The sequence below is a fragment of the Bombyx mandarina genome, chromosome 22, assembly GCF_030267445.1.
Source record: "Bombyx mandarina strain Sakado chromosome 22, ASM3026744v2".
In the NCBI taxonomy this organism is placed as follows: domain Eukaryota; kingdom Metazoa; phylum Arthropoda; class Insecta; order Lepidoptera; family Bombycidae; genus Bombyx; species Bombyx mandarina.
Genome location: NC_143228.1, coordinates 16,294,181 through 16,355,128, shown reverse-complemented (window position 1 = coordinate 16,355,128; position 60,948 = coordinate 16,294,181). Strand labels below are relative to the sequence as shown.

Genomic DNA, 60,948 nt, shown 5'->3' with positions numbered 1-60,948 from the left:
ACCGGAATTGGGGTCGCGAATTGATTCGTTGATGGGTGCGAGTCTAGTATGTGATTACCATCGCTCGATGTGGCTAAGGCACAACCGCTGCATATAGCTGAGGAGTGTGAGTGAGCTGGCGTTAAGTGGTCTCCAGAACCCATAGAGATCAACAGCGTAAATGCTGCCACCCACCTTGAGCCATGAATTCTTCGTCCCCGTTTTTACAGTACAACGGCTGCCCCCATCCTTCAAACCGAAACGCATTACTGTTTCACGACAGAAATAGGCAGGGTGGTGGTACCGACCCGTGTCAGCTTACAAGGTTCCCTGGCATCAGTAATAAATGTGGCAAAAATGATCTGCTGGCTGATTCCAGAAAGTAGGAAAGACCTTTTCTCCTATGGCGAGTGATGATAAGTATGGTAAATAAAGGTTGATAAAAAAGGTTATAGGTAGTCATATAAACGAACAGTATGATTTTATAATAGAAAGGATATTGTGATAATGGAGAACTACGTGTTGTTGTACCTAATTAAAAAGTAATCACATGCTTCATTAAAACATTATTACCGCGCCGTCAACTCAATGCTCAAATAGAATTTTTTATTAAATCTTGATACACGTACAAACCGTTCTATTTAAATCTTATGAAACTTAAACATGAAGATATTATATGTTTGTGAGTGGTAAAATTTGATTTTGAACAATAGCAATTACCTACTTTTTTTTTTCAAGCAGACACGAATATGTACAGGTTTTCGATGAGATATTGTACCTAATTTTTTTTGTTCCCTACCTATGCTGATAGCCTTGAGAGGCTATTTCAGCGTACCCTAGCTTGTGTAGGTGAGCTCGCGGGGCTCAAACCGGAGAATTGCTAACACCGCCCTAGCAAGAGCAGTGCTTCGCAGAATCTACCACCGGATCGGAAGCGCGACCCACTGAGAAGATCCGGCGAGAAACTCAGTGGGCTGTGTCTGTGGGTTAATTCGCTCGTCGAGCCCTTCGTCGCAAGCGACGGGTTCGACGAGGACGGTGACCGGTGCTTGTATTGCCTAAAAGCACCGTTAATGGATCAGGAGGATCCGTGATGACGTGCTTTGGGCGACGTCGACGGTTTACCAATCGGTCTACAGGATCGGGTATGTAATTTCCAGCGGCTACGATGAGAGGGTTCTCATGTCGTGCCGCCTTCTCAAAGTGGCGCAGCGATGCCGACTGTAGATACTTACTGACGGGGTCGAGCTCCAGGTCATCGTGGAGGTCCACGTTCCTCTGGAACCATGGTGCTCCGACGGCTATCCTGCAGAATCGGGATTGTATAACCTGAAGGGGTTTCAAGTTGGTGGGGGCCGCGTGAGCGAACACTACGCTTGCATACGTCATGACGGGGCGTATGCAAGTTTTGTAGAGGGTTACCTTATTACGGAGGGACAGTTTGCTTCGTCTACAAAGCATTGGGTAGAGTCGTCCTAGTATAAACGCGGCGCGATCGCGTACCGTTTTTACGTGGGGACGGAATGTCATCCCTCTGTCGAGGGTGACGCCTAGGTATTTGACCTTCGAGGCCCACGGTATGGACTGGTCAAAGAGAGTGATGGGGCTAACGGCGGAGGTGTTTACGCGCCTATTGGGGAGTGGGGTGCTCGAAGTGGTATTCGGAGGGCGACCCCTTTTGAATAGCACCGCTGTGCTTTTCGTGGGGTTGATGTCTATTCGCCACTTCCGGAACCACTGTCCCATGGTGGTTACTGCGATCTGGAGTCGCCGATGAAGCAACGACATCTTCCTACACGAGTAGTAGATAGCCGTGTCGTCGGCGAAGAGCGCTAGATGGGTCTCCGGAGACCGGGGTATATCGTTGATATACAAACTAAATAGTAACGGGGAGAGTGCGGAGCCTTGCGGGACTCCGGCAGTCAGATGACGGGGACGAGAACGAGTTCCCTCTACTCGATATCGAAACGAACGGTGTACCTAATAGTGTTATTTGTATTAATGGATTGGGAAATCATTTTGCGCGTATGAGGTGGTTTATGCCAACAAGTTCTATTGTGATCTGGATTTAAATCTGCCAATAAATCTGTCCTGATTTTTAGATAAACAAATAGGTATTTCACTTGATTGTTACGAGCTGGTTGTATAATTTAAATTCTCGATAAGACGTTTCGATTTAGAATTTTAACTAAATTAAGAGTTGCATTAAAATTTACACTTCGAAATGATTTTTAAACAGAAGGAGAATTTAACAGAGTAATCGATGTATTGCGATCGCCTTCACAAACCGGACCGGTTTTCAAATTTTAGAAACAAATTATTTGGAACTGACTAATTTTTGGGACAGCTCAATTCGGCTTCAATCTTATTCAGGTTTATTTGTTCATTTTGGTTGGTATCGAAATTTTAGATGAATGATTTGTTCGTGTATCCCCAGTGTGTATTCCCGTTATGGCATCAGCAATAATGTATCCGCAGCGGATACTGAAAACAGCACAATATGAAAGCCACAACAAAGTTACCAGTTTAGAAATGAAGGGAAATCTGAAAAAGTATTTTGCCCTGGTAAGGTATTAAAGTATATTACCAAGAGAAGAGAAGAGAAGAAGAAGAAGAAGAGTCGAGAGGAAATAAGAAACTTACTATTTTAAAACCAATATACAGTATTTTCGTCCGTTAAGAATTGTTGGCTCTTCGATTTTACTTTTTTGGAATAAAACACAAAGAACATCCGATACAAGATAATTTTTACATCGAAACATGGCCGTGTTTTACTAATAATAATAAATTAATCAGATTTAAAAAAAGATTAATATTTTAATTGTAGTCTTTAGCTTCATTGGGCATATCACAGCACAACTCTTTCTTTGTGGACTTTTCAGGAGGCAGCACTTATGGATCCAAATGCAAACATGGTTTGTTCGCCAATATCAGCTTTGTTTCCACTGGGAAAGTTAGCATTAGGAGCTGAAAAGGAAACTGCCAAAGAACTATTGAATGCTATAGGCGTGACAAGTAAAATTAAAGTATGTTTAAATGCCATAATTAATTAATTATTTAACTGGGGCCGAAAAGATTTCGAGCGGTGATCGCGCAGCCTGCGTTCCAGGAAGTGTAACGATTACCTACTCAAGGTCATGAAAATCTGCTGGAAGTCGTCGTGGCGTAAAGGATAAGACGTCCGGTGCATTCGTGTTGCGCGTAGCACCGGTGTTCGAATCTCAGGCGGGTACCAATTTTTATAATGAAATATGTACTGAACAAATGTTCACGTTTGACTTCCACGGTGAATGAATAACATCGTGTAATAAAAATCAAACCCGCAAAGTTATAATTTGCGTAATTACTGGTGGTAGAACCTCTTGTGAGTCCACACGGGTAGGTACCACCATCCTGTCTATTTTTGCCGTGAAGCAGTAATGCGTTTCGGTTTGAAGGGTGGGGTAGCCATTGTAACTATACTGAGACCTTAAAACTTATATCTCAAGGTGGGTGGCGCATTTACGTTGTAGATGTCTATGGGCTCCAGTAACCACTTAAGACCAGGTGGGCTGTGAGCTCGTCCATGCATATAAGCAATAAATAAATAAAAAAACAGGTTTCGCAGTACCGCTTCGTGTAGGAAACCTTGGAGGAGGCCTATGTGTAGCATTGGACGTATTTGGGCCGAAAAAGCTGCCATCCTCTAGTATGTAATATGAAAACAATTAATAACTAAAAAAATTTACTTCCTTACTGCCGCAAATAAGGTCGATATTAATACATTTGTTCTATAAAAACGTATGTCCTATGTTTAAAATGCATCGTCAATTTCTCAAATGCTTCGTTATAGAGATCTACCTAAGCTCTCCTAGGTGCCGCTGCTCTGCCTCCAGCAATGATATTATTTGTAATAGGATTCAATTTTATATTTTATGAAGATATTTTGAACTATGCCTACAATATAGCAAATTTCGACGCGTTCTCTGAGACGAATCTAAAACTGTTAAAATTAGATCAATTAAAAGTGACTAATAAGAATACTCTGATCGTGAAATATGTTCTTTGTTATTGCTTAGATGGGTGAACGAGTTCACAGCCCACTTGGTGTTAAGTGGTTACTGTAGCCCATAGACATCTACAACGTAAATTCCGCCACCCACCTTGAGATATGATTTCTAAGGTCTCAGTATAGTTACAACGGCTGCCTCACCCTTTAAACCGAAACTCATTACTGCTTCACGGCAGAAATAGTCGGGGTGCTGGTACCTACCCGTGCGGACTTAAATGAGGTCCTACCACCAGTAATTACGCGAATTATAATTTTGCGAGTTTGATTATTACGACACGATGTTATTCCTTCGTGGTACGTATTTCATTAGAAGATTTTTATTGAAGTAGTCACACAGAAAATATCGCGACCTAGGTATTAAGGAATTATGAACAGCCAGATTACTGTCGGGCCGTCATATATCAAGAAGTCTCAATTAAATTATATTATCCTACTTCTGAACTTTGGGGCGATTGCTGACCTGACCTGGAGTGATACCAAGGAGCAAGCGCAAGACAGGGTCAAGCGGAGACAGCTTGTGAGAGCCCTATGTACCAGCGGGATACCTTACGACTACTACAACAACAAAAAACTTTGAACCGATTTAAACTAGTTAAATCTGCGCAGATCTCACTAGTCAGTCTTTAAGGGAAAACAATTTTTAGCTTCAAAGAAACCTACGAAAACTCATCAAATCCCTCCGTAATGTGTCCGGTGTAAGATTGGATATAGCAAGCGGTCTGTACGTCTCCAAAAACACTCGAATCTCTTCAAATTTCGTATCAGATTCCGAGTATATCTTCAAGTCGGGTGTCCAAAAGGTTTCTTTTGACTACCCGGAACAGACTGCTGATGAAATCAATAAATGGGTAAGATAAAGGACGTAATACTTTTAATAAGATTTTTTTTTTTTTTTTTTTTATTGCTTAGACGAGCTCACCGCCCACCTGGTGTTAAGTGGTTACTGGAGCCCATAGACATCCACAACGTAAATGCGCCACCCACCTTTGAGATATAAGTTCTAAGGTCTCAAGTATAGTTACAACGGCTGCCCCACCCTTCAAACCGAAACGCATTACTGCTTCACGGCAGAAATAGGCAGGGTGGTGGTACCCACCCGCGCGGACTCACAAGAGGTCCTACCACCAGTAATTACGCAAATTATAATTTTGCGGGTTTCATCTTTATGGCACGATGTTATTCCTTCACCGTGGAAATCAATCGTGAACATTTTTGTTGAGTACGTATTTCATTAGAAAAATTTAGTACCCGCCTGCGGGATTCGAACACCGGTGCATCGCTCAACACGAATGCACCGGACGTCTTATCCGTTAGTCCACGACGACTTTCAAATTTCCGACTTTATTTTCAAGAGTTCAGCCATTACCATATTAAGATTTCATTGGGAATCATTGATGTTCACACTATAAATACATTTTACAGTTTCCTCCTCTAGATACGCTTGCAAATTTAATAAAGATTGAACAGCAAGCGATGTATTTAATATCGTTTTATTTTTAAACTTTTGAAAGATCTGTTTGTAATTATTTAGATTTCAAATACGACACATGGAATCATAGGATCATTAATATCACCTGCCGACATAGCTCCGACAGCTTCTATGATCCTAGTCAACGCAATTTATTTTTCTGTAAGTAGTAAATTTTAATAATTTTTGAACTCTCGTATTTTATCTTAAAACTTGAGGCTTAGAAATAAGACTAATTATTAGAATACCATAATCTATTATATGACTTCCACTTAAAAAGTAGTCATTACGTAATTTTAAACAGAAATATTCGCAAATATGCGAAAATCCATCCAAAGCTTACTGCGCGACAGAAATAGGCAGTGCGTTGGTACTGTAACACATATATTTTTTATTATAATTTAACAATAATAACAGTTACTACTAAGGAATAGCATGAGATATTTAGAAAGCTGCAGTAATCAGATCTGAATTCTGACGGTGGATGTATTTTATTTTCTTTTCGCAGTACTCTGTTCAATATGCTGCATATTCTATTCTCAATATTTTTTTAATAATTTGGGCTAATGATTATGATTCTCTATTTCTATCTGTCCCTCCATGTTCTGTATCTTGCTGTAAGGGATGAAGCATGAAAGGAAACCAAAAAAATCGCGCAGCCGATTCAGGTTTTCATCAACCACTACTTGTGACAAAAACTTGGCATTTTCTCGCCTGAGAAGATTTCCAACGAACGCTGGTGGAAGGCAAGTCGGGAAATGCCGATTGGCAAGCAGATTATGTATCACAAATTGACATAGTTAGGCCATATTCTCAGGAGAGAGGTCACATACAGCCCGAGGTAAGCCTTGGAGTGAACTCCTCAGAAAGCGCGGAAGTTGGGTTTTCCCAAGCCGAACTGGCGGAGCACTGTAGCAGTGAAGAAGAAGACATTCTGACTATCCTGGTCCGAAGTAAAGCCGTACTCCAACATCGATAAGGATGGCGAAACCCCTTGCTACATCTAGGGGCATTAGAACCTTATACGAACAAACAATTCCAATCTTACGCTTCTATTTTTTATGTATATAATTTCTATGTAGGTTTATTTTCGTATAGTTGTTTAAGTGATAACATAATAATATGATATTATGCTGAACAAAGTTTATTTTATACTAGTGGACCCGGCAGACTTCGTAGTGCCTCAATCGAGAAATAAAAGACCTAAACTTTTGTATAATATAAACTTAAAACAAACAAAAGGAATCCATCCGACGGAGGGGACATCTAATGGAAAACAAAATTGTTATTTTTATTTAATTCCCAGCACTTTCATATTTATCTACCTTTTAAACCTTCTCTGGACTTCCACAAATAATTCAAGACCAAAATTATTCAAATCGGTCCAGCCGTTCTCGAGCCGTTTTAGCGAGACTAACGAACAGCAATTCATTTTTATATGTACTTATATATAAGATTTATCTAGCAGTAATCAGTTGAACGAATTTATTCCGTTATTAAAACCTTTCAATTTCTGTTTGTTCTAAAATCACCCATGAGACGGATGTCTCACAACTGATCATTATTAATTAATTACAGGGTAAATGGGAAAATCCTTTTGAAACGACCATGGATGGCGTGTTCTTTTCCCCGAGTGGGCATCGCAAGGTTAAGATGATCAAGCAATACAATATGTACAATTATGTTAAGAGTAACGTATTAAAATCCCAGGTAAGGATGTTGGGATGTCATAAGATGTTGCTGGATGTAGGCCTGTTAAATGTATCGCCAAAATAATTGACTGACTCTGTGGATACATAGCGCCCGTGAGTGCTGAGCTAAAGGTCGTAATTTTGATTTCGACAAAAACCTCCGTGTGACGAACAAGTTTGTTTGCTGTTTGGGTGCTCATTATCTATATTCATATAATAGGCTGGGGAAAAAGTTTCTTCGCATTTTTTAAGAAAATTCACAACATTTTTTAATATAGTTTATTTACATTTAACTAAAGTATGTAGGTACCATTTTGTTCGATAACTTTTTGCCATCTTGTAGGTAGGGACATGATCCCATTGCTATAGAAATTTTGGGGCTTCTGATCAAAATACCGCGACAATTGGTTTTGGCAGTCGTTTCGTGATGTTAAACTGACACTGCCTATAAAGAATTCTGAAGAGACCGAAGCAGGTGGAAATCTGAAGGTGCAAGGTCAGGACTATACGGCGGATGCATTAGCACCTCCCAGCCAAGTTCTCTTAATTTTTTCTGAGTGGCTAAAGATGTGTGAGGTCGAGCGTTATCGTGACAAAAACCACACCCCTTCTGTTGATTAATTCCGGCCGCTTCTCCGCTCTCTCAACTTCTTGCTCTAATCTGATCAGTTGTTCGCAGTAGAGTTCAGAATCGATGGTCGGTGGTAGCAGCAATGAATAATGCCCTTCCAATCCTACCACACACACAGCATCACCTTGTTGCGATTTAACCCGGGTTTCGCCACAGTCTGTGAAGCCCGACCGGCCTTTGACTACGACCTTTTTCGCACGTTCTTGTCGTACGTGATCCACTTTTCATCACCAGCTATCTTCTAAAATGCTAGCTTCTTCAAAAATGAGTCGGCTTCATTACGTCGTAATAAAAAATCACAAATGAGTACACGGTTACGGTACAATTAGGTTTCTTTCAGTGAGCTCGTGAGGTACCCAAATATCGAGCTTTTTTGTGTACCCAGTTTTTTTCAAATGCGCCGAAACTGTTTTGTGGTCAATTCCCAGTTCTTCAGCTACGTCGTAACCACCGATATGCCGATCTAGCTCTACTTTTTCAAAAATGGCATCCATTTTATCCGTAATACGATAATCCGTAATACGGGCGACCAGAGCGACATGCATCTTTGACATCAAATTTTCCGGATTGAAAACGCTTAAACCAAAATTGTGCTACTCTGACAGACACTGCACTAGGTCCATAAACATCGCAAATATTTTCCGCGTCTTACGTTGCTTTTTTGCCGTTTTTGTAGTAAAATTTTAAAATGTATCGAATTTCTTCATTAGATTCACTCATCTTGACAGTACGAAAAATAAATAAAAATCACACATTTTCCTAATTTGAATTTGGAATTATCATCTTGAAATTTTAAGCTTTTAATGTTACCAAAACCAGCCAGATACAAATAGTATAGCCAAAGAGATTTTATTACAAGTTTATACATACTATAATGCGAAAAGACTTTTTCCCTAACCTATTAATTAAATATATAAAGTTTGAGGCCAGATTATCGTTTGCGATTTTTAAATAACACAAGGATTGATTTTATTGAATTATCGGTATGTTCGTTACTGTATGCCCATGGAGAGTACTCTGAGGAACGATTTGAGTTGAAGGCATCCCTCTTCTACTACTGCGGCACCATACACTGTCGGAACTGCACTCACAATACATTCCCAAAGACCATCATAAGGAATCCCATCAAGCATGTTATTTTATCAAGCGAAGTTTCGCTATTTCTACCGTGAAGCAGCAATGCGTTTCGGTTTGAAGGGTGGGGTAGCCGTTGTAACTGAGCCCTTAGAACTATATCTTAAGATGGGTGGCGCATTTACATTGTAGATGTCTATGGGCTCCAGTGACCACTTAACTCCAAGCGGGCTTTGAGCTCGTCAACCCTTCCAAGCAAAAAAAAAAAATCGCACATTTTTCCCTGTTAAAACTAAATTTCAAAGACACCGAAAAATCGGTTAACCCATTTTTTATCTTTCAATACGCTGATTTTCTTTAAATAATCTTAGAATTATTAACTGCTTAATGGAATGTATTAGCAATATTAATAAACGTGGCTAAAACTAGAATTGTACTAATTAATTCGAGGAATGATGAAAGAAAATGAACAACCCGGCCGCTTGAAGAAACACTTTTCTGGTGTAATCGTTTATAAGCTGTATACAGAAAATTTACTGTCCAAATAATTTTAAATGCAGATAATTGAACTACCTTACGAAGGAAGGAACGCTTCGTTCGTCATAATCCTACCAGACGATAAACAGGGTCTGCCATTGCTACTAAAAGAACTGAAACTAGCTCCAGAACTGCTCGATACCGAGATGAGTAAAATGAAAGCTACGAACGCTATATTAGTTATGCCAAAGTTCAAAATGCAAAGTGAAATCGATTTAAAAACTTTGTATACCAAGGTGAGTACGGGAGGGAATAAACTTTATTAGTTGAGATTTAGTTATCTCATGGAATCAGAAAGAATTGATTTGGAAACAGACTAAGATATCCTTGATCACATTATTAGAAAGCACAATTTCTTTGGTATCGAACAGGCAGAGCTTTGATGCAAGTCGATAATCCATACGAACCAGTCTTATTTGTTTTTAGGTGATTCGCAAAGAGCTCATATACTTTTAATGGCATGTGGTATATAATATGCATAATCATAGGTTTATAACAATTTGGCATAGGACTTTTCTATTATGAAACAAATTTGTCAATGAAAATCTTAACTAACTTTGCTATATATATTTCTTGTGATGCCATGGTAAATTTAAAGCACAAGAAGTCGAAGCATCATATTTGCTAAATCCTATACAATAAGTTAATTTAGGTACAATACATCCTGCCAATCACTGCCGAGAAGCAGTCACGGGATTCGTTTTGATAGATTCCTACAACAGTTGTCAAATATTTTTGAGATTTCAACTTTATTTGGGTGGAATTTATGTTATAACGCTTAATGTTTAGTGATTAGAGGATCGTGATTCCAGATAGGTGTAACTTCGATTTTCAACAGTGAAAATTCGGGTCTAACAAAAATAGCTAAAGGTGAAAAATTAATTGTCAGTAAAGCAATACAAAAGGCCGTCATTGACCTAAACGAGATGGGAACGGAGGCTAGTGCAGCTTCAGGTAAAGATACATTTGGATTCTTTGCGTTTGCTTCCGAGTGGTATTCGACATGCCAATGATACTTGAGCATGGATCATTGCGTAAATAGCATTTACGTCCTTCTTCAAATAACCGTTAAAGTGTTAATATATGCTGTACCGTATGAGGCACTGCATGAGAAATCGCGGAGCGAATGGAAATGAAACCCGGAAAGTTTTTGTCCATCTAGTTTTTAAAATAAAAATACGACTGTCTTTTTTATGATTTCAAAACTCGAATATATTTTTAATGAAATGCAAACGGTGCAAAATACTAAAGGTATGTTGTATTTTAGTGAATTTTCTATGGAATAAGTAAAGTCAAAAATATTTTCCACAATCAATGATGGAGAAAATAATATAGACACCATATAAAACCCAAAATTAGGGTGAACGGTACACAAAGTAATCAATACTGAATGCTATTAGGATATGAGTCTTTTTTTTTTATAAATTTCTACAACATTATTTCTCTTTTTTTGTTAACAAAATGTTTAAGTCGTGTAAGTCTTAAGTTAAAAATGAACATTTATTTTATAAATGAAGATAGTAAAAATATATTTAAAAGAGACTCGACTTTTTTTTTTTTATTGCTTAGATGACTAAAAAATATTCAGTGTCTCTGAGATAAATTCAAAGTTCAGTGACTGCATTCGCTTAGGGCTTGGGATACACTATATCAAAAGTTTAGTTTTCGATATAGACGTTATAATAACAATATTATTATAATTATAGGCCATGGGTGTAATATATTAAATGTCGCACCTTTACAATTGGAGTAAGTAGTAAGTAGAGCCAATATTCAAATTTTTTGGTGAACGCGAAAAAGGTTTTAAAACGAATTATAATTTTTAAATTTTGATTTTAATACTTTAAGCCTTAAATTGATTTAAAAGTGACGGAAAGTGTACTTTGTCCTTTTGAGACAAAAATTTAAAGTTTATTTTTATTTTTATTGTTTTTATAAACTGATAGAATACATTGTCATGTTTATAAGTCGCTTAAAGTAAAAAAAATATCTTAATTTTTTTAGTTAATCCACTTCAATTCTAAAGGTGCGATATAATAATACATTCATTGATTTCGTTGTGACATTGCAGCGGTAGACCTCACACAAACAGCGTTGTATCTGGATGACATATCATTTTACGTCGAGCACCCATTCGTGTTTTTAATTAAACTTAGCAAAGAACAGTTGTTCGTTGGTACCGTTAATGAACTGTAGATTCGGTAAGATTCTTCCAGCGATAAACGCTTACTAGATTTCTAAACATAAATAAAATTTGCCAATAAGTATTGTTATTGTTTGTATTGAATGGATTTAAGCAGACGTTAAAACCGTACAATCAGGTATAAAATAGAAAACGTTAATATTTTTTGTATTAAAACAAAATTAATAACCCTAAGGAATTAACCCTGAGAAAATCTATATACATAAAAATGAATTGCTGTTCATTAGTCTCACTAAAAATTGAGTAAGGCTGGACGGATTTGGCTAATTTTGGTCTTGAATTATTTGTGGAAGTCTAGAGAAGGTTTAAAAGGTAGATAAATATGAAAATGCTCGGAATTAAATAAAAATAACAATTTCGTTTTCCCTTTAATATGTCCCCCGTTGGACGGATTCCTTTTGTTTCTTTTATTATCGATTGAGGCACTACGAAGTCTGCCGGGTCAACTTTATAGTTTTACCTTTATAAGTTTAACCTTTATAGTTGACCTTTAATAAAAAACGTTGGCTTTAGATCACTACGTAGGTATGTGCTTAATTATATTTTTTTTTGTTTTCTTACAGCACTGGTAATAACAAAGCTGTCGCTCGTAGAACGATTACACGTGGAAGTGAACTGCCCGTTTTTGTTCCTTGTTAAAGTTCATAAGAATGCACTTTTTGCTGGCGTTTTAAATGACCCCGAACAATGATACGTCAATAAGGCAAACATCTAATTGTATCTGATTTTCAATAAATTTCTATTGACGTATGCACTGTTTTTTGTTGTATTATTGAATGAATGTGTAATCAAATACCGTGCATTTTTATTTAACCTTGTTTATATTACGAAGTATAATCGGTAAGTACCTATACTATAATTTCATTATGACCAATGAGCAAATGGCATCAACGCATCAATCATGCATGATATTGGTCAATTTATACACCTTTTTAACTAAATATCTATGAGGTGTGATGCCTATATGCGTGGGATATAATACCATGAACCTCCGCACTAATCCTGTCCGTTAAACACTACAATTGTGGCTTCGACCCGACGTTTCAAGGTGGGTGGCGTTGCAGTATCTAGGTATAGACTCTGGAGACCATTCAAATTTAACATTAGGTCAGCCTGTTTATCTCTAGTACGAACTAAAGAAGAAGTCGTCGTGGTCTAAAGGATAAGACGCAAAATTATAATTTGCAAAATTACTGGTTGTAGGACCTCTTGTGAGTCCGCACGGGTAGGTACCACCGCCCCGCCTATTTCTGCCGTGAAGCAATAATGTGTTTCGGTTTGGAGGGTGGGGCAGCCGTTGTAACTATATTGAGACCTTTGAACTTATATTTCAAGGTGGGTGGCGCCTTTACGTTGTAGATAAATTTTTAGAATATTTATTAAATTCTAAAATTTGATATTGGGCACACATCTAAAGAAAATTTTGAAACGTATTGAAAAAATACAACAATGCTATTACGATATAAGTATATTAAGTCATAAACAATTAATATACATTTTTTCTTATTCTTTATTAGAGCCATACACCTATTAGGTTAAGTCGGCTAATATACAATTTAAGAAATAAATTGTCAGTCTTTAAAAGTTGAGCAATACTTTCCGCGCATGCGTCTTAGGTCCCACCGAACAATATCTGGTCTGAGGTTCGAAACGTCCATTCATCCCTTATCCCTAAAGTTTTCCTATTTAGTACGTTGCGAACCTCCATGGGGTGTGTACGTTTTGCCGCGAAAAAGAAATATTGCAACTTTTACGTTATACATTACGTTTCGGTGATTGAATGACAAAATTGGACAAAACCACTTATTTGTTTTCAATAAATTAACCGACACAAGTAAAGATTGCGGAGTGTATTAGCATTTTTTTAATTGATATATTTTTTTCAATACTGCACCAATAAATTGAGGTTGTTTTTGTATAGTTTAGAAGTTTTTTTAAAGAAAGACTTTTATTCAATGATTTTCAAAAAAGCTCAAATGATAAACATTTCTTTTTTCTATTTTTGAATTAATAATGTGATTTAATAACCCTACAAATTATAATAAAATGTGGGATTCAATCGGTATAATAATATACAATCGTATAATGTGAAAAAACCTGAAACAGTTATGGAAAATCATTTCAAATATGACAGTATTATTGTTATTTTGAAACATAAATATAAAATTCATAAATGGAAGTGAACTTTTGGGTTTGCCTTTTAGTAGTTCATACTCAATTTTCGTTTTATGGGAAAGGACAGAAATTGAAAAGTAAGTACAAAATATATTTCTACAAAACAAGTCAGTTTGTAAAATATAGGGTTTAAAATTTAAAATAGAGAACATAATCCATGTGAATATTCTTTTATGCAAATCAGATATCACTAAAATCAATCAATATTGAGCATACTTAATTGAATGTTAATGCAATATTGATGCATCTAATAGACGCTTTAGTTGTAGGAAGTATGGGCAGGGACGTCTTAAACTAGGCAGGTGCCCTTTGGGCACAGAAGAATTTGATGCCCCTTTGGAAAGTAAAAAAAGCGACTTATAATTATTATTTTTTTATTGCTTAGTTGGGTGGACGAGCTCACAGCCCACCTGGTGTTAAGTGGTTACCGGAGCCCATGGACATCTAGAACGTAAATGCGCCACCCACCTTAAACATTTTTTTACTGAGTATGACCATTTATTATAGGTAATCAAATACAGTATGATATAATAATATTAATTATATTAGAATGCTGCTAATTTTTTGGTTACGATTACGATAATGGTTTCTTTCGGGATTTCTGTTGAGCAAAATATTCCATTATATCTTTAAAGTCAATTTTTTGAAGGATATCACTTTCTATGCCCATAATTGACAAATTACTCAGCCGTTCTTGTAACATTGTTGTTCGCAATTCATTTTTTATTCTCTTAAGCTGCGAAAATGACCACTCTCGACTACAGTTGGTAACCAAATTGTCGGTCCTTCGGTGCCCCCTGAGAATGGGGGCCCTGGGCACGGGCCCCGTGTGCCCTTATGGTAAAGACGGTATTGAGTATGGGTTAAAATGCGGCAAAAACTAGGTATCATTTCACCTATTTCTATCGCGAAACAGTTAGGCGTTCTGGTGTAAATAGTGATTGGTAGTGGTACATCCGTTATATAATACAAAACGAGAATCCGACCTCATGTCAGGATCAATTTGTATTTTCTATGGACTCCAAGAACCACTTCAATAGATGTGAGCTCATCATCTTCGTCTACCCAACTGCAGGAATAAAAAACGACTTACTAAATATTAGTTCAATCTACAACGTGTAGCCTCAGAGCCAGAAGTGAATTCAAGTAACAACAACTACCACTTAAAGTTACAGGCAGAGTACAGGTTCTTGTTATGTCAAAGACAATAGTTTGAAGACTGTAAGGCGAGTGCCTATCGAAAACATTTTTGCGAATGTTAGGATCGATGATTGTAAATCACGTACGATTAATTTTCCGCACAAGTTATGTATTATTATTAAATTAATAAAAGTATTTCTTCATTTTAGTGTTCTCTGGATTAATGCCCGATTTTTAATTGCTTTCTGATAGATAATGAGTGTCTTTAATTTAAATGATGAGAGAGAGAGAGAGAGAGATTATTCTTTATTGTATACCAAAAAACAAATAAACAGTGCGATACATTAAACACAAAAAAGTACAATTGGCGGTCTTATCGCTAAAAGCGATCTCTTCCAGACAACCATCAGGTGGACAAGAATCAAGGTGGAAACGAACTACGCGCGGTGTACCATTCCAGTGAAATACATATACATATATGTACACATAAATATACATATACATACACACATACATATCTCCGTAAATATACATACAATTAATACACAATGTATTATAATATAATAATAATTATTAAAAGAAAAAAAATGATGTGTAGGTACTGTAATAGCATAAATAGTTAAACACATGCTTTTATATGTTTATAAATCATATAAAATCATCATATCAGTGGATCATAAATGCTTAACAAAAGTCCTTCAAAGTTTTCGTTTAAAATCTCAATAAACAGTTAAGTACTCTCCTAAATTCATATCTTGATTCAGTATCTTAAAATCGTTTTGTAAGAAACAACTTCTCTACCAACGAAGCCAGATTAATAGTTTTTGCTTTCTTTTACGACCAGTCTACTAGGCGCCAACCGAAAGGCACTATATATCATTATGGCAGTATTTATTGTAGCATGTGCTCATCTAGACTATAAAGTCTTTTGTGCGAAGTTTCACCCAAACTCATTCAGCCATTTTTGCATGATTAAGAGTCAAACACGCAGAATTACAAATTTAAAATGGAGAAAGAAATATGTATTTTTTACACGAGCGGTAGGGCGTTTTGTGAGTCCGCTCGGGTAGGTACCACCGCTGATTATTTCAGTGGCGAAGCAGTAATTCATTCTGGTTTATAGAGTGGTACCTGCGGTAGTACTAGGTTGTCGTTTCGTCTAACCTTATTAGTGGTTAAATTCTAGATATTATAAAATATATTAATAAAAATGGAATTCCATTATTATAATGGACCTTTGGAAATGGATGAAAAATTAATTCAAAACTATAAGCTTTACGCAACCGATCGGATGAAGTCAATGTTATAAATTTTAGATCAAAATCATCACGACGCAAAAACAGATGATCAAGATGAATTATCGCCGGTTCATCATCAGCCCCATATTAAGGATTACTTCCTGCCTCCGGTATTCAATCACGATGACGAGGAGGAAGACGAAGATGAAGGTTACGCTGATTACGATTACGATAAAGGAACGAACTACAAGGATCCCCCTGATTTAGTTACAGCTCGCAGTGACACACAAGAAACCGAAGATAAAATACCATTACACACGACGAAAGACAATCTACCTGTATTTCTTTTAGAGCCGGAGAATACGTATGTGGTTAAAAATAAACCCGCTATTCTGAAATGTCGCGCTGCTAATGCTTTGGAGGTAAGTCTGGTTGACAAAGAATTATTATCCGTGATGAATAAATGACTGGAATTCAATACCAATAAATAGTACTCTATTCAAAAAGCTTTTCTGGATTAACATTATATTACTCTCAGGAGGACCACAATATTATTATTCTTAAATATTGGCATTGAAAAAATTTTTAGATCTAATTTGTCATTCAGCAACTTTTTTTTAATAAATGTCAACCCAAGATTTTTCCTACCACTTTATTTTCTGGCTCTTCTTCTTCTGGTAGGCACGAGATCTAAAAGATAATACTTCACCCAATAATAATAATAAAAATTAAGTGATCTTCATATTTTGGTCAAACACAACCTATTTCAATACATATTTCTTTACCCCTTAGGTATATTTTAAATGCAATGGAATCAAAACACAAGGTGCGAACTTTGAATTCGTTGACCCACAAACCGGGGTGCGGATAATTGAAGGTGAACAATCGGTAACTAGAGAGAACATTGAAGAATACTTTGGTAGTGATAAGTATCAATGTTCCTGCTTCGCTTGGACCAGTCGAGGGCAGATTAGAAGTCAGCCTGCTACTATTGAAATCGCATGTAAGTTTAGATTTCTTTAGTTTTTAGCGTAGGCAAACGTAGTGGAGGGTGCCCTCAAGCTCGGTGAAGTGATGATCTATGCAGGGTAGCTGGCAAGATCTGGATGAGAAAAGCCGAGGATCGTGCTCAGTGGCGTGCAATTGGAGAGCCCTATGTTCAGCAGTGGACTGCTATAGGCTGCTGATGCTCCACCTAATGTACTTTGTTTCCAAAGTACAGCTTTCATAATAACTTGTACTAATATTTGTAAAAGTGACCAAAAGTGAACGTCTCAAATATCAAATGATGTCCAATTAACATGCATTCTTTTTCTAAAGACATAAAGAAGCAATTCGCTGTAGCGCCGCAATCGCAACTGGTCAAACAGTACACATCAGTCAATTTTCGATGCGAGCCTCCACCAGCGGCGCCCTTCGCCCAGCTGTACTGGTTAAAGAATGGTGCTCCCGTTGTTATTGATGATAACGTTCAGGTTTCAACCGACGGAAATCTTATCATTAAGCAAGCTAATCTGCTGGTAAGATGCACTATATAAATATTAGTTAAAAGCCTTTCTTTTGTACTTGCATTTTGTACCTACGATGTACCTACATTAGTAACTCTTTCGTAACTATAGCCTGCCCAGACATCTTTAGCTCATTTCAATTAACTTGAAAGATGTTTAAAATCAAATCTGAATCAAATCTGAATCTGAAATTATTTGGTTAAAATATTCTATAGCAGAAATTTTAAATTATTTTTATCTGAATAGATAACAATTAATTTAACAATTTATTTAACACTATGGTAGTTAATTTAATTTGATAAAATGACATTCATTGTTTCCATTAATTGAATAAAATCGAGTATTTAATGATAGGCAGAGACTTCTATTACCTATTTCTGATGTTTACGTGTTAAGGTAATCCACTTCCAATTTGCCTCATGTCTTTCTTCCCTATGATGAAATTTATTTGTGAAGCAATTTGTAGGACATGGCTAACTACACATGTGTTGCGGAAAACTTAGCCGGGAAGCGCATGTCAGAACCGGCTCTGCTGTCAGTATTCGGTAAGTGCCATCGGAATGCTTTCAGTATTCATTTGGAATATAACAGAAAAATATTCAGTTTCGAACGTAGCTTTGCATATTATTATTTAGCATCTCGACTTGTCTCGTCACCATTTTTTTGGGCCGGGTACCGAACCTCCTAAAAGCTTCCCGACCGAAGATGGTAAAGGCCAGGGTGGAAGATTATAGGGCACGCGGCTACCTGTCGCGGAGGTCAAACCGCCACGCATAATCAAAGGCGAGTGCCTCCAGATCTCAGAGAGACATATCAGCGTGTGCCGCCTCGTAGGAGACGATACCATATTCTCGGAACACCCCGAGTCGTGATGACGAACTGTGGACATCGCAGAACCGCGACGCTATTGTGGCGTTGCCTATCCAGATACTTGACTCATATAAGATTTTTTAAAATTTTTTTTTACTGCTTATATGGGTGGACGAGCTCACAGCCCATCTGGTGTTAAGTGGTTACTGGTGCCCACAGACATCTATAACGTAAATGCGTCACCCACCTTGAGATATAAGTTCTAAGGTCTCAAGTTTCAACGACTGCCCCACCCTTCAAACCGAAACGCATTACTGCTTCATGGCAGAAGTAGGCAGGGTGGTGGTACCTACCCGCGCGGACTCACAAGAGGTCCTACCACCAGTAATTACGCAAATTATAATTTTGCGGGTTTTGATTTTTATTACACGATGTTATTCCTTCACCGTAGAAGTCGATTGTGAACATTTGTTGAGTTCGTATTTCATTAGAAAAATTGGTATTCGCCTGGGATTCGAACATCGGTGCATTCGTGTTGAGCGATGACACAACCTTTAAGCCACGACGACTTTTAAAATTGATTATCAATTTCTAATTCATTGATCTGATATGCGACAGAAGTCCGATACGCGAATGAATCGGCACAGGCATTCTATATGTTCCAAATGGAGCTATTAGACACTTCTCATACAGTTCACTACTCGTGTGACCACCATTTGGACTAGTCATTTGATCAGTTTAAGCAAAACAGACTATTGGGTAGTTTGAATCAATCACGCTAAATTATTTAGTTAACGGTGGTTGGAGTACGTGGTCAGCGTGGGTGGACTGTTGTCCAACAAGAGAAGGTCGAACGGGCAGAAAGAGAGAGAGAACTTGTACAGCACCGCGACCTCTAAATGGTGGACAGCCTTGCGTTGGCAACAATCTACAGAAGACTCAGGATTGTGTGGAGTGTGATATAGGTAAGTGCATGAATTTATAATAATGTCATCATTCCTGCCCTTCTCCCAGTCAGCTGGGGTCAGCGCAACATGTTTTCTCCTTCCATACTCTTCTATCATATACCATTTCTTCTATCACTCCCCTCTTATCCATATCGTCTTTCACGCAATCCATGCATTTCTTCTTAGGTCTACCTCTTCCTCTATATTCTTCCACATTCATAGTTAGCATTCTCTTACCAACCTTATTTTCATTTCGTCTCATCACATGTCCATACCATCCCAAACGCGCACTTCTCAGCTTCTCTGTTGCAGGTGCCACTTTCAGACTTCCTCTAACATATTCATTTCGTTTTCTATCCATTCATGTTACTCCACACATCCATCGCAACATTCGCATCTCTGCTGCATGTAATCACCTTTCATCCGCCACTTTAGTTGTTCATAATAGTGTATTTACTTTTGATTCTCGTGCTAAGCGTTAACCAAAGGTCCAAAGGAGCTGATACGTCGTTGCCGGTTCAATAATGAGTTTTTGCTCAACCTTGGATTTTACAAAATTGAAATGGGTATTTTTCTATTACGATGCTAGGTTTTTTGAGAAATAATCTCATAATTATATAAATGCGGAGACATTTAAATGGTGTTTAGTTGTAAGGTTAGTTTTTATATAGTATAACTTCACTGTTTGTCTTCCAAATAAAAAAATAAAAAAAGTATTTTTTATTGCTTCAATGGCTGGACGAGCTCACAGCCCACCTGGTGTTAAGTGGTTACTGGAGCCCATAGACATCTACAACGTAAATGCACCACCCATATGAGATATTATAAGTTCTGAGGTCTAAGTATAGTTACAACGGCTGCCCCACCCTTAAAACCGAAACGCATTACTTACTGCTTCACGGTAGAAATACACAAGGTGGTGGTACCTGCCCGTGCGGACTCACAAGAGGTCCTTCCACCAGTGAAGGTCCTTCCGGTAAATTTATATATATATAATAAATTTGAGTTTTCGCTCAACCATGCATTTTACAAACTTGAAATGGGTGTTTTTTGTATGACGATGCTAGGTTTTTTGAGAAATGATCTCATAGTTACAGTACGTATAGTGTAATATAGTAAACAAGCTGTTTCTTGTACGAGACTAATAATTAAAATCTCCCCACAGATTTGTATCTTGATAATATCGACGAGCTGGCTGATGAATCACCGAACATAGTTTTGGGTAACGCTTTCATCGTTTTTTTGTTCCTTTTAGGATTAGTTTTTTAATTCAAATTAACTTTATTAGTACTTTCTTACTTGTACTTCTACTTGTACAAATTTTGTCTTATCTGATCGCGACGGGGCAACGACCCGCCGTCGTCCGAAACATGTCTTTTCGTATCCCCCGGATTCACTCTCAGTGCTTTTAAGACCCTCAAGTAACAGCCCGTTGAAGTTCTGGCTGGATCTTCTCAGTGGGTCGCGATTCTGATCCGGTGGTAGATTCTGTGAAGCACTGCTCTTGCTAGGGCTAGTGTTGACAAATTCTCTCAGGTTGAGCCCGTGAGCTCACTTATCCATCCGGGCGTAGCTGGAATAGCCTCTTAGGCTACCAGTGAATAGGAAGAAGAAAAAAAAACACATTTTGTTCCAATAATGTTATCGTTCAGCGAAGTTGGCACTGGGCGATGAAGTTCCATGAACCGAATAAAAGAAAATACAATTTCTCTCCTGTCTAAATTTCTCTCCTTCTACTCAGTTAATGAAACCTCAGTTCAATGGCCGTCTGGCGTAGGGGTAAGTGACATGGTCACTACACAAAGGGGTCGCGGGTTCGAATCCCGCCAAGGGAAAATATTTGTATGATAAATATAAAATGTATTTTCCAGGGTTATGGATGTATATTAAATATATTATATAATATTTGTTAGGACGTTGGTCGCAATGGTCAGATTGGTCGCGATGTGATTCCGACTGCCTTCAAACTAGGAGACGAAAGTGCCTCACCAGCTCGTGTCTGGGGAAAGACTACCAAGTCGCCCAGTGTTCTCTCTGTGTGCGCACATCCAAATCTGAAAGAATTAATGACGGTAAGTGAAAAAAAATCGTCAATATTTAGGTAAGTGAAATACCTAAATGAAAATGGTTTTACGATTTGAAAGCTGATGAAACGATAAAGTGACACTAAACAGAAACAAATATCATATATGCATCCTTAAAATATATCCCACGAGAGAATGAGACAGAATATTTGTGAAGTGCTCATTTATGCCTTATGTTAATTGCAGGCATTATTTTCTGTAGTCATAGTTGCGTATAAAATTAATGTGACTATCGTGCAGTATTGTTGAATGTTGAATCTGAGATTCACATGAATTCTGCTATACAATTTGAAAGGTCACAGCATAGCTTCGGAATCAGCTCGTATGATTCCAACTGAATCGCCCGGGAAAAATACGCTGTAAGCCAATTTCGGATCAGCAAATTATATCACCGATGGCTCGAATAGATAATATGGTCAATGAATTTTTTTTTTTATTTTTACCATCACTATTCCAACTTTATTACTTACATTACCTGAAGCAAGTCATAATATTTGAACCAAATATCCAATCCGATACTTACTGTATCCCATGTTATACTACTTGCAGCAAATATACATTAAATGGATATTCATTAAATAATAAATTTCAAAAAATGTAAATTCTGTTGAAGATTTAAGGCTATGGCTCGTAAACTATAAAATGTTCGAAATGTTGAGAAATATTATTATAAACGCGGCATCAAACTGTATGAATAGTTCTATGTTGTCGCTCAGAATTTTTTTTTGCTCTTGTAGGCAGACGAGCATACGGCCCACCTGATGGTGCGTGGTTACCGTCGCCCATGGACTTCACTTCAGCAATGCCAAGGGCTGAGCCAAGTCGCTGCCTACCGTTAAAAGATGGAGTGACCAAGTGTCCGAGTATCTGGACATGAGACTGAGCCACGCACTTCACTGTGCCACTGACCGACATAAATGGCTACAAATTACAAAAAAAGCTCACAGGCGGGCGCATCACGATGTTCTATTTATATTGTTGATTAGTTTTTGTTTTTGAAAGCAATCGAGCATACGTCTCAGCTGATGGAAAATTGTCAGCTTGGCTAACGGATAATGTCTCTAGCGCAAAAAGCTTCCACAAAATTCAATAGTACATAGATCATATATCTAATAATCATTTGTGTACTCGATAAAATCTCATTTTATTCGCAGGTACTCCGTATTGGCCCCTTTTCGTAGCGTTATCAATAGCCTCCCTCGTGTTTATAGTCGTAGTAATTCTCGGAATAAAATACATGAAATTCAAGACGACTGAGACATCGCCTTACGCCAAACCGCCCACAGGTAGGATGTTTCTTTTAATGTCTCTCTACACTGTTGACATATATTTTACTGGTGCTAGGACCGCTTGTGAGTCCGCATGGGTAGGTACAACCACCCGCCTGTTTCTGCCGTGAAGCAGTAATGCGTTATTTCGTTTGAAGGGTGGGGCAGCAGTTGTAACTGTACTTGAGACCTTAGAACTTATATCTCAAGGTGGGTAGCGCATTTACGTTGTATGTCTATGGACTCCAGTGACCACTTAGTACCAGGTGAGCTGTCCACCCATCTAAGCCATAATAAAAAATAAAAAAAGAACTAAACATTAAGTAACAACCTTCAGCAGAAGATCACAACGAAGCAGAAGTCTTTTATGACGCCTTTTTATTAATTCCAATGCTTAGGTATTGTTAAAATCGCAATAATTTCAAGAACTTATGATAGATGTTTCTCAATAATTATTTCGAATATCAACAAACATCACATTACGCTGTTCATAAACAAAAGAGGTTTCCTTATAAATTATAGTACATTTTGTATAAAACTAGAAGATCAATAAAAACGATCAATGTCTGAATTCAACAAAAGTTTAAATATATTTTTGGCACGAATTTGTAGATTCGGACAAAAAATTAATAAATTAATTTCTACAGGTGGCAATTATTTTGGAAACGTTATAAAAAGGACTTTGACTAATCAGCCAGACCTCACCATTCACGAGGAGTTCCACACGATAGATTCTTCAAGGCTCAGGCACGCTAACATTATTACTAATGCACGGCATGAGCATTTGTACGAAGTGCCACAGCTAGCTAATAGGTAAGAACATATTTTAAGTACAGACTAAGAATACAAAAAAAAAATGTGTACACTTGGAGTACACTTGTGTTACTATGGAGGAGGAGGATGGAGATACATGTACTTACATGTATCTCCATCCTCCTCCTCCTTCAGTGGATCACTCATTGCTGAGCATCTTGATGCGCCCGCCTGTGAGCTTTTTTTTGTAATTTGTAGCCACTTATGTTGGTCAGTGGCGCAGTATAGTACGTGACTCAGTCTCATGTCCAGATGCTCGGACACTTGGTCACTCCATCTTTTTCGGCTCCATAAATGACCATATAATGATAACTAAAAAAAGAGAAATTGAGTTCAACTGAATGCCTATTGTTATGTTCGAAGAACCGTAGAAGAAACCGTTTTGAAACAAAGTCTGATTAATTGGCGATATTCCAAATGTGATAAATGCTGAAATCATGACCTCAAATCCATAATATCTGATAAATTACAAGACAAACTAATAAGATGAAAGCTATTTTTTAGTTATAGTGATGTCAATTTGTTGGGCAGCGGCTTGGCTTTGATCCTGGCATTGTTGACGTCCATGAGCAACGGTGACCACTTACCATCAAAGACAATAAAAAAAACATAAAAAATGTTTATTAGTTATTAGCTTATAATGTTCATACCAATAATGTTTTTAACATGAACAAACCCTAAAATCCTATCTTCTTTTTCTTCTTAACAATGGTAAAATTTCATTCGACATAATTTCAAGGTGCGTGGCGCATTTACGTTGTAGATGTCTATGGGCTCCGGTAACCGCTTAACACCAGGTGGGCCGTGAGCTCGTCCACCCATCCCAGTAAAAAATAAAAAAAGTGTGTGTGTCCGCTCCGACGCACGACTGGAGTTTACTGGATATAAAAAATTAAACGAAACAATACGAGAAATAGTTCTATATTACGACAACACGATACACTACAGATTATTAACAAATTAACGAGACACAAAACAAACGACTAACAAATATATGAAAATACAATAATGAGAGAAACGCGCGATCAGTACGAGGCTTTGTGGCGGACTGCCGGCGCATGTACTAGCATGTCACACGAAATGCGCATAACGCATTTCGTGTGACATGCTAGTACGATTTTGGTCCCCATAATTTTCATACCCCGGGCCTATATATGTAAATCGATTCTAAAGGAGTAAACTCCAAAAAAAGAGATTTCGCTCCAAAATATAGAAATTTTAGTTGTTGTCATTGGCAAGTCAGATAGTTAGCTGTAAAGGTATCATTATGAACACAGAATTAACCAGCACGTTTACTTCCAGTTACATAGCACCCATAGACCACGAGGTAAGGAACGACCGGATCGCTTGCAACAAGGACGCCTCTGAGTCAGACCGCTCTGACTCAAGCTGCTTTTTGAGCTGTGAGTCTTGCACAAGTCACTGCGCGGCCTATTTCAGCTTGTTAGCTTTTTGTAACGTTTTGTTTGAGTCGATGCTTATTGTATTTTTCTGTCTCTTAATACGTAAATGTTCACAGTAAGCGATACTACTAAACATTAAAATTTCAGTTGTGCGACCAAAGTTTATTTAAGTGCGTCGCTTCTTTAACTGGACCGAAAAATGTATCAAAAGAATTGTCTTCATTTTGCACGTCTATTAGAATTTTTATGTTGTTGTGTTTGTAATATTGCAATATTTTCAGTACAATTTATTTGTTTTGCGATTATTAACTAATAGAAAATTTATATTAGTAAGGTAATTAATAAGTACCTTTGCACAGTACTAGCATTATTAAAAATCTTCCAGCCGGTTCATCGTATAGCCACAGCGTAGAAATATCGCCTTCATTAAAAAACAATGCATCGTTAAAATCGAACTACGCAACGAATCTAGATACTTCCAAATCCAAGATGGTGCCGAGCGACGGCGACTGGTTAAATCTGGATAAAACCGGCGTTAGTCTGTTTATTCCGGACGGCGTTGTTGATAAAGGAGAGGAATTGTTTTCTGTTGAAGTATCTGACGAGGAATGGAATAGGCCCATGCTTCAAGACGGTAAGTTCTTATTTATTTTTAGCGTGACGAGTCGGTAGTCGAGTATTCGAGCGATTAGACAATACAAAGTCATATTTTAATTGGTTTAACTTGAAAACAATTTTATAATTGAGTTTAATAGTTCCATATTGGTCATAGAGCATTCAGTATGCCCAAACGGATAGGTACCGCTGACCTTCCGTTTCTGTTCTGTCGAGCAATCATGTTTACCCTGTTGACGAATAGGATGACAATCATTGCGATACAATTGGGACTTTGGATATTTCAGAAGGTACGCGGTGTAGCAGTTACGTTGCGATATCTATGAACTTCAGTAATTATATCAAGGAATAATAATGTACCGATGAAAGCGATTGATTATAAGGTCCAATCTAAAAGGTCCTCAGTTACGCCAATAAAAATACTTTTAAAAATATTGTGTCTATTGCGTTACTTATGATCCAAGTTATGTAGCTGTTATGAAATGATAGTGGACACCGAATGCTTATGTATATGACCTAAAAACCAATACACGCGATACCAGCATCTGTTACGAGAGCAATAGGGCTAAACATCGCATACAGGATTCGGTCAGTCTAGGAAGATCAATTTTATATTAAGCTTACTATTCTCATCTTAGATCTTTAAAAGTATTGGAATTGGAACAGTCACTTTTTAGAATAATATTGCTTTTGATACCGGTTTTTGATGTTTATATTTTAATATTATCTGAATAATTTTAAGGCGACATTTTAAGTCATTCAGTGTTTTGCATAACAGTTATAATATATAACTTATTTTTCTCCGCCATTATTTGCACTATTCTTCCTAATCCGTACCTTCGTATTGGTGATTTGGTGAATTTGAGGCTTGCATCGTCCATTGTCTTATCTGTTTCTGTCGTAAAGTAAACACGGATTTTAAAAGGACAGAGGAACCCATTAGTCGGAGGTGCAACTAACTTCATCATCACTAGCTAACATAAAATTACAGTACATTTCCATTTTAACAGGCGAAACCCAATTGAGTCCGGTCATCAAATGCAGTCCTAAGAACTTTCACTTCCGTAAGGGCGTGGTCCTAACGTTTCCTCACTACGCATCGTTGAGGAACACCAGCTGGCTGCTATTCATCCTGCAGCGGACTGACGATCTCCATACGAGGGAGTGGCGTAAAGTTTTGACTCTAGGCCAAGAGACTCCCGGCACGCCAATCTTCAGTCAAGTCGATCCTAACAAAGTGTACATCGTGGGCGAGTTCCTGAGCGATTTCGTCCTGGTGGGAAGAAGTTTTGCCGGTTCGGACGCCAAGAACCTAAAACTTGCCTTATTCATCTACGAAATGGACGAGAACTATCATCGTCTGAAGCTGCACGTCTTCAACGATACGCCTCACTGTTTGAACGAGTGCTTCAATCTAGAACGGAGATTGGGCAGTAAGCTTCTGTGCGAACCGAAACCCTTCTATTTCCAGGAAAGCGGCTCCGATCTGTGCGTTAGTATAAGAACTGTCGGCACCGGCTGGAGGGTTCAAACCTCGGGGAATCACCAGGAACTGTCCCATCACGATCTCTGGAATATGACGCTAAAATCGCATAGCTGCGTTTTTATACTCCAGCAAACGGATTCAATAAACTGCTTGGAATTAAGCATGTCAATATACCAGAAGCAGAAACAATTGAATTCGGTCAATTTCAATTTGAAAACGAACGATATCAATTCGAATTGTAAGAGATATCGTTATTCCAGCGCCGATACGATGAACGTTATCGAGAATCCGTTTAATTACGCTTCGCTCACTAGAAACGACTGCAGATACGATTTCATATTCAAAAACACATTTAGATCGAATTACAGCGTTGACAATAATTACAGGATCAATGTTTTAACTAAATCGGATAGGATTATATTGTGTAAGCTATTAGATCCTCAGACGTCTAAAGGAAACGATTGGAGGTTGTTGGCTGAAAAATTAAAAATGTCATATTTTTATTATTATTTTTCGAATACGTGCTCCCCGACTGAGAATGTTTTGAATTTGTGGTTGTGCCGGAATAACGACGGTGGTATGTTGGTCGATCTTTCTCGTATATTCAGGGAGATGGGACGAATCGACTGTGCTACGGTTGTCGAGCGTAGATGCTTCTCGAATTAATGTCTTTGTATTGTAAGCCCTCATTTTGTTTACTGTCGGAGGTAAAACAGTTCGTTGCATTAAGAGTTTATTAGGCTTCAGAGACTTCAACGTAAGATATAAAGTCGAAGTCACAATTGCGTATGAAAACGGCTTTAGTACTATTCAAATTGGAACGCATGAAATATGTAGCATACCTTTTTGTACAAGGCTCACAATGTGCCTATTCGTTAGTAGATTAGTTAGAATATCAATAGCAGATTTTAATAAGCAAAGTCTTCTTGGACACTGTCAATTGCGATGTAATTGTTAACAATTAATAATTAATAAAAACGTTAAGTGACACAGGCAGCTTAATAAATAAAAAAATAGCTAAATACAGAAAGAAGTAAAGTAGTTTTTTGAATGTCTTGCATTTTACTGTGATAAATATGGGAGAAAGTTAGCCATTATAATGTTTTTTGGTGCAATGACATTTCGAAAATGATTTTATATTTCATGTACCTATCTTTCTATTTGCGATTGGAGCGGTTCATGAAACAGAAGTGTTTCGTTTCCCTCCTCCGTGCGTCGTATTCCTCAGTGCGGAGGGTCGTGACCTTTACGGAGCACTTTTGTTAGGACTATGTTCCTCCATTCACTCCTGTCCTCCGCGCATTGGATAGCGACATTGATGCTGGATTCCAAAGTCGTCTTAATCAGATCGGACCAGCGCATGGGACTACGCCCCTTAGGCTTCTTTCCTTCCACTTTGCCGGTGATGAGAAGTTTTTCGAGATTGTCACCTTTTGCTCGCAACGTAGCCGAAAAACTCTAAAATACTACTTAAGCAAGTGGTGGAGAGTCTTGAGGAGACGCCTAGTTCTTCCAGGATTGATGCGTTTGCGTTTCGTTTAGAAAATAAATAATGTTAACGTAAAAGTATTCTTGTGTCTTAATATCGAGAGTTTCATTTTCAACTGTTTGAAACACGAAAGATTTACGTTTTCCAATACTAAGAACACAATGGGTTGATTAAAAAAAAAATGTGGCATAATATTATTTACTAGTTTTCTACCGACGGCATTGCCCGTGTGGACTTCACTTACAATTAAGATTCACTTACAATTGTTTATTTGTTTTTTGGTGTACAATAAATAATACTCTCTCTCTCTCTCTCTAAGATTCGCTCAACGCTAGATATGTAAGCGTACAAAACGATTATTTAATATTACACTATTTCACCTACTAGGTCCAATGTATTAACAAATTATAAACTTCCTCACTTATAGCTATTTCGATTAGTGAAAACGGTATCAAAATCACTTGCGTTGTTGCAAAAGTAAGGAGCGAAAAACAAAGGCAGATAGCGACTTTTTTAAACTATGTAGAAAAGAAACGTAATTGTGCGGTTTTTGATCGAGAAAACATGTTAGTTCCGTTACCACTACGTACCATTATTAATAATTATAATTAATTGAGTATAATATATAACAAAATGTACAATGTAACGTGGTGTTGAATATTTTATATTATTATTATAATAGTGTTTGTGAACATTTAACTAAAGAGTATGTTTGTAAAACATTATGAAATGTAAATAGCGAACCAAATAGATTATGTAATGTTTAATGTACTATTAAATTGATTGTAGCGATTTAAAAAAAAAACATTTAAAAATTAAATGAGAATTTTGATTAATGCGTTTTATTCGTTACATGTTAGTGATATTTATTAAAAAACACAAGCATACTCTGTTATGCGGGATTTGTACATGGCGTGATCGTCATGTTTTTACTATATGTTTAAAACAAATACTACAGAACTAAGTATAAGGATTCATGACTCGGTGACATTTATGTTTTTTTTTTTTATTGCTTATATGGGTGGACGAGCTCACAGCCCACCTGGTGTTAAGTGGTTACTGGAGCCCATAGACATCTACAACGTAAATGCGCCACCCACCTTGAGATATAAGTTCTAAGGGTTTCAGTATAGTTACAACGGCTGCCCCACCCTTCAAACCGAAACGCATTACTGCTTCACGGCAGAAATAGGCAGGGTGGTGGTACCTACCCGCGCGGACTCACAAGAGGTCCTACCACCAGTAGCGCTTAACGTTTATGAGTTCCTTTTTTTTCCTACCTATGCTGATAGCCTTGAGAGGCTATATCAGCTTCGCCCTAACATGTAGGTGAGCTCACGGGGCTCAAACCGGAGCGGTGCTAACTCTAGCCCTAGCCAGAGCAGTGCTTCGCAGAATCTACCACCGAATCGGAAACGCGACCCACTGAGAAGATTCGGCGAGAAACTCAGTGGGCTGTGTCTGTGGGATGAGCTCCGGTAACCACTTAACACCAAGGTAGACCGTGATCGTGATAGATCGTGATCCCTCACCCGTGTGAGAACTCATGCCTCTGGTTGAGTGGTATTTACATTGTTGACGTCAACAGGTTCCAGTAACCACTTAATACCAGTTGGACCGCGAGCTACCTTACCCGTGTAAGCAATAAACAAGAAAATTATTTCGTCAGATAAAAAAAAAATTGTCTACACACACACACTATGTACTATGATGAAGTTTCCAATAATATGAAGAAGCACATTTCGCACCACGCAAAAGCACCATACAAATATACGTAGTCATATATTTGCACTTAAAATATAACGTGCTCTATTTTGTGACCCCCGTTAGGTTATACTGTTGTATTAAGAGTGACAGAACCAAATTCACCTGTATCCTGAATCGCTAATCCGCCAAAAAGATAATACCGCCGACAGCCAATCAATTCTGCACCTTATAGTACAATGGTAAAGAATATTATTCACCTGACAAACGAGGTCAAGAGCTCCCGATACATTTGTAGGCCATCTGTATTTATAGGCGACTAGCCGTACTCGCCCGCTTTACTGGGCATTTAAAATTAACATTATTATTTATTGTCATTATTATTAGGTCCAACACTCATGTAAATATTAGCCTATCCATTAAGTACACGTATTTTCTAGACGGATACCAAGTTTCGAGTCAATCGGATGGATGGTTCAGTAGTTATAACGGAACATCCGTAAAAACCATTGTAGATTTATATATTAGAATAGATTGATTAAGCAAAACTTTTCATGTTTACAAACTCCGATCAACAACAGTCTGGTCACCGTCCTCGTAGAACCCGTCGCTTGCGACGAAGGACTCGACGAGCGAATTAACCCATAGACACAGCCCACTGAGTTTCTCGCCGGATTTTCTCAGTGGGTCGCGTTTCCGATCCGGTAGTAGATTCTGCGAAACACTGCTCTTGTTAGGGTCAGTGTTAGCATCACTCCGGTTTGAGCCCCGTGAGCTCACCTACTAGTTAAGGTTGCGCTGAAATAGCCTCTCAAGGCAACCAGTTTATGTAGGAAACTTAAACAACAGTCGAACATGCGTCGCTCTACGGAAAGCATCCGAAGATCTTCCCTATGTAGTTGTTCTATAGAGACGCACTAACCATTGATATTAATCCAAGAGCTAACGTATCAAATCTAATATTCAATTAGTGATGGAACCTGTAAATAATTTGATTCGTTCCACGGTCGGTCGTATAGCGTTTCTCGTTCCCTGACCCAAATACTAGGTATTCAAGTATTAAAGTTAGAGTCGTGTGGAGCGAGGGAAGCGATTGCATTGTTTAATAATTGAGACCGCGTTCCGACACTGTTCTTCGTTTTCGACTTTGTCCGAAATATAAGAGATAGCGGTACATTTAAATCTCATTTTTTACAGGACATGTCATATCATATGATACAACATCATAAAAAAGCCAAATTAATCTTTGTCTACCTGTGCAAACCAGCAGCGAACAAAGAGACAGAAAAAGTATATAAAAAAGTTTTTTTTTGTTGCTTAGATGAATGGACGAGCTCACAGCCCACCTGCTGTTAAGTGGTTACTGGAGCCCATAGACATCTACAACGTAAATGCGCCATCCACCTCGAGATATAAGTTCTAAGGTCTCAAGTATAGTTACAACGGCTACCCCACCCTTCGAACCGAAACGCATTACTGCTTCACGGCGGAAATAGGCGGGGTGGTGTTACCTACCCGTGCGGACTCCCAAGAGGTCCTGCCACCAGTGAATATAAAAAAAGGGCTTATGTTCTAAGTTCTTTGATTATCCCCTTATATTTTGTTAATTATTCCTCAATAGACAAATACATGGGATTCTACTGGTTTTATTATATGTCATATGTTTGTACATATGTTTGTCTATTAATTAGATGTTATTAGGATTTAGGTTAGCAATCATTTGAATTTAGGTTTACCTAAGTCGAAATCAACCAATATCTACATCTACATGTTTTTGGTTAGTGTTTGTTTGTTTGCTCTGGAAAAAATGGAGGCAATTCTTCCTTATGTTATTCCTTCATTATGGTAGGTAAGTATTTGTCAAGAAGTCAATCTCTAGGAGTTGCAACGGCTCTTTATCTTTGAACACAAAGACCTTTTTCGGAAAGAGATCCCTTTTAACAATAAAGCTTCATTGTAGAGATTTTTTGTAATACATAATTTTAGTGTTTTATCCTCTAAAGCATATAGCTTAAAAACATTTAAAATATCATACGTTTCCCATCGCTTCAGCTTGTGTCTTGGACTTACGGCCATTCCTCCAGTTCCCATTTCCGTTAAAGAAAAACCCTTCATAAAGATGAAGGTGTTATTCTGTTTCTGGTTTATTGCCCAAAATAAATGAACCAGTAACCCAAGCCCGGGTGAACTGAATGAACAATAATTGCTCTCACTGTGCTTTGTCAAAATTACAGTCGTCGAAATGATTTTGTAAAAAAAAATTCGAGTTTCTTACATTAAGTACCACAAAAACCTTTAAGGATCTTTGCTACCTTATAAATTGGCCTATAGGTCTGTTATAAAAAAATATACAAAAACCATACTTAAACAATATTATACAGTATATTGACATCTGCTACAACTACAACACGGGTCATGGAACACATTCTATATTTTGGAATAGCTTCAAATAGTTTATTATTTACAGGAATTTTTAGGACGGTATGGTCATGTGATGAGACGAAATGACAATGAGGTTGTTAAGAGAGTTTTAACTATGAACGCGAAAGGCTTTAAAGGAAGAGGTAGACCTAAGAAAAAAATAAAATTGCTTGTATGACGATATGTGTAAGAGGGGCGTCAGCGAAGAAATGGTATTGCTGAAGTCCATGGGCGACGGTAACCACTCACCATCAGGTGGGCTGTATGCTCGTCTGCCTACAAAGGCAATAAAAAAAAAGTGATAGAAGAGTATGGAAGGAAAAAACATGTTGCACCGACCCCAGGTGATTGGGAGAAGAGCAGGAGAATTACGATTACAGGAATTTATAATAAATAAAAAGATGTGTGGTGTCGTGGGACACCGGATAGGAACGAAGTTCCTTATTATAAAAATATTAATTTTAATTCGAGGTATAAAGAAAATAATTATTCGGGTATACAATTTTTACTATGATTTTTTTATTGATAAAAAAATACTTTACAAAGCTATTTTATTCACAATGATTTATAAAAAATATATAATAACAATATACAAAGAAACAGCTATTTATATGAATAATATTTATAATAAAAACCGTCATCGCGTAGCCTATACATTAGACACTGTATAGTAGTGTATAGCGATCATACTAAGACTATACATAAATAATAAAAATCTTACGTTACGGACGTTTTTTCCCGGTTAGGGTACCCCTCCGCATCGTCCTATAAGGAGCTTCGTTCCAATATTTCTGGCGGTTTGTTAAGAATTTAAAAAAGTTTGAACTGTATTCAGTATTTCTGTTTGTTGTTGTTTAAAGGCAAATGACCTTTTCTCAGTTAACGTGCCTGGTGTTGAAAAAACAGTGTTGCTTGAACACTCGCGTATAAGTAGTGAGAAGGACGGGCTTTAATTGGAGGGTACTTCTCAACACTTGATGCTTGACGACAAACTGTGGTTTTCTTAAGAGTCTTGTACCTTGTGTGAACTAGTGAGTGTGTTATTTTTCTTGAAGATTGTGTAAGATTTACTCGGTGTGAAAATAAAATGGAGATGTAATAAACGAAGGAATATCTGGAACAACTGTTAAACGGTTTTCTTGAGAGAGAGAGAGAGAGTATTCTTTATTGTACACCAAAAAACAAATAAACATGCGATACATTAAACACAAAAAAGTACAATTGGCGGTCTTATCGCTAAGAGCGATCTCTTCCAGACAACCATCAGGTGGACAAGAATCATTTGGAAATGAACTACGCGCGGTGTACCATTCCAGTGAAATACATATATAGGTACATATATGTACACATACATATACGCATACATACATATCGCCGTAAATATACATACAGTTAATACACAAAGTATTATAATATAATAATTATTATTAAATAAATAAAAATTTTTTTGCCTCTTTACATTTAAATAAGAATAAGCAATTTACATATAAAACTTTTGCTTGAATTGTAGGTTAATTATAGGTACTATACTGAGTCCTACCATAACTTCTGTTACAAATGAAAACGCATGTTTTTTTATGAAGTATGTATTGTAATATTATTAAAATGTACCTACATGTTTATTAAAGACTCAGCAAAAAACAAAAAAATATCTATTCGGTATGGTCACCTTTGGCTTTTATACAGGCTTTTAATTTACGAATCTATGGATTTACACACTGTTTCCAAGGGAAATTTCGCCACTGCTTGCTCCAAAGATATTTTAAGAGACTCAATATCGCCGTGTCCTTTCGAGCAGGCCATGTCCTCTGAAACTGACCATAATTTGAAGTCTAAAGAGTTGAGGTCTGAGCTGGATGAGTGCCAGTCTTCAGCTCTTATAAAGTTCGGAACGTTGGTTTCAAGCAAGGCTTGGGTAGTTCGTGCCTTGTGACCAGGCGCAGAGTCCTGCTGGAAAGTCCACGGTATATTTTTAAAAAGTGTATTGCTGAGAGGTTTTACAACACGATCCAAGACTATCTTGATACACTTTAGCTGAAGTTTTCAGTTCTTTTTCACAAAAATGTAGTTTTGTAACTCCTTGATAAGACACGCCCCACCAAACCATCACTGTCGCAGGATGATGACCACGTAGTACCTTTCCGACTACTTGAGTAACTTCTGTAGAACTGTGAGCGTACACATTATCATTATGCTTATTGTAGTGTTCTTCAATCGTGATAATTTTTTCATCTGTAAAGAGGATATTTCTGTGCTTTTCATCTGCGTGTCGCAACAGAAGGCGTTTTGATCGATCCACTCTCTTTAATTGTAAAGATTAACTTTAATCGCGATAAGATTTTTTGCTTCCTAATGAGGTTTCGATGAATTCTGGCTTTAACAGAATTAACAGCCTTTGTAGTTCTAACAGCACGCGGCCGCCCCGATCTTTTCTGGTCTTCGACAGGCGAAGTGTCGTTGTATCTGTTGATAGTACGATATATGAACGTACGGCTGATAGCAGGCTTTTGAAGTGTATGGAATATGACCGACGGCTCCATACCCATTTTGTGCAAGGCGATCACTGCAATCCTATTTTCTTTAACACCCCATTCCATATTGTAATTTGATAATGAACACGAAAAAATATGTGAAATGGCGCAAAATCGAAAGAAATCTTTAAAATAATATACGTGTTCCACATTCAAAATAATTAAAAAGTTCAAAAAAAGAAAAGTTTTTATGTTACAGTATTTATGGCCAGATTAGTTATAACACAAATTGAGAATTGTCTATTATGATAATAATCTTCGATTTTACCGTCGCATATGTATACCTACTAATTTTTCCTCAAAAACTTGTAGCTGTTGAGATAATTTCGCCATCTCTTCCGAAGACTGTAGACAAAGTCTACTTTGACATTTAGTAACTAAAAGTGCATAATATCTCACATGACATCCAAGTACATAATTATTTTGTATTTGAATTTGGTACATAGTTGCCGTAGAAATTTTATCCGGGCGCTTGATAAAAATCAGTCGTTCTACTAAATAGACAAGCGATCTTTCACCTAACATTTGCAATAAGAGCTACATATTATTATATAAAGCAATACAATACTCGCATATAATAAATTCGTCTCATCAACACAATCATTCCCTCACATTTAAACGTCCATTACATATTGTTGAAATAATAACAGCATAAATTTTCGTCCATTTCTTTTTGCCAACATCGCGGAAAGTGTTATAGAATCTTTCTCCGTCCCTTTAACGGCCATGTATCCAAAACACAAAGGGGATAACAAATAGTCCTTTTAACGCTCACTATGACACAGTTGAGATTAGTTTCAAGTGGGTAAGTTCTTTAAATAAATAGTTCCATTCAAAATTGATAGTATTAAATGGCGCGAAGTGACTGAGTATTATTTATATATGGCTGTGGACTGAAGGTAAGTGATTGTGCGCTTTGCTGAAGCCAGTGGTGAAGCAGTTATCAGAATTCACAATCATTACAATGTGAACACCGTAATTCATTAGTCTACCTTCGCCACGCCTATACAAATTTTTATTAATAATTTTAATTGGGGACCATTTTTAGACCGGAGCCCGGATCTTCTAGAAAACCATTCGTGGCACGGAGATCTTAAGGAGGTTTGATGCGTGTGAGTGTGAGATTGAAATGTGGGACTGTCCTCTGCCGGAATGAGTCCCATAAAAGGTGGAAGTTGCTAGTTTACGTGACCCACTAAAAGACTTCCCTACCCTATTACCAAAGCGGAATCCTGCCTGGATGACTGGGAGAGATAGGAGGGGCGACCGCAATTAACACCACAACCTAGTGTTGAGGCTATTTTCTGCAAGAACTGGAGCGAAGCGTAAACCTTCCATCTGTCTTGGCTCTATGGCGGCAGATAAGGTGCGCAAAGAAAAGAGCTGTCTCATCTAAACCGGTGCCATTTGAGTGAATAGGACAGATAGAGCAGGCTAAAGGTGGCACTCCATTACATGCTCCCTGATGGCGACGCGGTACACTGATTAATAACGGCTAAACCAATCTTAACCAGTTAGAACTTACCGGAGTCCAGACAAAGTTTTTGGAGACCATACCTAACCTATAATCACTTTAATTTCTATCAGCAACAAGCAAATACATTTTATGAGGAAGACTAATTGAAAGCAGAAGATGCGGGCGAATGATACATGATTTATAATATCCAGAAATACCTTACACAAAAATTTTATGGTTAAATGATGAGCCTACGAGTTATCAAGTATCAGTATCAGAGATCAGTATTAGTATCAGTTATAAGTATCAGTATTAGTTATCGAGTATCAGAGACCAAGCGAATATAGCCAAAATATTTCACTTAATTTATTATGTCATAATTGAATAACAAATACTGATATTTTTGTATCTCATATACTCTGTATTCCTCGTAGTAATGGTAGGTTGTGATTTACTCCGGTTCATCAAACCGGTGATGCGTGCACGATGCGATGTGATGCTTGGAACTACGCCAGGGAGACGGCTACAAATAATTTCCCATGATTTTCCATGCTATGAAAATTTGAAAGGGGAATCATGGTTCACGTTGTTTTTACAATCGAGGGTGTTCAGTTTTGTGATAGTTTGTGAGATTTTAGATGTTAAAATATTACTAGATGATGACCGAGTTTTGCTCGTTTTTTTTTTTATAACGCCATCTTGTTGTGCCTTTAAAGCGGTTAGTTGCCTTCAATTAAGAAAAATAGTATTATTATTCGCCAATAGATGTCGGGAAGAGTCATAAAGTTGATTATCGATAAAGCTGATTATTGAAAACACGAATAAAACAACATTTTTTTAAAATAAATCGTTACTAGATCGATTTATCGCCCCCGAAATCCCCTGTATAATAAATTTTATGAAAATCGTTGGAGCCGTTTCCGAGATTCAGTTTATATATATATACAAGAATTGCTCGTTTAAAGGTATAAGATAAGATAAGATTTAAACTATTTATCAAAAGAGATATTTTAACCGGACGCGATAAATTCGTAAATAATTATATCACCGAAATAGGTCGGTTTCTCGGGTCTTCAAATAGAGTAATAGTGCAGTTTAATTATTTCTGCTATAACTGACTTTAACTAAAAGATGAAATGCTATTTTAAAGAGCCGAATAATTTATCGAAAATTAATTTAGTTTACCAATTCGAAAATTTAAAGTATTCAGATAGATAAAAACAGTTTTTTTTTAATTGATATTTAAAATGAAAATTACGATGAGAAAGTAAACGAGTCTTGTTGAACGCAGCCATATTCAAATCCTGACCACTTACTTACCTGATCCTTAAAGTACATATATTTTATCTCTTTCCATAATTTATAAAGCAACAGTCAAAGTATTTAAAAACCCATGCTGTCACCTTAGAAGATCACTGAGTTAGTTTTTATAATAAATGAAACCATTGCGTAAGGGAAAAATTACTTTAAGTGAAACATCAAATTATTATTTTTCTTGTTTAGATGGGTGGACGAGCTCACGGCCCACCTGATATTAAATGGTTACCGGAGCCCATAGTCATCTACAACGTAAATGCCGCCACCCACTTCAAGACATGAGTTGTAAGGTCTCACTTTTTAACAGTACAATGGCTGCCCCCCCCCCCCCCCCGCTTCTGAAACGCATTACTGCTTCATTGCTGAGATATGAAAATATGAAAATTATTAATTTCAATCAGATGATTTTAAAAAAAGGGGTTTATGAATTCGCAATATTTGATAACCTTAACTTACGTGGAACCGCCTAAACAAATCAGTAAATTACAATGAAGACAGAACTATGTTGAGTGAAATGAATTTATTATGTTTCAAAACAATGCTTTCGATTTTTTGATTAATGAAACCAGCAACAGATTTTGAAGTTTCATAAAAAATCTGTTAAAAGTCTGTACACAAAGATCTCTAAAATATTTAATAATTATGAGTTGAATGGAATATTTTAAATGTATTCAACTCATAATTATTTTCAATAAATATTTTTTTTTTATTTGATTGGTTTTGTTAATTTTAAGTATGTTTCAATGATACTATGTACTTACACATAAAATATGGACTTGTTGTTGTTGTCTGAAATAAAATAAATCATTCATTCATTCATTCATAATATTGACAGTTCATACATACATATAATATTATAGTTCACATTCATGCAAATTTCGGTGTTAAGTGAAATGCATTTACTTCGGATTAGTCGCTTGAACTTCCATAAAATTTTCCTTGAATATTTTCCGAAACGAAAGGGTGAATAAATTTACCGGAAAACTTGGTGTAGGATCAAGTTTTTCTTTGGAAATTATTCTTTGATGCTTACAAGTTAAAGTAAATAATTTAGTTTCCTTGTTCCTAACTAGATAAGATGGATGATATTTAGTGCTGCGTGTTGAAATATTAAATATTTTATGAGAAAAGCGTGATACGTTGAGTACATACAAAAGAAATCCTTCCTTGGCTACCGGCTCCATGTAACTTCATATAGATAAATAAATATTATATAAAATTATGACCCTTTCAAATTACGAAAAGTCCCTATTTATTTCACCATTTAAATATTCCTTTTAGGAAACTTATTTTATGAACCAGTGTCTTTTTTATATAAGTGTCTTTATTAATATTACACTATTATTATGTATTTAAGAAAACAGAGATTTTGAATACGAATATTCACACAAGCGCTCTTTTAGTCGCTTTTGTGTTAAGTGTAAAGTGTTAAGTTCTTTTTAAAGCAATTTGGCTGACGGGACAGAAATGTAATTTTGACAAATATTTCTTCGAATTGTAGTCCTGTACCTTTTATCTATTAATGGAATTTTAAAGAAACTACAAATAATACACATAAGGTTTTTTGTTCAATTGAAGTTGCGTGATCTGAAATACGAATCGAAAGGATTCCCTAAAACATGGAAGAACTTAAAGAGGGCTCGCTGTACGTTCGTTTATAATTTATCATCGATAAAAGCATCGGCGGGAGAAAAATTTTCGAAATCATACATTTCACTTAGGTAAGTATTTTACCGGCTTTCAATTTGAAATGTCATTTAATACTTGTATTATTTGGTTAGGTCTTTAGTAAAAGTAAAATATCGTTTTTTCTTTTTCAATTTTATTGGGCTATGCCAATGAAAATAAAATATTAATATGTGAAGCAAAAACTTTGTATCCCTTTTTACGAAAATTGAGCGGACAGAGGAGTATGAAATTTTCCACACTAATATTTTTTTAAAATAATGCATAAAAGATACATTAAATCAATAAAGAAAACATTACACACACTACCGTGTATTTGACACAACACAAACACAGACACACACATATAATCTAATATATAAAATTCTCGTGTCACAGTTTTCGTTGCCATACTCCTCCGAAACGGCTTGACCGATTTTGATGAAATTTTTTGTGCTTATCCGGTATCTATGAGAATCGGCCAACATCTATTTTTCATCCCCCTAAATGTTAGGGGTAGTCCACCCCTAAATTTTTTTATTTATTTTTTAGACAAAATTTTTAATTTCTATTTTTTTATGATACAACATACAAAAATACATACAATCCTCAATTTTCACTCTTCTACGATCAACCCTTATTTTTTATTTGCTAATTAAAAACTTTAAATTTTTTTGCGAGAATTTTGTTTTTATTTTGTCATGACGTAGAATAAAAAAAATCATATTACTCTGAAATTTTCACCCCTCTACGATCAACCCCTATTTTTTATTTGTTAATTATAAACTTTAATTTTTTTGGCAAGATTTTCATTTTTATTTTTATTTTGTCATGAATTAAAATAAAAAATCTGATGTTACTCTCAATTTTTCATCCCTCTATGATCAACCCCTATTTTTTGTTAATTATAAACATTAATTTTTTTGGCAAGTTTTTTATTTAGTTTTATCATGACTTAAAATTAAAAAAAACATATTACTCTCAATTTTCACTCTTATACGATCAACCCCTATTTTTCCATCCGCAATAAGGTTGCAAGATGGCAATCAAATATTATAATTGTAGTACGATAAATTCTTATTCAGAGTTTATACTTTCAAGTTCCTTTAATTATGATTTTTTTTAAATTGAATTTGATCTCCCGCGCTCTCCGGTCGACTACTGTTCAACTATCAATCGATCAGCTATCCCCACCAGGTGTCACCACTGATCCAGCAAACATCACGTAGTAGGGATGGGGACGAAGCCGGTCTCCTGTCTTACTTACTCACTATACATCATAGATTATACACTTAATATATTTGAGAGCTATACAATACTATACCTACATTTTTCAGCCATGTTTTGTTGGTTTTATTTGTGTATCAATAGTATGTTCAGTAGGTCTGAGAATCGGCTACTATCTATTTTTCATACCCCTAAGTGAAAAGGGTTGTCCACCCCAAACATTTATTTTTTATTTTAATTTTTTGGATATATTTTTTTGTTTATAATGAGGTATTATGTGGTTAAATGAGGTTTTTATTTCTACAGTAGAATTTCCCTAGAAATCTTATTTAAGGCAACACAACGTTTGCCGGGTCAGCTAGTTATATATAAATATACTCTTTGTTTATTGTCAATTTTCAAACTTTTGTTAGTGTTTAAAGTCTGTGGTCAAATTGAGAATACATTAATATGGTTTGTCTTTATTATTATTTATGTATAGTGTAGTTTTGGCGAAATCTGTGATTATATTATATAAGTATAATAGTATTTGATAGTATTTGACAATAGAACCATAATAATGTTTAAACATAAAATTTCAATTTAAAGTGTAAAGTTATAAATCTAATTTAATTTTAGTAGGCAATAGTGAGTCCACTGATTTTTAATTGATTCAAGACCTTAATTTATCTTTCTGTAATCCTTTGCGTATGTAGAAACAAAGATACATTCATCATTATATCAATAAATTATAGTAATATCCTAAAACTAGGTAGCGCAGACATAATTTCTGACACATTCTAATCCATTAAAATCTAAAATGCTGTGTTTTTGCAAAATATAATATTACGGATATACGACGTTTTGCATCTAAAACTAAATCAAGGCGGCCTCTAGATTTTTCCGTGGAAGTCATTTTGAGACACGCGTCTTGTCATTATGATACATGAGTACACAAAGTGGCCGGCGCACAATGAGGTCCCGTGTTCCGCGGAAGTGCACACACGTTGATCTGTCTCCTCACTGTCTGCTGTGACAAAGAATGTGTTACACAGAAAGGATAAAGTAATTATTGAATACCGACGAACGAACGAGTTTCGAGTTAATAACGAGTTCTTTAACGTTCTCGATAGCGTAAAAGTTAACTCAAAATTGTATCGATTTGGAACGTTTGCCTACGTTTGCCGTTAGGGGCGCTGCTCCAACTGCATACTTTGAGTTAACTTGTACGCAATCGATAACGTTAAAAAACTCGCACTTAGCACACTATTCAATTATCAATTACTTCTGTTTTAAAATGCTAAATGATATTTTGTGTTATTTAGCGTTTAGCTGGGTATCATAAATGATTTGAGAGCAGAGATTTGGCGTGTCGGCTTCATTACCCTGTTTTACCTCATTACCATACTACGACTTCGTGATTTACTCGCTCAATTCCTATCTAGAGTACCGATAATAGAATATCTCTACACTTTCAAACGGAGTTGGTATTAGCCTACTAAATTCTGTCGTTATTTCGAATCAAGCTTTAGGAACTCACCATTAGTTAGGCTGTGAGCTTGTCTACTCATTATACTGATAAAAAGCGCTCAGCAATAATACAAATAATATATAAATGTTTAATTCGTGAATAGTCCACAACCTTATCACAGTGTAATTTATGCCTACATTCGCCTTTATTACGTATTTATTTTATTTACCACTAGCGATAGAAATTGTCAATTAAATTAAGCTTGAAATTCATTTAGATGAAATATAAGTTTTTATTATTTTTTGCTTATGTTAGGTGGACGAGCTCACAGCCCATCTGGTTCCTGGTGGTTACTGGAGCCCATAAACATCTATAACGTAAATGCCGCCACCCACATTAAGATATGAGGTCTCAGTATAATTACAACGACTGCCCCATCCTTCAAACCGAAACACATTACTGCTTCACGGCAGAAATAGGCAGGGTGGCGGTACCTATCCGTGTGGACTCACAAGAGGTCCTACCACCCGTAAAATTGGTGAATAGTCACAGCCTTATCATAGTGTAATTTATGCCTACATAAGCCTTTGTTACGGATTTATTTTATTTACCACTAGCGATAGAAATCATCAATTAAATGAAACTTGAAATTCATTTAGATGAAATATAAGTTCAATCAAATAAATTTTATGTACCGTATCTGCTAGATTTACTCTACGTGAACTGCCATTGTCTACCGTGATGCGAGAGGCATGCTTCCTGCAGATGCGGTGGGTCGTAAAGTTTACGAGCTCCGTCTTCTGCGTGGAAATCATTGGAAGCAATTCTAACTCATTCTTCAATGTTCAGAGTAGCTCAAAAGAGTGAACAGAATAATTTTCCTATTTCCCTCGAATAATAATAATAATAATAATAATATTTATTCAAGCCTCTTAAAATACAAACACGTACAAAAATACTTAACACTAGTATAATAATATACATGGCTTTTTTATGAGGTATACAATAACAATATTCCCTGACTTTTATGCTAGGAAAAACCTGTGTTACAAAAGTCAGTGGTTCAGACTGACTGAATGACTTCAGAGTCAATTTTTTTTATTGCTTAGATGCGTGGACGAGCTCACAGCCCACCTGGTTGTTAAGTAGTTACTGGAGCCCATAGACATCCGCAACATAAATGCCACCACTCACCTTGAAATATGAGTTCTAAAGAACGTGTCAATTTTTACAAAAGCTACTGACCGTGGTAATATTAGTATGGGTTTGGCTGTGGTTTCATTTGATTTGATCTTATAAGTAATATCCGGAGTCCAATTGCAACGCCAACTATCGAATCCAACTGTAAATCTAAATCATTTACAGCCTTACTCAAACACACCTAAAATTGTTCATAAAAATCCGTCCAGCCTTGTAGCAGGAGCTTAGTAACAAACACAGAAAATAATATCTATTCTTATGCTTATAGATGAATGAATACTTTAGCACCATTCTTTTATATTAACAACGTTCCGAAATAAATAATAAATCAATTTTAAGAGATAAAACTAAAGTTTAACAGCTCGCACCCCACAATCTCTTCCACAACATAGAACCTGTAACGATAAATGATAATTATAATATTGTTCGAGTATTGCGATGTAGCTGAATAATTTATAGTGATTTCTTCAAGTTACAAGGGAGGGGTGGTTTGGGTTCTGTTTAAACAAAACTTATTATATACTACATTTTACTGGTGGTCGGTCCTGTGAGTCCGCACGGGTAGATACCACCACCCTGCCTATTTGTGCCGTGAAGCAGTAATGCGTTTCGGTTTGAAGGGTGGGGCAGCCGTCGTAACTATTATTGAGACCTTAGAACTTATATCTAAAGGTGGGTGGCGCATTTACGTCGTAGATTTCTATGGGCTCCAGTAACAACTTAACACCAGGTTGGCTTGAGACCGTCCACACATCTAAGCAATAAAAAAAGTGTGGTGTCGTGGGACACCGGATAGAAACGAAGTTCCTTATTATAAAAATATTAATTTTAAGTTCTATTCGAGGTTTATAGAAAATAAAAATAAAATGAATATACTATACAACAATTGAATTCTGAAACCACACAATAAGTTACTGATTCAGTGATGCAGTATAGGTAGCGTCCCTGACTGTTGCGCCGAGGGTCTTGGGTTAGATTTCCACATCAGGCAATCACTCGTGTGATGAACAGCTTTGTTTACTCTAATCTGGTCTAGTGGTCTATCTATATAATAATATATATATGGATTTATTTAAAAGTCGTGTATAATTTTTTTATTATTTATTTACCTATTAGGCTAAGGCATGCTTTAGTATTCAAATGGACGTATTTAAAGTAGATTTAACAATTTTACTGTCATATTTTTTAAAAGTGTACGTACGCCCTTTCTTCACGCCGAAACCTTGATTCACAGACCTTACAGACTTCCATTAAAGTTTCGCTGTAGTCTGAAGTTAACTAAATTATGATTTTTTAAGACTGAGCACTAACTTATGTTCGTCAGCCAAAAAAGGCAATAAAAAAGGAATCTTTAATACCGTCTGCCCAACTACACTAAAAAAAAGATTTTTTATAGTTCTACTTTTTAACATAAAATAGAGAAAAGATTACACCCCACCTGACCGAACCCTAAGACGGAATAACATAATTACCGTCGCTTTCATCTTAACGCGTTTCAACATAAGGTTGAAATCTCAACTACCCGTGTGCAGCGGCAGTGGTATATTTTAATTGCTTACCATTTTTATTTATTTTCAAATGCTCACGCTTGTGTCTTGTACCACAAGTCGAACGGTCTCCTCGGTACTGATTCGAGCACAGTCGACGGCGCACGGGGGAACGTTTCAAAGGGTGGTTCGCCGAAATTTGGACACTTTAATGCGAGTTTTGATATTTTATGTTAATATCTAGTCGGCAAGTTTGGAATTCGGATGGATCGAATCGACCACTCCCGAATTCTATTCTGCTTAAGTTCGCAGCCAAGGCCATTGGCAAGGTGATTTTGAATGTTTTAGAATAATTATTCTGTTTCTTTTTTTTTGTTTAAGAATTTCTGAAACGTTCTCAATGTTCGTTTTATTAGAAATTTCTACATGGCCGTGTATCAACAGCAAATTAGCAACGGAACACAAATAAGTATCTAAAAAATTGTTCTAGTGAATATTAGTTCATTTAAAACTATTGTTAGGGTCACTTTTTTCAAGGTTTTTTTTTTATTGCTTAGATGGGTGGACGAGCTTACAGCCCACCTGGTGTGAAGTAGTTACTGGAGCCCATAGACATCTATAACGTAAATGCTCCACCCACCTTGAGATATAAGTTCTAAGGTCTCAGTATAGTTACAACGGCTGCCCCACCCCTCAAACCGAAACGCATCATTGCTTCACGGCAGAATTAGGCAGGGTGGTGGTACCTACCCGTGCGGACTCACAAGAGGTCCTACCACCAGTAAAAGAACAAAGACATTTAACGGTAGGCGAGTTAGCTAGCGGCTTAGCTCTGCCCCTGGCATTGCAGAAGTCCATGGGTGACGGCAACCACTCAGGAGGGCCATATGCTCGTCAGCCTACAAGGGCAATAAATAAATAAAAACTTGTTTAGATCTAATGCTTCTAACACTCTTCTCTATTAAAATAAACACCACTGGAAAAGCATGATCTCATATGTGGCAAATTGTTGTGTACTTAATGTAGTACATAAACACATCACGACGACATAGATGATTAAGCTGCGCTCAGATAGTTCTACAAGCTTAAACTACTTTTAAAGTTCAGATCTCGCATACTTAAGCTTTTCTCGGTTCCGACGCTTATTTTCATCAAAACTGTGTGATTTTTATTTGTTTGAATAGCATTTAAATACATTCCGTGAACGATAATAAATGTTCAGTGCTAAAAAAAACGTTCGTACACTGTAGGTAACGACAGTCGGGAGCCCATCAAAATTTTATTTGCTCCTCATTTGAATTCCATCCCGTGTGTCAAAAACTGGGCTCATAAATAATAAAAGGCTAGAGTCTCACTTGCTGGGGATGTGAAAATAACGAGACCCATACACAAGTGTTTTGAACTTTAAAGCCGTTTTTGTTTATCACTACATGATATAAAACAAAGTCGCTTTCTCTGGTCCCTATATCCCTATGTATGCTTAAATCTTTTAAACTACGCAACGGATTTTGATGCGGTTTTTTTTAATAGATAGAGTTATTGAAGAAGAAGGTTTATATGTATAATAACATCTATTTAATAGTGGAGAAATCAATAATAAATTACAGTTTCCCAAGCGAAGCGAGGACGGGTCGCTAATATATTATATAAATAAATGTGTTTTCTTAATATTTTTCTTTTGAGTGGATGGCTAAGGCAATTCACGGCTTATTCCTTGTCGAACTTGTAATCGACGTAAGCCAACTAACCCATAGACACATTCCAATGAGTTTCTCGCCGGATCTTCTCAGTGGGTCGCGTTTCTGATCCGGTGGTAGATTCTGCGAAGCACTGCTCTTGCTAGGGCTAGTGTTAGCAAATTCTCTCAGGTTGAGCCCGTGAGCTCATCTACCCGTCCGGGCGTAGTTGAAATAGCCTCGTAGGCTACCAGCGAATAGGTACGGGAAAAAAAACACGGCTTGCTTAGTCTTGAGTTTTTATTGGAGACATCAGAACGTGGATACCGGCATCCAACTTGACATATGAGTCTCAATTGAGTCGTTTGACGTTACCCATGCTTACTGTTTTTATTTACGGATTACTATTTACAGTAACTGATGACTTCCTTCAAACCTGAATACATGATGGCTGCGTGACAAATATAGCCAATACGGTGGTACTCACCCGTGCTAATTTACAATATAGCTCATAGCAGCACTAAAATGCTTTTCTCATGATAATTTTCTAATTAATAATAGGTTACTGAAGATTGCTATTACCCCACCATATTCGTGTCTATTTGTGCCGCAAATCGTTCGTGTATTTTAGTTTCAATGAAAGGATAACCGTATTGAAATACTATTGGTATCTTTACTTCATGTGCCAAGATGGGTGGCATTCATTCCACTGACCCTGATGCTTCGAATACCATTAACACCAGGAGAATAGTCTGTTGAACCATTAAACCCAGGCCACATTTAAAAACATGAGTCCTGGTGAAACTTTATTTATTTATTGCTTAGGTGGGTGGACGAGCTCACGGCCCACCTGATGTTAAGTGTTTACCGGAATCCATAAACTGCTACAACGTAAATGCCGCCATCTATCTTGAGATATAAGTTCTAAGGTCTCAGTATAGTTACAACGGCTGCCCCACCCTTCAAACCGAAACGCACTACTGCTTCACGGAAGAAATAGGCGGGGTGGTGGTACCTACCCGTGCGGACTCACAAGAGGTCCTATCACCAAATATTTGAAAACAAGAGCCATTACCAATGTAATAGATAGTTTGTCAATATGAAGATTTAGATCGCTACAGTCTTTGAATAAAGAGTCTTTCCTGTGTAAAGAGATGTACAAAAACTGTTTCGCTGCTTTTAAGCCGATCGTGCACCTGTTTGCAAAGGTCTCAAAAATCCTATAAAAATGTTTGATATTATAATTTCATACAAAACTTGCAATATCCGTACAAAGTGCACACAACGCATGTCTTATTAAAGAGCAGCCAGCGCACACGAGTTCCGCCCGTGCTTTTAGTCCCCGGGATCCCAGGATAATAAATTCCGGGAACAGCGTGAAAATGTCCGGGATTGCACAGCGATGCGGCGACGTGGCGCCTATTCGGATTTATATGCAAAATTCTATTTAGATAAAATGATACTCATATTCGTACTACGTTTTAAATTTATTTGAAGAGTGCGGGATTTATTTAAAAAAAAACTGCTAAAGCACTATTTCAAAGCATAAGAACAGTTCAATTGCCTAACGGTCAAGAGCAAAATTTGACCACCACATTTTATTGCTTTCTCAAGGGTTGAGGTGAGAATATGAGGGTTATATGAGCTAATGGTAAGTGCTCACCAGAGATCATGGATATGAGTAATGCCAGGGCCACTTTGAGGAGTCTTTTCAAACGCCTTTTGTGAACGGAGATTTGAACAATAATGTAACTATTGTCCTATTTTTAATACGCTTTTTTTTAGCCTCAGACGTATGTATGTTAGTATCTATGTAATGGAATCTTTGAAAATGATTTTGACCCCCTTCAAAATTTCGGATTAACTCGAAAATGCCATACTTATTAAGGTCTGATGACAATGCCATGTTTAAAAAAATATGGAAATTCAATTAAAAAATTAAAAATAAATAGTAGTTTAAAATACAAAAAAATACGCTTTTATAGAAAATCCAGCTAAAAAATAGAAAATAAATTTTAATAAATTTGAATTAAAAATAGTGTAACAAAAATGATTTGATTGTAAAAAAAGCGTGGGGTGCTTGGTATCAGTAGTTATAAATATTTTATGAATAGATATGAGTAGAAGGGTTATTTTGGTAATATCCTGAAAACCACCTGCCTGAAAGCAGCAAAGCCTGTTTTATATAAAAGCTTATTTTTTTAGTTTTTTTTTAAACTATTATTTATTGTTCTTATGCCGTATTTATATAATGTGTTGTCGCTGAGCATACGAGCTCACGGGCTATCTGGTGTTAAGTGCTTACTGGAGATTATGATCTTGGCTATGATTGACATCAATTGCCGTATCACACAAATTCAAAAAACGCGCAGTAATAACGCTAATTTTGATATTTTTGTGTTTTATTTTATTCTACGAAGCTATCATATTTCTTCACATCAAAAAGGGAAGTTCCTCAGCGAGTGATGAAACGGTGTATGCTGGGAATTAATGAGATAAATCGGGTCCGTAACACCAAGATTAGACGCTAAAGAAAAGTTACAGCTGTTGTTAAGAGAGTAACAGATCTGAAATGGATTTGGGCTAGACACTTAACAGGGCAAAACATATGAAGATAACAGATGGAGTAAGACAGTGAAGAAATTGTGGCCAAGATGAGGTTATAAAGGTGCTGAAAGACCTATGGACCTAGTGGAGCGATGGCATAGTCGTGACGGGTGATTGAACATTGTGACATAAAAAAGGGGGAAACCTATGCCCAACAGTGGGCTGAAAAGAAAGAAAGAAAGAAGAAAGAAAGAAGAAGAAAGAAATCATTTATTCGCCAAGCATAGTGAAAATGAGTTATTACATAAATTAAAAGCAGCGTATATGCTTTGTCATTATTTGACATGCGAATTTTAGTGCACTGCAAATAAAAAAATCATCTTCTAAATATTATGTACATCAAGTTTCATAGTAGTTGGAGCAACAGTGGAAAGATAATTCGCTTATTAATCCAATTGATCCACCCCCTTCCCTTCAATCCAGTTCCCCCCCCCCCAACACATTCATATATTATAGATATGAAATTAAATAGTCCATATTAACGTTTTATCAACGTTGTCAGTCTTTGAACACTCAGTATGAGCACAAAAAAATCGTTCTTTCACTCGGGCGCATACAATCAACAAGCAGGAAACAGCGAACTTTTGAAAAATTTACGCCATATCCGGCCTTCCCGAATGACATAGAGTAAAATAGATGCGTGATTGGAAGTATTTTTGTTACGTATCTATCTAAAGTATTTGTGGATGAGTCCTCTGAAGTATTTAGTAGCTTGGCTTTGTCTTTGGCATTGGTAATATCCATGAGTGACGCTATAAACCCACCGTCGGGTAGGCTGTGTGCTCGTCTCCATATAAAGGCAACAAACAAAACTGTCTGTTGATCACATTTTAAAATTACACTTATTTTGGCTGCATTCATAGAGAAATGAAATTGATAATTGTGTACTTAATTTGAAAAACGCGAGTAAACTTCAAAATGCTGTAAACTCGATGATCCCAAACAGAATTTTTATATTTTCGAGCTAGAGGTTCGATATTTAAGAAGATATGGAAATGTAGTAAGTAACATTATGAATAAAAAAGTAACTCAATCGGTTGGTTATGTTTACCAACCAGATCGCTGAACCGATATTAACAGAATTCCGTATCGAAGTATTTTGGGCCTTGGGAAAGAATATAGACCACTTTTCATTTCAATGTTGAGCGTTCCATGCGATAATGTGATTTAGTCCACGCGAGAAAAGTGGCTGGCCAGAAAACCTATTTAGCATTCTAGGTGTTCATGGACGGAGTTGACCAAACTAGATAGGGATAAACTGATATAGAAATTTCTCGGCACCTTGTGCTTTGAGGTTAAAAGGTAACGCATCTGCTTAATATTCTATGTCGATTGTCATTTTTCCGCTCGGCGGGAGGGTAGTGTGACAATGCGTCGCCGAAGGGGGTGAACCTGTTTGTGATGTTTTCATTTTTCACTCACTTTTCGCATTTTTTACACAAAAAAGAACCAGTCTAAAGGACAATTTTATAGGAACGATCGCAATGGAACGCAGCTATGTTCTAACCGTATTTTTCCTGCGTTGAATTTTATTTTAGTTTATTACTATGTTTTGGGTGTATTATGAGCTCACAATGCTTTGGAATAAGCTCTCCTCCACGGTGTTTCCCGAGCGCTATGACTTGTCCTTCTTCAAACGAGGCTTGAGTACTCAACGGTAGGCAGCGGCTTGGCTCTGCCCCTGGCATTGCTGAAGTTCATGGGCGACGGTAACCATTCACCAGCATTGGCTTCAGTGACCACTGAACTCCAGATTCGTACATTCATCTAGTCCAATTTAAAAACATATATTTCTCCATACCGGAAAATGTAGATAGCCATATAAAATGATTTACCTTTGACTGTAAACCGTTTCAAATTAGCTCTAAGTACTTTTAATAGGTTGGGTCCATTATAACGTGAATGAACTTACTGGATATATTGACTTGTGATGTCAATATAAAGTTGGCAGCAATACGGACGTATCAAAGATAATCAAAGTGCAATTCTAACTTTTATGATCCGAATATCAGTATTGTCTGACTTCGGTTTTATTGGCCATTTCGAAGTCATTCTTAAACTTATGTCTGCTGAATTTTATATTAATCAGACTTGTTAAGTTTAGACAAAACCGGAGTGTAATAATAATGTCGATTCGAAATATAACTGTCATTATCATAATAAAGTTGGCCGAATTACCCGGCTGCGCGAATAGGGCATGGTTTTCAACCATTTCTATTTTTTTAACCTTTTAGCATCACGAAGGTTGATGAGCTTGAACCAGGAGGGCTTCCTAACAACTGCTCTGGTGCTTTCGTAGGCCTAAAGATAGCTGCATTGCTATTTTTGCATTGCATGATTTGCAAGTACATCTATCATCTGATCGAAATCGCGACCCACTGAGGAAACCCAGCGAGACATTCAAAGGGATTACAATATATATAATAATAAAATAATAATATAACATACAGCAATAATAAACAATCAGTATAGCGCGAAGATCGAACGGTCGATGGGGCAGAAAGATCCTCGAGTGGAGACCACGCACTGACAAACGCAGTGTGGAACGGCTACCTATCTAACAGATGGACCGAAAAACTAGTGAAAATCGCTGAGTCACGTTTGTCGCAAGTAGCAACGGACCGGCCGCATTCGATTATTACTGGTGGTAGGACCTCTTGTGAGTCCGCACGGATAGGTACCACCACCCTGCCCATTTCTGCCGTGAAGCAGTAATGCCTTTGGGCTTGAAGGGTGGGGCAGTCGTTGTCACCGTACTGAGACCTTAGAACGCATATCTCAAAGTGGGTGGCGCATTTACGTTGTAGATGTCTGTGGGATCCAGTAACCACTTAAGACCAGGTGGGCTGTGAGTTCATCCACCCATCTAAGCAATAAACAAATAAAAGTGAAAAAAAAGTGCAGTGGACAGGCTGAGATGATGATGATGAGCATGAATAAACGGGCTGACGCTATGAGTCGAATTTCGACTAGTAGTTTTTTGTATGGATATTTCTCTATTTATGGGACGTTACCCAGTCTCAATCTTTTAAGGGATCTCAACGTGTTTCAACAAATTATGAAATTATAAAAAATATAATAAATAAATAGCGGAATAACGAACCAAAAGAGGAAACAAAAAATCTAGTGGAGAAATAATTCAAGATGAGTTAATGTTGCAGGCGATCTGTTATAAAACTCATGCTAAATCTCTATGCATCATGAAAAGAGGACACCCTGCACAGATACCAAATAATGGATAATAGCAAGAAAATGAAGATTTAACGAAACAACAATTACGACTGCATTTAAAATGCTAACTAAATTAAGATAAAGATAAAGATGAACAAGCCTTTATTAACAACCTTAATTCATATTTAGGTACATACTATTCTTTTTTTTTAAGCTATTGCATAGATTTTATCGCGGGCATTGAGCACGGCTTGTGAGCGGAATCATGAAATTCCGTAACGAAAAAACCTTCCACCCCTCACTACGCCTGTCGCCTACTATGTAGCTCGCGTTCAACACATTCACACGTTGCGCTTGTGTTGCGCTTGCGCTTTGCATTTTACATCATCGGCTAAGATTATTTTGCTCTCGCATAAGCCTAACCATAACTAAATTAGCGAATGAAAGTACAACTGTAAAGATTAATATGTTGCGGTCTTTCTTGTCTTACGCTGGCTTTCATCGGAGCCTTGCATTTCTTAAACTCAAGTAATTTCTACTGCAGTAAGTTGATTAGTCGAGTCTTTGATCCGAGACCCCGGGCATAATCGAATTCGCCCTGTTTAAATGTTTGTTTAAAAGTCTTTCCGTCTCGTGGAATTCACTTAATTCAAAGGAGGGTGAAGAAGTTTTCCGCGAACACATAAAATTGTTTACTCGTACATATTTTTGTGTTAGCTTTGAAATTTAATTCGTTTCAAAATGCTACTGATATTCCTCCTAAATTTCGTTGAAGATTCGAATAAGGAATACAGCTCATGGAAACATTATCATCGTTATTATTAAGTATAGGTTAACCCATGTTTAAAGCTTAGCAGAAAAATCTCTATAATCTACACACACTAATACCAGGGATGATTTAGGTTATGATTATCTTATGTAATAAAGTAAGCTCTGTAAGCTCATTTTTTCCACCGCAGCTCTCGCCACTGGAACACTTCTGCTTCAAACGAGGTACGAAAAATCTTTTCAGTGTATTGAAGCTGTCCATGAACCTCACTAATAATTCAACATAATTTTTTTTTCATTATATTTTTAAAATAGTATGTATGTAGTTAAAAATGTCAGATGCTTATTTTCAAATTTGTTCCCAAATAGTTCTTGTAATCTAATTTTTTTTTTCACTAATTACTAATGTGCTCACTGAACTTTAAATAAATTACAATTACTTTAAATAACAATTTAAACAAACACAAATCAATTAGGACGTGCCCCTAGGAAATAACGTGCTTTAACAAAATTGTGCCAATCACAGCACCTTTATCATTGGCCTTGGACGTTGGAGCAAATGTTTGACAAAGCGAAACCAAATAACAAAGTCGTGATAATATTTACTGTACTCATATTGAAAAACAACACTAAAATTGTTTCTTTGTTGTTTCTTGGTTCATACAAAATAGCCGTATAAGTAAATAGTTTTGAGTTCATATGAAATTGCATTTGAAATTTAATGTTTGTACAAAAATTACCTTAGTGTGCTTTAACTTCGTTTATATATAGTAGACTTGAATATACAAAATATGTAAATTAACTGATTTCTTCCTGTCTATGTGTCATTAAAATTTCGTGTCTCATAATACTAGCAATTATTAATTTAGTAAGGAATCCTGGACTGTAAATAAAAATTTCGTACGTCTCAATTCGAAGTTTTTTTTTTGTTTTAATTCAATTGATATTTAACACAAATAAGCATTAACGCAATAACATGAATCGACAAAATTGACATGACATTACCGAAGCCACATTATCAATTTTATATTACTTACTAGGTTCAGTTACCGAAATTGGTTGGTAATCTTTTGTCAAATAATGTGATAGAGTTGTTAGAATTGTTGGAACAAAATAAAATTAGAGCCAACCTATGGTCCAATGTCAAATAGACAATACTAGAGTAACAAGTTTCAGACAAGTTTAAGAGCAAAAGTTTCTGGTGTGGAAATAATGTTGGCTGTTGGAAAATCAATGAGAATAAGCTGCCCATTTAATTCAATTAAATAAAATTATCACCTCCTCTAGTCCAATGCAATAACTCTGATTTTTAAACAAATCAGCACAATTAAAAATAAAATACAATCTACCTAAAAATACGCCTATTTGTAACCTCATTTCTTTCGGTCCCGCCATTTTGTTGCCACCATATTTGTTTTTTCTTTTCGACAATTTATTAATTAGCTATTACAAATTCATTATCATTAATTTCGGTAGTAATATAGTGATGGGGCACATTATACATAAAATATAGGCTCAAATTGATATTTTAGTTAAGCCACATGTACTTTTATCATTGCATTTATTTTCATCAAATCATTACCTAATAATTGTTATAGGATGACTAGTCAATTTGTATATTGTTATCGATCTCAATGACGATGATAAATCAGTCAAATACAATTTCTAGGCTGTTTTATTAGTTGCAAAATTCATATGTCCGTTGAGAATGTTGAGATCATCAACCGAATCGTAACCAAGAAAATCATAATTTGAGTGTCGCTAATAATTAAAACTACCAATGCTTCACTTCAGATTATTCTTTATGTCATTACATATTTCTAAGTGTCACAATACTGTCAGATACTTGTTCTGTGATCGGCGTTGCGTCCGCATCACTACTATTTATTGAATGCTAATAAATTTTAATTTATATTTCGGAGCGACACACGCATCGATATAGACACATGTGTCAGTTGCAAAAGCTTAATTATAGTGCAGTGCCGTGTAATTTGGCCGCGAAATCGGATTTTAACAGAGTGTTTATTTTTGATTGAAATATAGTGCTGGTAGGAAATTAAACAGATGATACCAACCTATTCTGTAAATTTTGCGTGCTTGTTGGGTGTTGTTTTTGTCAATATAAATAAAATAAATGATGAAAGGTATGTACTATTTTGTAAATAAGTTTATTGTTTTCATTCTCAAACGACTAAAATAATCACAAACAACAATGACAATACACTTTTTATCCAAAATTTCATGTTCTAGTTATACCATGCTTTTTTTAAACTGTGTTTATTTTTGAGCACCTTTACTAATTGTTTATTGAGCCTCTAATAGATTTGGTGGTCTAGATTTTTTTGTTGCCCTTGCAGGCATACGAACATACCCATCTAATGATGAGTGATTACCATGAACGTCACAGATATCTCCACAAGCCTCGTTTGAAGATGGACATGTAATGGCGCCCGGGAAACACCATAGAGGGAAGCTCATTTCAAAATCGGATGGTACGTGTTAAAAAAGATCTCTGGAAACGTACTGTGGATGAAAGCAGTAGTTCTAGGTGGTTTGGATGAATTCTACTGCAGTGGCGAGCGGTGCAATGATAAAAGAAAATAATACATCACTCTGTAGATTTAAAACGAAGGGAAGATGTTCTACCGAGCGGGTGATATTGCTCGGTAGACCGACGGTCCGAATGTTGTTGTTCGGAACTTGTATATATCCAAGCTTATCTTGAAAATGTTGTAAGCGAGATTCAGGCATTTATCAAATATCTGGCGTTTGTATGATAGCTACCCGCAACAACTCCCTTAAACAATAAATGTAATTAGTTTTGAATCATCACAGATTATCGATTGTTCGAATTGGAGTTACAACTTCACTAGGTATTTGACACGATTGAGACTAAGTCGGTAACTGCTTTTTTATGTATTAACTAGCGACCCGCCCTCGCTTCGCTTCGGAAACATTAAAACACACATGAAACAAAAAAATAAAAATAAAAAAAAATAAAAAAAAGTAGCCTATGTTCATCAGGGACAATGTCGGCTTCTAATGGAAAAAGAATTTTTCAAATCGGTCCAGTAGTTTCGGAGCCTATTCGAAACAAACAAACAAACAAATCTTTCCTCTTTATAATATTAGTATAGACTACCGACCCGCCCTCGCTTCGCTTCGGAAACTGTAATTTATTATTGATTTCTTCACTATTTAATGGATGTTATTATACATATAAACCTTCCAAAAAACCGCATCAAAATTCGTTGCGTAGTTTTAAAGATTTAAGCATACATAGGGATATAGATTGACTTCCACGGTGAAGGAATAACATCGTGTAATAAAAATGAAACCCGCAAAATTATAATTTGCGTAATTACTGGTGGTAGGACTCCTCTTGTGAGTCCGCGCGGGTGGGTACCACCACCCTGCCTATTTCTGCCGTGAAGCAGTAATGCGTTTCGGTTTGAAGGATGGGGCAGCCGTCGTTACTATACTTGAGACCTTAGAACTTGTATCTCAAAGGTGGGTGGCGCATTTACGCTGTGGATGTCTATGGGCTCCAGTAACCACTTAGGTGGGCTGTGAGCTCGTCCACCCATCTAAGCAATAAAAAAAAAAAGTGTGTGTGTCCGCTCCGACGCACGACTGGAGTTTACTGGATATAAAAAATTAAACGAAACAATACGAGAAATAGTTCTATATTACGACAACACGATACACTACAGATTATTAACAAATTAACGAGACACAAAACAAACGACTAACAAATATATGAAAATACAAAATGAGAGAAACGCGCGATCAGTACGAGGCTTTGTGGCGGACTGCCGGCGCAGCAGCCCGGCGCGCATTTCGTGTGACATGCGCATAACGCATTTCGTGTGACATGCTAGTACGATTTTGGTCCCCATAATTTTCATACCCCGGGCCTATATATGTAAATCGATTCTAAAGGAGTAAACTCCAAAAATATATATAGGGATACAGAAAGCGACTTTGTTTTATACTATGTAGTGATTTTATATGTATTAATTCCAAGCAAAGGTTATGTTCGTTGACTGACAAACTTCACGACCGCGGCAGTCAGTTCACGATATATCATATTTAGCGTATTGCGTAGCACGCCGATCAATCAGTACGCGTCACAGATACCATTACTCAATTAGGCTGTTTGATCGATTGTGTGATGGGGGACAAAGCAAATCTCCTGTTGTTCGGGAATACGAAGTTTAATATAAATTACGATGCTGTCCATTTTAATTTTTTATTTTTTTGATCCTGAAAATTTCATCTAAAATTCGTATTCTATTGTTTGATTGTTTAATAATATTGTATTGTTTTGATTTATTTAGTGAAATTAGGTTAATTTTAATTTTAAGTTTATTTTTGTTTGTTTTTCTGAGATATAATCTATTCTTTCCGCAGAAGTCCCGTATACTTTGAACTTTGTATGCTTTGCAAAGTTTTTTAAAACTCGTTTTCCGGTTAATGCAATAAACGATATGTAGCTACACGCCCATTTTTCCTTGTTTATTACAGATTAACATTGTTGTATCTGTATCTCTGTTATCATGAAAAATACTGAAAAATGTTGGTGTGCTAATTGAAATTAAGAAATGAACTAAGTTTTTGAAACCACAACAATCAATACTAACATTATAAATGTGAAAGTGTGTTTATTTGTCAGTCTTTCATGTCGAAACGAAGCATTGGGTTGACATGATTACTACGCTGACACTTTTCCTTGACCACGCTAACAAAGCCGCGGGTAATAGTTGACTTAAGTAAGCTGTGCGCCTGTACAACAAAATCCCACAAGATGTTCAGAACCTACATATATATAGGTTTAAGATAACTATTAAAGAACATCTGTGAAATAAAGCTTACTATAAAGTCAATGATTATCTAGAAGATTACACAAAGTGGGAATGAGTTGCTCGCTCCGGGCATTTCAATATTGCAATAATTGCTACGTTATAATATTCATGGTAAAAATGAATATTTAAAAAATAATCTAATATTTAAAAAAAAAAGACATGCCAGCTGAGTTTCTTGCCAGTTCTTCTCAGGACGGAGGCTAGTTTTTGTGAATTGGCGGTAGTTCTTTTTGACGTTCAACAAGTATGTACTTTCATTTATGTAGATTTTTTTTTTGATTTGATTTGATTTGAAAGCCGCTGGTAATAACTAGTTAACTTAAATTCTCCAAATATACTTAAAAGTAATTCCGTGCTCATGAAAACTATTCGCCGCGAAAACTAGCGAGGAACATTCTACCCGGTACCCTTTTGCCACATAGCTGGACCCGTCGAGTTTACAACAGAATCTCGGCAAAGTAAATATTTTGCAAAGTAATTAGCGAAGTTGCAAGAAGGACGGTGCCGAATTCATGGTGTGGACGACTTAACATTTTTAAATTACCTAGACTTTCAAAGTCGTACGTGTTCAATATTGTCTGGCGTAAAGCCCGGTAAGTAGTGGAATTGATAATCATCTTTTACATATAGTTCCCGTAGGGGTATGGTGTAGAGATGAGTCGGATCTATTATTTTATGGTAGACAGCGGCTTGGCTCTGCCCCTGGCATTGCTGACGTCCATGAGCGACGGTGACCACTTACCATCAGGTGGGCCGTATGCTCGTCTGCCTACAAAGGCAATAAAAAAAAAAAAGGGTATTTTACGAGATTAGATTAGAAGTAGTCGTGGCCTAAAGGATAAGACGGTGCATTCGTGTTGAGCGATGCACCGATGTTCGAATCCTAGGCGGGTACCAATTTTTCTAATGAAATACGTACTCAACAAATGTTCACGATTGACTTCCACGATGAAGGAATAACATCATGTAATAAAAATCAAACCCGCAAAATTATAATTTGCGTAATTACTGGTGGTAGGACCTCTTGTGAGTCTGCGCGGGTAGGTACCACCGCCCTGCCTATTTCGGCGTGAAACAGTAAGCGTTTCGGCTTGAAGGGTGAGGCAGCCGTTCTAACTATACTTTTTTTTTTTTTTTTTATTGCCCTTGTAGGCAGACGAGCATACGGCCCACCTGATGGTGAGTGGTTACCGTCGCCCATGGACTTCAGCAATGCCAGGGGCAGAGCCAAGCCGCTGCCTACCGCTTAATACTCTCCACAAGCCTCGTTTGAAGAAGGACATGTCATAGCGCTCGGGAAACACCGTGGAGGGGAGCTCATTCCATAGCCGGATGGTACGTGGCAAAAAAGACCTCTGGAAACGCACTGTGGATGACCGCAGTGGCTCCAGGTAGTATGGATGAACTCTACTCCGGTGGCGGGCGGTGCGATGGTAAAAACGAGATGCCGGTATCATCTCGAACAATTCCTCAGAGCACTCCCCATGGAACAAACGGTACAAAATACAGAGGGAACCGAAGTCCCTCCGCAGACCCAGAGGTTCCAAACGATCCGTGAGACCGGGATTATCGACAATCCGAACGGCCCTCCTCTGTATGGAGTCAAATGGAAGAAGTTGGTATTTGGGAGCCCCGGCCCAGAGATGGGAGCAGTACTCCACGCGAGGCCGGACTTGTGCTTTATAAAGCAAAAGCCTTTGTCCAGGCGTGAAGTACCGCTTCGCTCTGTTGAGGACTCCCAGCATTTTGGACGCCAACTTGGCTTTGCCTTCCAAATGACTCCGAAACTGGACATCGCTCGAAATGTCGACCCCAAGTATCCCAATACTCTCGGAAGGTTGCAGGGATACTCCTTGGAATTGCGGCGCCATGACAAAGGGGTCCTTCTTCGCAGTGAACGCGCAAACTTGTGTCTTTAACGGGTTGAATTGAACCAAGTTCAATTCACCCCATTTGGAGACTCGCCCCAGAGAGTTCTCCACTTCAGACACAAGTTTTGATCGTCTCTCTTGCACCACGCTCCGAGAGAGATTCTGATGGCCGATATATCGCGCATCCCCCGTGCTGTCATCCGCATAGCAATGCATGCCATCAATAGACAGCATGTCATTGATATACAGGATGAAAAGCGTGGGGGAGAGCACCGAACCTTGTGGAACGCCAGCGTTAATGGTCATGGTATCAGAACAGTCACCGTCTACAACGACCGTGATGCTCCGCCCTCCAAAAAGCTAGCGATCCACTTGCAGAGACCCTCGGGGATTCCGTAAGATGGTAGCTTCGACAGAAGTGCCCTATGCCAGACCCTGTCGAAGGCCTTCGCGATATCAAGGCTCACAGCAAGGGCCTCGCCCTTGCTCTCCAAGGCTTCAGCCCACCTGTGAGTAAGGTATACAAGAAGATCGCCAGCTGAGCGACCGTGACGGAAACCGTACTGTCGGTCACTGATCAGCTGGCGATCCTCCAGATACTTCAGGAGTTGTATATTAATTATTCGCTCCATCACCTTGGAAAGCAAGGAAGTTATCGCGATAGGCCTATAGCTCGATGGGTCCGACCGGTCACCCTTCTTGGGGATAGGGTGGACATGGGCAGTCTTCCATGAAGACGGAACCCTGTTAGTGCAATAAGAGAGGCGATACAAACGCGTTAGCGCAGGCGTCAGCTCAGGGGCGCACGTTTTCAGAACCACTGCAGGGATGCCGTCTGGCCCGCTCGACTTGTGGACGTCCAGGAGTCGGAGTTCCCGCCTGACTGCACACTGTGTAAAGCAGATCTCCGGCAGGGAACTAT

General features: G+C 37.1%; 2 protein-coding genes across 2 annotated transcripts; both read left to right on the top strand.

The window, feature by feature from the left end:
• Nucleotides 1–336: 336 nt before the first annotated feature.
• On the top strand, nt 337–12,427 carry LOC114240098 (antichymotrypsin-2). Its single transcript, XM_089737063.1, has 9 exons — nt 337–361; nt 2,417–2,544; nt 2,862–3,005; nt 4,675–4,878; nt 5,562–5,660; nt 7,077–7,208; nt 9,455–9,667; nt 10,244–10,385; nt 12,198–12,427. The coding sequence occupies exons 1-9, from the start codon at nt 337–339 to the stop codon at nt 12,323–12,325; spliced, it is 1,215 nt and encodes a 404-aa protein (XP_089593189.1). The 3' UTR covers nt 12,326–12,427.
• A 1,157-nt stretch (nt 12,428–13,584) lies between these two features.
• On the top strand, nt 13,585–29,095 carry LOC114240158 (netrin receptor UNC5C). Its single transcript, XM_028170608.2, has 13 exons — nt 13,585–13,886; nt 16,266–16,609; nt 16,980–17,190; nt 17,508–17,707; nt 18,162–18,240; nt 19,297–19,470; nt 20,618–20,674; nt 21,366–21,524; nt 22,691–22,822; nt 23,452–23,617; nt 24,920–25,020; nt 25,406–25,654; nt 26,646–29,095. Exons 1-13 carry the CDS (start codon nt 13,808–13,810, stop codon nt 27,785–27,787), a joined length of 3,093 nt encoding a protein of 1,030 aa, XP_028026409.2. The 5' UTR covers nt 13,585–13,807; the 3' UTR covers nt 27,788–29,095.
• Nucleotides 29,096–60,948: the final 31,853 nt, after the last annotated feature.

Coding starts and splice junctions, on each gene's coding strand:
- LOC114240158 (XM_028170608.2), top strand. CDS start 13,808: ATGGAAGTGAACTTTTGGGTTTGCCTTTTAGTAGTTCATACTCAATTT. Junction 18,241..19,296: donor GGCTCTGCTGTCAGTATTCG/GTAAGTGCCATC, acceptor TAAATTATTTAG/TTAACGGTGGTTGGAGTACG. Junction 25,021..25,405: donor CTCAAGCTGCTTTTTGAGCT/GTGAGTCTTGCA, acceptor AAAATCTTCCAG/CCGGTTCATCGTATAGCCAC.
- LOC114240098 (XM_089737063.1), top strand. CDS start 337: ATGATCTGCTGGCTGATTCCAGAAA. Junction 4,879..5,561: donor CTGATGAAATCAATAAATGG/GTAAGATAAAGG, acceptor GTAATTATTTAG/ATTTCAAATACGACACATGG. Junction 9,668..10,243: donor TAAAAACTTTGTATACCAAG/GTGAGTACGGGA, acceptor TCGTGATTCCAG/ATAGGTGTAACTTCGATTTT.